Below are 72,089 nucleotides of genomic sequence, written 5' to 3' on the forward strand. Positions count from 1 at the left end.
AAAGTACATTATGATTGAAAAAATATCTTGAGAAGTTTTTACTGAAATCAGCATTTCATGGACCTCCCTGGTGGTTCAGCACTGAAGGATTTGCCTTCCAATGAAGGAGATGCAGGGTTGATCCCTGGATCTGGAAGATTTCCTGGAGAAGGAGATGGCAACCCAGTGCAGTGCTCTTGCTTGGGAAATCTCGTGGACAGAGGAGCCTGAAAGGCTACGTGCAGTTCACGGGTCACAAGAATTGGACACAACTTAGCAACTGAACAATAACAAATCAATCCTTCATACTCACTCTGAAAAGAATTGTTTTCATGGCATAAACTAATTCCTGTTTAAGAGACACTTCTACTGTCCAGTTCATCTTACTGTAAGTTTATTGATAAATAATAAAAATCATATTATGCCACTCAATCATTCACTCAAGCTCAATAAACTTTGGCCACCTGATGCAAATTACTGACTCATTTGAAAAGACCCTGATGCTGGGAAAGATTGAAGGAGAGAGGAGAAGGGGACGACAGAGGATGAGATGGTTGGATGGCATCACTGACTCAATGGACATGAGTTTGAGTAAACTCTGGGAGTTGGTGATGAACAGGGAGGCCTGGGGTGCTGCAGTCCATGGGGTCACAAAGAGTCGGACACGACTGAGCGACTGAACTGAACTGAATGGGAGAAGAAAAAAAGGAGACATGGCCATTTACTGTTGTCATCTAAAATGAGTTCATTTTCTAGCTCTTCATTAGCAACAGGAAGAAGAAGTCTGTGTTTCAAAGAATGGGCAGAATTAACACAATACGGTGCTAATTACAGTACATGATTATGTTACCAGTGATAGCTACACAAATGACATCTGACTTGGTCTTTGTATATATGAAGTATTATAAAGTTTCTTTTCTTGTAGCCAATTTTATACCTATTAAGGGGGAAAGTCTATGTGACAGGAGTGTTGTGAACTTTTGAGATGCAATTATGGTAAAGTTGCTTGGATTCAGTGAATTTAAAATATAGCAAGATAAATTTAACACACTGTCTTCCAAGCAAGATACACCAGTCTCTTGCTTCGCTACTGTGCTGCGGCTGCTGCTGAGTCGCTTCAGTCGTGTCCGACCTGTGCGACCCCACAGACGGCAGCCCACCAGCCTGCCCCGTCCCTGGGATCCTCCAGGCAGGAACCCTGGAGTGGGCTGCTGTTGCCTTCTCCAGCTTTGCTACTGTATAGTTTCTCAGAAACAGGGATAGCAAGCTAAAGTGAAATCTGGAGAAAAAGAGACATTCTCAATGAAAAAGTGGTAAAGTAATCTGTGTAGACACATAGAAATTGAGTTATTTCCTTTAGTAAATTTACCCATACTGTATATCATTACAGAATCATACATTTGTAAGAGATGAGAGATCATCTTCTTTTGCTTTCCTCCTCATGAGAGTGATGAAATGAATCTGTAGAAATGACTTTACTCTCAAGTTCTGGAATGCAGGAAGAGCCAGATTTATATAACTCATGCATTTCAATACTCATTTCATTAGTAACTTCACGAATGGGATAAAATATTTGGGAAATAATTTGGAGACTACATTTACACAAAATGTGGACAAATTTGGGGAGAAGACTTTAGATAAGTGTCAACATAGTATGGAAGATGATGAAGAAACAAAACAAAACAAAACAAAACAGTTGGTTCTCTGGATAACCCTCGCAGCAATTCCTCAGGGAGCCTAGTAGTCAGGTCTCCGACCTGGGAGATTGTGAATGATAAGGCCTCTAGGTACACCTAATGCTAATGTGCAGAGAGCCACCAGAGAAAGTAAATTGTCAGGCCAGCAAGACTGAAGCCCAGATTATTAACTCAGAATGTGCCAATTAGGATAATCCTGCCCTCATTCAAATCTCTAATATGAGGAGGCAGGGAAAACAGGTTTTCTTCTGGAGCAAAACCAATGAAGCATATAGCCCCACTTTGCCCAGGAGAGAAATGTGTATTGTCAGTCCTACATCTATAAGTTTCTTTGAGCAAACCTTGCGTCATTTACAACATTGGCCCATGCCCTCCAAAAGAAAATAACTATGAATGGAAAAAAATTCTAATAATAACATACTATGAGATACAAAGCAGAGAATATACATGTGCTTCCCTACCTAGCCACTTGTACAGAGAACATGACTCCCAGGGCATTCCCAGGTGCATATTCTCTGCCTCAGTTCTACATTACGGATATAGTGTATCCCTAGTAGTATATATTTTTGTCCATTTTATGGAACAATTACCTATTATGATGGTTAATATTACATGTCAACTTGACTAGGCTCACAGATGTCCAGATAGCTGTTAAAACGCTATTTCTGGGTGCATCCAGGAAAGTATTTCTAGAAGAAATTAGCATTTGAATCAGTAGACTGAGTAAAGAAGATCCATCCTCACCAAAGTGGGCAATTATCCAATCTGCTGAGGGCCTGAATTGAACAAAAGGACAGAGGAAGGGAGAATTGCCTCTCGTCTTAGCTTCTTGAGCTGGGATGTTCATGTTCTGCCCTCAGATATCAGAGCTCCTGCTCTCTGGCTTTTGGACTCAGACTTACACTGGTGGCCCCTCAGACTCAGACTGAACGGTATGCTGGGTTTCCTGGTTCTCCAGCTTGCAGAAGGCAGACTGTGGGACTCCTTACCCTTCATAACCGTGTGAGCCTGTTGTTATAGCAAATCTCCATATATATCAAGTATTTCAGAACTTTCTTTGGCAATTAAGCAAAGACTTGTTAACAGTCTGAGGAAACCTTAAGAAAAATGACTAAATAAATCTTGGTTAATGGTGAGATTTGTAGCATTTTAATTTGCTCTATTCACATTCTCTTCTTCCAGATCCACAGAGACCTTGAAAACACCAAAATCTCACAACCACAGTAACTGTGAATGCCAAGAGCCTAGCAGCAGCCTCCACGAGGAGGCAGACAGGAGAAGGCAGACATTTTGGAGCTTCCAAAAGTCCCATTCCCAGAGATGTATTATTTAGTTTATCTGGCAGCACCCTGGGAAAACATCATTCACAGGGCTTGCCTTTATTTGACCCAATGCAGCAATCATTTACCAAGGAAAACTCTGTCCTAAAAAGGGTTTGTTAAAAACAGTATTTAACATGGCAACTGCCTGAGCTCTGAGACTAGTTAGATATAACAAGAGATTGGCCAAAAAACAGAAAAAAGTATCAGAAGACCAATCTGGGAAATTCCATGTATATATGAGGCTTCAAAAGTGCCCCTGGCTCCAGTATTAGAAGAATACCGGCCCCTCCAGTATTCTTGGGCACCCCTGGCAGCTCAGACGGTGAAGAATCCACCCGCAATGCGGGAGACCTGGTTCAATGCCTGGGTGGGGAGACTCCCTGAAGAGGGTCATGGCAACTCACTCCAGTATTCTTGTCCCCTATGGACAGAGGAGCCTGGCGGACTAGAGCCCATGGGGTCGCAGAGTCAGACACGCCCGAGTGACTAAGTGCAACAGGTGTGCTTTCAGAGGGCTTCCCAGGTGGCACAGTAGTAAAAACTCACCTGCCAACGCAGGAGACATAAGAGAAGTGGGTTTAATCCCTGGGTTAGGAAGATCCCCTGGAGAAGGAAATGGCAACCCACTCCAGCATTCTTGCCTGGAGAATCCCATGGACAGAGGAGCCTGGCAAGCTATAGTCCACAGGGTCACAGAGAGTCGGACACAACTGAAATGACTTAACACACTAACATGGGGCTTTAAAAGCTTTGACATATTTCAGAGGGATACAGTACATTGTCTTCATATATAGAGCTGTGTGGAGGGCTAGGAAATATTTGATTTGGCTTAAATCTCACATGCCTAGCTCACCTTGAAGCTCTGTGTAAGCAGGAAGTAAAGATATAGGTAGAGTTGTAAAATACTGGAAGGTTAAAAGTATAACCCAAAATACAGAGCCCTAGAGCAAAGACTGAGAGACTTGTTGTTCCGAGGCATTTAAGGACATCCCTCTCAATCATTAGCAGACCATTATGCAAACTAAGCAGGAACTTTGGTGGCCACATACAACAAAGAATACAGACTTGACAAAGTTAGCACAGGGAAGTCACTCTACAAACAAGAGACAGCAACAACGACAACAATAGCAACAAACACCAATAACAAAAACACCCTGGGCAGGAGGGGAAGGCAAGGTTACTAAGACCCCACACTGTATGACTTCAAAGGTCCAGCTTTAAACAAAATTTACAGAGACGCACAGAAAAAGAAGGAAAGTATGGTCAATACACGGGGGGGGGGGGGGGGGGGAATGAAAGCAGTCAATGCCAACTTTCCCAGAGGTGACCCAGAGGTGAGACTTACTAGACAAAGACTTTAAATCAGCAATAATAAATATTTAAAAAGGAGAAAGGGAATCATGTCTAAACACTAAAGCATGAAGATAATATCATTAAATAGAGATATCAAACAGTGAAAGAAATTTTAAAAGAGCAAAACGGCAATCCTGAAAAGTGTAACAATGAAAGTAAAAATTTCTCTAGAGGAATCAAAATAAGTTGCATTAGGTATAAGAAAGAATCATCCAGTACGATAATAAGTCAATTGAGACTATCTAGGCTGAGGATCAACATGTAAAAAAAGGAGAATGAAGAAAATTGAGAAGAGCTTTGGAGACCTCTCAGACAATATCTGGCACATCAATATATACATTACTGTTGTTCTAGAAGGAAAGGAGAGAGAAAAGGAGACAGAAAAGATATTTGAAGATGTAATGGTTGAAGTTTCCTAAACATGATGAAAAATATTTATCTATAAATGCAAGAAGCTCAGTGAATTCTAAGTAGAACAGACTCAAAGAGAAGCACACTAAATTATAACCAAACTGTTGTAGAAAGTCAAAACTAAAGAGAGAATTTTGAAAGGATATTGAGATATCCACATGCAAAAGAATAAATTTGACCTCTATCTCACAGCATATACAAATATTAACTAAAAATTGATCATATATTTAAATGTAAAGGCAAAACTAAAAACCTTGGAAGAAAAACAGGAGTAAATCTTCATGATTTGGGTTTGGCAATTGTTTTTTAGCTATAAGACCAAAAATACAAGCAATTAAAGAAAATATAGATAAAATGGGCTTCATCAAAGTAAAAAAAAGAAAAGTCTTTCAAAGAGCACCATTAAGACGTGAAAAGTAAACTCACAGAATGGGAGAAAATACTTTCAGACTATATACTGATAAGGACATGTATCTAATATTTTTTAAAATGCACCAATAAAGACAACTCAATTAACATATGGACAGTGGGTTTTGAATAATCATGTACCCAAATAAAACATACAGATGGCTAATAAGGAAAGGAAAAGAAGCTCAATATCATTAGTTCTTAGATAAATGCACATCAAATCCAAATTTTTCTTCACATTCTCTAGGGTTATTAAAAGACTAATGAAAACAAGTGTTAGCAAGGATATGGAGAAATTGGTACCCTCATTCACTGCTGGTGAGATTCATTCTATGTTTCCACTACTTTGGAAAGGTTGTCAGTTACTCAAACACACAATTATCTTGTAATATAGCAATTTCAATGTTTATATCTAATCTGTCTATATTTGTCTATCTATCTATCTCCCCGAGAAAATTGGAAACATATGCCCATACAAAATTTGTATGAGAATTTTCAGAGCAGAATTATTCCTATTAACCAAAATGTGAACACAAACCAAATGTCCATCATTTGAAGGCTGGATACACAAAATGTGGTATATCTATACAGTGTAATATTATTAGGCAATTAAAAGTAATGGAATATTGATACATGCACGACCCAGATGAACTTTGAAAACATTATGCTAAGTGAAAGAAGCCAGTTACAAAAGACCACATATTATATAAAATGTACAGTACAGGCAAACTTGGAGAGACAGAAAATAGACTATTGGTTGTCAGGCTGGAGGAGTAGGGATAGGATGAGTTGGAGTGGGGAATCACTGCTAACGGGCATGAGTTTCCATTTGGTTGCATGATCTCAGTTGGTGATTTAAAAATTAGAGAACTGGAAATGCCTCACCACTCTGTGAGTACACTATAAAGCAATAAATAGCACAATTTACAGAAGTAAATTTTACGGTATGTGAATTATAAGTCAATAAAGCCATTACTGAAAAAAAGATATTTACAATTATCAATTATCAATACTAAGCCCATTCAGACTTGTAAAAGCAACCAGGGGTATCAATTTAGAATAAACTGAGGCATAAATGTATCAATATAATTACTTTGTCTTAACTGATCTTCTTGCCTCGTGGTACTAATGATTCATTTATGTCTTTCTGTGCTCCAAAGTGCTCTATGGACCATGCTGATTACCCTACTAGACAAGTTGTTTATCTTGTTAGTGTTGGCGAAATGACTAAAGGACAACTTAGGTTATCTCTAATATACATTCTTTCACACTTCAGCTATTTGTTTCTGTTTGCTAAAACCCAGATGCATGTGAATTAAGAACATTTATCCTACTCCAACATGTACTTTTCAAAATTGCCTGTTGTAATCATGAGATCCCCTTGTTTCTCTAAACTATAGGGTACCGGTGCAGAAAATATTACATAAATACTTCCACATTCTAATAATAAAATCTTCTTATATTTGAATGCTTCCTTAATACATTTCGTTATGACTATGTTTACTTATTTTATTGTATTGTTTTGCATGCCACAGGCCCATCTCAGAGTTTATATATTTTCTTTTAAACTGTATCAAGTCCACTTATGAATACACACACACACACACACACACATATATATATATATATATATATATACACACACCTCTAAGTGATCTAGGTAAACAAGAGGTTGTGTTCAAGCTCCAATACTTAGGTGTTGGTTTCCTTTCTGCTGCCTCCTTTCAGAAATGTCTCCTTTTGAGAAGAGTAATGTCTTAAATAATGAGTCTTGTTCATACATGTGTAAGCAAAGGATTTTCTCAGGGAAGGCTTAACCACAGATCCCTGATACATAACGAGCACCCTGAGAGCATCACACTTGCCCAATCCCACTGTTTGTCATAGCCCTTATTACTGTGACATATGACTGGTTTGTTTATTGTCTTTCTTTGCGTGACTGTAGCATTCACAGACAAAGACACTGTTTTCTCATTGCTTTCTTTACAGTGACTAGGAGAGTGCACATAATCAGCCCTTGATACATATTTATGAAATAAAGGTTATAAAAGCATTATTTATTTATCAGATATGACTAAACTGTGGATATTCTTAAAAGTAAGTCTTTTATATTTAGCTGAGGGGGGAAATTTACCAAATCTGTAAGAAAAAGATGAAACATGCACTGTGTTCACAGGAGTTGATAATGAAGAAGAAAATTCCCTTATAAGATCTTGACATTTTATGTAATGTTACAGATCATTGAATTTAACAAAACTCAATAATACAATTTAACAAAACTGTATACATGAACATCTATATTCTTACATATGTATGTCTATGATGAAAATATGTCTTTTGTTTCCATCTTAAATATTTCAGTATAGTGTGTTATATGGTGCATATAAAACAGAAATCTATATTTAGAGGTATTTATTTCCCAGACTCTCCCTTTTCAATATTTGTAGTCAAGAAAAATTAGATCAACCAAAATTCAAGTTTATCTTCTGCCTCTCAAGTATGGATTCCATGACTGATTTAACTAATGTGTGAATTCATGAAATAGTAAGAGTTGCTACAAATTATATTAAGAAGTGACATTTCTTTTGTGCAAAGAAGGGGATTATTTATAAAAGGGATCTGTCTTTGGTTCTCCCTCAGAGGAAAAGCTGGCAGGCTTTATTTAATTTCTTCAGATACTAGTGACCAGGAAACAGAAAAGATAGGAAGAGTTATGGGGGGGAAAAGGTTATTTTTAAAGGGCAGTTTTGCCATTTATCATCTTGTGCCCAGGTAAAATAGTATGGGACAACACTAGGTAGCTAGTGTTCAAGCCCGTCTACAGAGATAAGGCTAATGAATCCACCTTTATTACTCGGGTGTTTTATTGGTGATAAGACTCCTATAGCTTTTAGAGATCAAAGAGGAAGCTGCTTCTGATGAAAGTCTTCATTTTGGCTACTGAAACAATAAACCAAAAAATTAAAATACTGTCTTCTGACAGCTTTCTCAAATAACTCCAGTCATATCAACCAGACTTCCTTGAGTCCTTTAGGTCCAACGCCTGGATACGTATTTTCCCCAGAATGAAGTGACATGTAGTAGTTAAGGCATATGCTTGGGATTCTCAAACATCTAAATTAAAATTTTGAGTCTGTCACTGATTGAATGTCAAATTGTTTAACTTCGGCAAATTCTAGTGTCCTTAAACTGTTGATTGGTATACCTAGAACAAAATCTGTACCAGAATAAATTTAAGAAATCATAGTGCCCCATACATTATAAATGCTCAATAAATGTCAGCTATTATCATTAGTTCTTGATTTCCATTCCACAGCTGCTCCCTTTGATAAGCTCTTCTTTGGCGCCTCATAAGCAGACCGCTGAAATAACCTGAAGCAACCCGAAATAGCCTTACCTTAACTTTTTCTCCCCCTTCCCTTTTTCCCTTCACATTTACATTCTATAAGAGCATAAGTTGAGGAAGAACACAGAAAAACTGAAAGAGACACAGATCAGAAGATGCCAGAGGGAAACAAAAGATGATGCATAGTATATATTAAGCACTTACTCTGTGACAGGAACTTTGTAAACACTGGACAGATATTTATGTATTTAATCCTCATGACGTTTCAGTGAGATAGAGATTAATTCTATCCATTGAGGAAACTGAAGCACAGATGAATTAAGTAATCTATCCAAGGTCATACAGCTGGTGAGAGGTAATATTCGGAGTATATAATGGCAACATGGACATTACCATCACAACGGAAAATCATCCTAATGTGTGTTAGGCAAGTCTGAGCAATGACTCAGTAAATGGCAGAGTTGGATTCACACCCATGCACTCTTGATTCAGAGCCCTAGCTCTTGAACATGCACTGGAAATGAAAGAATCAATGATGGGGAAAATTATCCTGCAGATAACAGGGCAGGTCAGTTTGTCTCTTGAAGATAGGAATTTCTCTAATTAGGTAGATATTTCAAAGCATCACATATAGCGAAGACACAGGAGAGGCAATTAATTCTCAGAAATTTTTTTGAAAACTACTATTCATGGATTGAAAATAACATGCACTTCCAAACAACTAAGCAATTTTCAACCCACACATAAATCTATTTTTTAAGAGTTTCTTATAATTTTTACAGAAATGCAGGAGCAAAGCTCTCTAGTTTAAAGATGGAAAAAAATGCACTTTGTAATTTAATACTATTAGCATCAATACATAAGACAACATGTCTAGACAAGAAAAGAACTTTGTAGAACATGGACTTCCTAATTTTTTTTTTCTGTTTGTTTTTTGACTTCTACAGTCAGTGAAATGGATACAAAGACAAAAGATGTCGTGAAAAGGATACTACTTTCCCATCTGAGCCACCAGGAAAGCCCGAATAGCACTGCCAGTTTTTGCAGTTCTGACATTCACAGGGGCTTCCCAGGTGGCACGGTGGTAAAGGATGCGCCGGCAAATGCAGGAGATGAAAGAGATGCTGCTTTGATCCCTGGATGGAGGGATCCCTGGAGTAGGAAATGGCAACCCATTCCAGTATTCTTGCCTGGAACACTCCATGGACAGAGGAGCCTGGCAGGCTACAGTCCATGGGGTCACAAAGAGTCAGACACGACTGAGCGACTTTCAGTTTCACATTCATGATCCTTGCTATGAGGGAGAGTAGAGGATGCCCTTGGAGTGTGGGACAGGAGCAGGATTTTAGCTGGGTTTCAGCTGAGTCGCTCAGTCACGTCCGCCTCTTTGTGACCCTGTGGACTGCAGCACGCAAGCTTCCTGTGCATCATCAACTCCTGGAGCTTGCTCAAACTCATCCCATTGAGTCTGTGATGCCATCCAACCATCTCATCCTCTGCCATCCCCATCTCCTCCCTCCTTCAGTTTTTCCAAGCATCAGGGTCTTTTCCAATGAGTCAAATCTTCGCATGAGGTGGCCAAAGTACTGGAGTTTCAGCTTCAGCATCAGTCCTTCCAATGAACACCCAGGACTGATCTGCTTTAGGATGGACTGGTTGGATCTCCTTGCAGTCCAAGGGACTCTCAAGAGTCTTCTCCAACACCACAGTTCAAAGGCATCAATTCTTCGGTGCTCAGCTTTTTTTATAGCCCAGCTCTCACATCCATACACGACCACTGGAAAAACCATAGTCTGTATAGACGGACGTTTGTTGGCAAAGTAATGTCTCCTTTTTAATATGCTGTCTAGGTTGGTCATAACTTTCCTTCCAAGGAGTAAGCGTCTTCTATTTTCACGGACGCAGTCACCATCTGCAGTGATTTCGGAGCACAAAAAAATAAAGTCTGCCACTATTTCCACTGTTTCCCCATCTATTTTCCATGAAGTGATGGGACCGGATGCCATGATCATTGTTTTCTGAATGTTGAGCTTTAAGCCAACTTTTTCACTCTCCTCTTTCACTTTCATCAAGAGGCTTTTTAGTTCCTCTTCACTTTCTGCCATAAGGGTGGTGTCTTCTGCATATCTGAGGTTATTGATATTTCTCCCAGCAATCTACATTTCAGCTTATGCTTCATCCAGTCCAGCATTTCTCAAGATATAGTCTGAATATAAGTTAAATAAGCAGGGTGACAATATATAGCCTTGACGTACTCCTTTTCCTATTCAGAACCAGTCTGTTCTTCCATGTCCAGTTCTAACTCTTGCTTCCTGACCTGCATACAGATTTCTCAAGAGGCAGTTCAGGTGGTCTGGTATTCCCATCTCGTTCAGAATTTTCCACAGTTTATTGTGATCCACACAATCAAAGGCTTTGGCATAGTCAATAAAGCAGAAATAGATGTCTTTCTGGAACTCTCTTGCTTTTTAGATGATCCAGCGGATGTTAGCAATTTATCTCTGCTTCCTCTGCCTTTTCTAAAACCAGCTTGAACATCTGGAAGTTCACAGTTCACACATTGCTGAAGCCTGGCTTGGAGAATTTTGAGCAATACTTTGCTAGCGTGTGAGATGAGTGCAATTGTGTGGTAGTTTGAGCATTCTTTGGCATTGCCTTTTTCTTTTGGATTGGAATGAATACTGACATTTTCCAATCCCGTGGCCACTGTTGAGTTTTCCAAATTTGCTGGCATATTGAGTGCAGCACTTTCACAGCATCATCTTTCAGGATTTGAAATAGCTCAACTGGAATTCCATAACCTCCACTAGCTTTGTTCATAGTGATGCTTCCTAAGGCCCACTTGATTTCACATTCCAGAATGCCTGGCTCTAGATGAGTGATTACACCATCATGATGATCTGGGTTGTGAAGATCTTTTTTGTACAGTTCTTCTGTATTTTTTGCTACCTCTGTTTACTCTTGCCACCTCTTCTTAATATCTTCTGCTTCTGTTAGGCCCATACCATTTCTGTCCTTTATTGTGCCCATCTTTGCATGAAATATTCCCTTGGTATCTCTAATTTTCTTGAAGAGATCTCTAGTCTTACACTTTCTATTGTTTTTCTCTATCTCTTCCAACTGATGACTGAGGAAGGCTTTCTTATCTCTCCTTATATTCTTTGGAACTCTGCATTCAGATGTGTATATCTTTCCTTTTCGCTTCTCTTTTTTTCCCAGTTATTTGTAAGGCCTCCTCAGATAATCATTTTGTCTTTTTGCTTTTCTTTTTCTGGGGAATGGTCTTGATCCCTGCCTCCTGTACAATGTCATGAACCTCCACCCATAGTTCTTCAGGCACTCTATCAGATCTAGTCCCTTAAATCTATTTCTCACTTCCACTGTATAGTCATAAGTGATTTGATTTAGGTCATACTTGAATGGTCTAGTGGTTTTCCCTACTTTCAATTTCAGTCTGGATTTGGCAATAAGGAATTCATGATCTGAACCACAGTCAGCTCCTGGTCTTGTTTTTGCTGACTGTATAGAGCTTCTCCATCTTTGGCTGCAAAGAATATAATCAATCTGATTTTGGTGTTGACCATCTGGTGATGTCCATGTGTAGAGTCTTCTCTTGTGTTGTTGGGAGAGGGTGTTTGCTATGACCAGTTCGTTCTCTTGGCAAAACTCTATTAGCCTTTGCCCTGCTTCATTCCGTACTCCAAGGCCAAATTTGCCTGTTACTCCAGGTGTTTCTTGACTTCCTACTTTTGTATTCCAGTCCCCATAATGAAAAGGATATTGTTTTGGATGTTAGTTCAAGGTCATGTAGGTCTTCATAGAACCATTCATAGAACTATAGGTGGGCTTGTTGATTGACTAAGCACATACACACACATACACCTAATGTATCTACACAGACATACATATCAACTGAATATATGCTCAAGTGTAACCAGTGTTAAATAGGACTAATGCATTTGCCCAAATAAGGATCTTATTTCTTAAATCTCTGAAACAGACTAGGGACAGGTCAAAAAGTTATATTAATAGCTTGTAGCATTAATGAAAAACTATTGTGAGTATGTTGGGAGCCATCCATCAGGCCCTAGGCACTAGTCAATTGCCAGTTACCACATCATCTTTGAGGTCACCAGTTCCCCAGGGTCAGCCAACATTCATTTAATTAAGGACATACAAATGGCCAACAGGCATATAAAAAACATGCAATGTTCTTAAATATCTGGAAAATGCAAATCAAAACCACAATTATATATTATCTCATGTGAGCTGGGATGGCAACTATAAATTAAATAAGTAAATAAATAACAAATGTTATCTCCAAGGTTATTTAGAAATTAGAACCCTTGGACAACACTGTGAGAATGAAAAATGATTAAGCCACTATAGAAAACAACATGGAGTTTCCCCATAAAATTAAAACTAGAACTACCATGGGATCCAGCAATTCTACTTCTGGGAATTTATCCAGAAGAATTGAAATCAGGATCTTGAAGACATATTAGCACACCCACATTCATTGCAGCACCATTCATAACAGCCAAGATGTGGAAACAACCAAAGGTCCATCAGAGGATGAATGTATTTTAAAATGTGGTGTATATGACATTGGAATATTATTCAGACTTAAAGAAGGAAATCTTGCAATATGCAATAACATGGATGAACCTTGAGGGCATTCCACTAGGTGAAAAATCCGGTCACAAAAGGACAATACTGCGTGATTCCCCTTATACGAGATCTCTAAAATAGTCAAATTATAGAAGCAGAGAACAGAATTGTTATTACTGGAGATGGGGTGAGGAGCAGAAAATAGGAGTTGATAAGCAATGGGAGTAAAATTTAAGTTATACAAGATAAGTTCTAGAGACCCATGGCAAAACACTGCCTATAGTTATCAATACTGTATTGTACACTTAAAGATCTGTTAAGATGCTAGATCTTGTGTTAACTGCTCTTACTACAATAGAAATAAAATAAAATAATAAAATGCAAATAAGGAGTAGAAATGGCATGTCTGGAGAATCAGGAAATCATGATGTGGAACAACAAATTTCTTACCCCTTATTTTCCCCATCTCAACCTCCCACACAGAATTTCTGCCCAAATTACAGGTCCCAAAAAATAAAATTTTTCATAAAAACTAAGATTTCTACTGGTAGTTGATAGGATAACAGCTTTTTCTTAGGAGAAATTGCTATTTTCCTCAAATATTCAGCACTGTAATTAGATTTAGTTCTTTTAATTAACTGTTTCATGTATCATTCAGACCTCAAATACAATTTAAGATAATCATCATTATTGACAGCATTTATTAATTCATTCATAACTCAGATGAATTTAACATAATTTCATGTACATTATTTCATCTAAATACCAACCTCTGTTAAGAAGAATTATTTCTAAATTACAGGTAAGGATAAGGAAGTTTATATAGGCAAAACAACTTGCTAGAGATAACACAATAGCTAATCTTTCAGCACTAACTTTAAGTCCAAATGAGTCTATCTTCTGTAAGAGACAAACTCATATCCATTCCTATTAGACTCCTTTCTTTTCAACTACATGGCAATTACTTTATTCTATTCCCTGAATGTGAAGTCAGGTGGGCCTTAGAAAGCATCGCTATGAACAAAGCTAGTGGAGGTGATAGAATTCCAGCTGAGCTATTTCAAATCCTAAAAGACGATGCTGTGAAAGTGCTGCACTCAATATGCCAGCAAATTTGGAAAACTCAGCAGTGGCCACAGGACTGGAAAAGGTCAGTTTTCATTCCAATCCCAAAGAAAGGCAACGCCAAAGAATGCTCAAACTACCGCACAATTGCACTCATCTCACACGCTAGTAAGGTAATGCTCAAAATTCTCCAAGCCAGGATTCAACAGAACGTGAACTGTGAACTTCCAGATGTTCAAGCTGGTTTTAGAAAAGGCAGAGGAACCAGAGGTCAAATTGCCAACATCTGCTGGATCATCTAAAAAGCAAGAGAGTTCCAGAAAAACATCTATTTCTGCTTTATTGACTATGCCAAAGCCTTTGATTGTGTGGATCACAATAAACTGTGGAAAATTCTGAACGAGATGGGAATACCAGACCACCTGATCTGCCTATTGAGAAATCTATATGCAGGAAGCAACAGTTAGAGTTGGACATGGGCCAACAGATTGGTTCTGAATAGGAAAAGGGTGTATATTGTCACCCTGCTTATTTAACTTATATGTAGAGAACATCATGAGAAATGCTGGGCTGGAAGAAGCACAAGCTGGAATCAAGATTGCTGGGAGAAATATCAATAACCTCAGATATGCAGATGACACCACCCTTATGGCAGAAAGTGAAGAGGAACTAAAAAGCTTCTTGAGAAAGTGAAAGAGGAGAGTGAAGAAGTTGTCTTAAAGCTCAATATTCAGAAAACAAAAATCATAGCATCTGGTCCCATCACTTCATGGCACATAGATGGGAAAACAGAGGAAACAGTGTCAGACTTTATTTTTTTAGGCTCCAAAATCACGGGAGATGGTGATTGCAGCCATGAAATTAAAAGATGCTTACTCCTTGGAAGGAAAGTTATGACCAACATAGAGAGCATATTAAAAAGCAGAGACCTTACTTTGCCAACAAATGTCTGTCTAGTCAAGGCTATGGTTTTTCCAGTGGTCACGTATGGATGTGAGAGTTGGACTGTGAAGAAAGCTGAGCACCGAAAAATTGATGCTTTTGAACTATGGTGTTGGAGAAGACTCTTGCAAGCCCAGTGGACTGCAAGGAGATCCAACCAGTCCATCCTAAAGGAGATCAGTCCTGGGTGTTCATTGGAAGGACTGATGTTGAAGCTGAAACTCCAGTACTTTGGCCACCTCAAGCGAAGATTTGACTCATTGGAAAACACCCTGATGCTGGGAGGGACTGGGGACAGGAGGAGAAGGGGACAACAGAGGATGAGATGGCTGGATGGCATCATCGACTCGTTGGATATGAGTTTGCGTAAACTCCAGGAGTTGGTGATGGACAGGGAGGCCTGGTGTGCTGCGGTTCATGGGATCACAAAACGTCAGACATGACTGAGCAACTGAACTGAACGGACCAAGCTGCCAAAGACCTCCTCGCCACTCTGCGTGTAATATACCCAGTGGAGTTCTGCCCTCCAGGCTCTCCACCATTCTTACTCCATATAGCATGGCTTTCTTATGTCCTAATTCCCCAGGGCATTGCTCTCTGCTTCATAAAAGAAAAGTTGATATCAGAAAGTATTCATGAGTTACAAGGGTATATGACTTTATGCATTATTAATTCCAGAGTTCACATTGGCATTTTAAGATCTTTCTGTGAACAAAAAAATAAAAAACAAGAAGTAATTCAACGACTGTTGCTGTTGCTCAGTTGTTAGTTGTGTCTGACTCTTTGCAACCCCATGGGCTGTGGCACACCAGTCTCCCCAGTCCTTCACCATCTCCAGTTTTTTGGTTATAACAGTGCTTCAGAATGCTAGATGAACTTTAGAATTATTAGAAGTACTATTTTTTTCATTTATTTATCCATGATAATAAAGATCAGAAGAATCCTATGATTTAAAAAGTATGAAACTTCCATGACTGACTTTTTGAGACCAAGTCTTATTGTTACATAACATAGACAAGAAAGATCCATATTTATTCTAATGTATATCTTGAAAGCTCTCCATTCCAGTCTGGGTCTATATCACAGCCTCTGCTCCCCAGGGATTCTTTCTAAAGAAAGACAGCATACAGACTGTCTGATCATCGAAACTGTTGGCTCAAAAACCTGCTGAGTACTATGAATCCATGTGCATCGGAGGTGGAGAGGGAAGTAAGATGAAAAGAAGTTTAAAGGTACGCATAGAGGAAGAAGCAGACTTTCCTGGTGGCTCAGACAACAAAGAATCTGCCTGCAATGCAGGAAACCAAGGTTGGATCCCTGGGTCTGGAAGATCCCCTGGAGAAGGCGATGGCTACCAACTCCAGTATTCTTTTCTGGAGAATTCCATGGACAGAGGAGCCTGGTGGGACAGTCCATGGGGTCACAAAGAGTGGGACATGACTGAACCACTAACACTTTCACTTTTTTTCATAGAGGAAGAAAAGAATGAAAATCAAGAGAGAAATTTTTATAACTACATTTTTATCATGGTAGAAAGAAATGGGCTCTGAAGTCTATTTCAATAAAAAGAGATTTTCAAGAAAGATCTGATTAATGTTCACACTTCTAGATTAAGCTTTTATCATTGCAAATTATGAAATGTATGAAGAATTTAGAGTTCTTAAGTTAGAGAATATCTGAATATGCATACTGTCCACTTTCCCATTCAATGCAAGAATCTGTAACATTTGCAATCTATGGTCTTTCAGAGTCTACTTAAGTCTGTGGTTGATTCTATTGGATTTGCTTCTCAAAGACATTCACAAGTTTTCCTTAGTTTTGAAATCTGAAGCTAAAAGAATAAACCTATTTCCTCCTCCACATACTGTCATTTCAAATGATTTGAGGCAATCATAATTTTCTTTTTTACTAGTTCAGTTCAGCTGTTCAGTTGTGTCTGACTCTTTGTGACCCCATGGACTGCAGCAAGCCAGGCCTCCCTGTCCATCACCAACTTCCAGAGCTTTGCTCAAACTTCATGTCCATTGAGTCGGTGATGCCATCCAACCATCTCATCCTCTGTGGTCCCCTTCTCCTCCTGCCTTCAATCTTTTCCAGCATCCAGGTCTTTTCCAATGCGTCAGATCTTCGAATCAGGTGGCCAAAGTACCGGAGTTTCAGCTTTAGCATCAGTTGTTCCAATGAATATTCAGGACTGATTTCCTTTAGGATGGACTGGTTGGATCTCCTTGCAGTCCAAGGGATTCTCAAGAGTCTTCTCCAATACCACAGTTCAAAAGCATCAACTCTTCAACAATCAGGTTTCTTTATGGTCCAACTCTCACATCCATACATGACTCATGACTACTGGAAAAACCATAGCTTTAACTAGGTGGACCCTTCTTGGCAAAGTCATGTATGGATGTGAGAGTTGGACTGTGAAGAAAGCTGAGTGCTGAAAAATGGGACTGGATGCCATGATCTTAATGTTTTGAGTGTTGAGTTTTAAGCCAACTTTTTCACTCTCCTCTTTCACTTTCATCAAGAGGCTCTTTAGTTCTTCTTCACTTTCTGCCCTAAGGGTGGTGTCATCTACATATCTGAGTTATTGTTATTTCTCCCGGCAATCTTCATTCCAGCTTCTGCTTTAATCAGCCCAGCATTTCTCATGATGTAATCTGAATAAGTTAAATAAGCAGGGTGACAATATACAGCCTTTGACGTACTCCTTTCTCAATTTGGAACCAGTCTGTTGTTCCATGTCCAGTTCTAACTGTTGCTTCCTGACCTGCATACAGATTTCTCAAGAGGCAGTCAGGTGGTCTGGTATTCCCATCTCTCTCATAATTTTCTACAATTTGTTGTGATCCACAGTCAAAGTCTTTGGTGTAGTCAGTAAAGCAGTAGATGTTTTTTGGAACTCTCTTGCTTTTTCTATGATCCAGTGAATGTTGGCAATTTGATCCCTGGTTCCTTGCCTTTTCTAAATCCAGCTTGAACATCTGGAAGTTCTCGGTTCACATACTGTTTATGCCTTGCTTGGAGAACGTTGAGCATTACTTTGCTAGTGTGTGAGATGAGTGCAATTGTGCAGTACCACTACACTCTTTGCAGGTAACTCCCCTATACATTTGGATGGGCTTCCCTGGTGGCTTGGATGGTGAAGAATCTCCCTGCAATAGAGGAGACCTGGGTTAGATCCATGGGTCAGGAAGATCCCCTGAAGAAGGGAATGGTCACACACTCCAGTATTCTTGCCTGGGGAATTCCATGGACAGAGGAGCCTGGCAAGGTAGGCTGCAGTCCCTGGGTTCGCAAAGGGTCAGAAAGGACTGAGCAACTAATACTTTCACTTTTCATACATTTGGATATATAAGCTTCAGAATATTTTTGAGCAAAACAACAAAAACTCCTTTCTCTGAAGCCAGTCTTGACAAATACTTTAAATTTCCTAGTGAAAGATATCAGTAAAGAATATTTCTGATAGCCATGGTATAATGTTCAAAACAATGTAGAAAGACTTGATTCTAAATGAAATTCAACTCTCCAACTCATTCAATACTATAACTTTAAGAATTTGCTACATTCTGTGAGAGATAAAAAGGATCAAGGAGTTGGAAAATTCTAAGTAAACACTGGTTCACACCTACTAATAACAGACAAGTCTTGTGTAACAATAGATGCAATGTGAAACTGCTAGTGTTGAAGAAATTATAACCAAAAAAAAAAAAAGAAAGGAAAAGATTTTTATTTTCCATCCTAGCAAAGAAGAAGTTGATTTCCACCTTGACCTTGCCACAGGGAACTTTACAACGTATAGGACAGTTGCCAACTGAAGTACGTATGTGATCATAGGTAAAAAGGCAAGTCTTTTCTGAGCAGATTTTTGTTACTATGGGAGAAAAAAAAATGCAAATCTTTCTTGGTTATGAAACTGTGAACATAACCAAAGTAGGAGGAGGAGCAATATAAGCAATGCCCAGAGCGGAGCATATAACAGAACACTCTCCTCCTTCAGCTCAGCAAACGTTGGCCTGGCACAGTCCTTCCAAGTGCGGAGATGGGCTGGAACAGGGGGATGCACTCTATTTGCCGAAAGCTCCTAGATACCTTCTGGGTTACTCTTTTTAATATATAGAGTCATCTTAGCCAACTTGAGGGGGCCCTGGGAACTACGTTCTCCGTGCCTGCCGGGCAGCTTCCCCAGCTGTCTCCTTCACCCTCAGGCCTCAGCACGGTCTCTCTAGTCCAGGTTGGCCTGGGAGCGCTTTTGTCAGCGTGTTCCTGAGCGCCATGGGAGCCGGGGGGAAAATCGTGGGACCACATGCAATCACGTGTGTGAAACTTTCGGAAACTATAAAGCACCATAGAATTTAAAGAACTGTCCACTACACAGTGGCACTTGCCAAGACGGTCGCGGACAGCTGAACGACAAGGGCTGCCTCTGTGGAGACTGAACCCTGCCCGTGGGAGCTGTTGCCTCCAACGCCCCCTGCGGGAGCTCAGGGCGGAGCAAGGCTCCCTGTGCTCCGGGCAATCAGGTGGGACAGGCCTTCAGATAGATGTCTTAGAACAGATCTTATGGTCCCAGTCCTTGCCTCTCCTCATATCTAGAAAAGCACTAAACCCCTTCACGGTGACATCGGGTCCTCCTGACCAGCAACATTGTGTAAAATGAAGGCTCAATGGTAGGGAACTCCCCTCCACCAAAGCCTTACATGTTGACTCGCCCCACTGCCGCCCTGAGGCGGCCTCTCAGAGCTATGGTAGGGAACTCCCCTCCACCAAAACCTTATGTGTTGACTCGCCCCACTGCCGCCCTGAGGCGGTCTCTCAGAGCTATGGTAGGGAACTCCCCTCCACCAAAGCCTTACATGTTGACTCGCCCCACTGCCCCCTGAGGCGGTCTCTCAGAGCTATGGTCGGGAACTCCCCTCCACCAAAGCCTTATACATTGACTCGCCCCACTGCCGCCCTGAGGCAGTCTCTCAGAGCTATGGTAGGGAACTCCCCTCCACCAAAACCTTATGTGTTGACTCGCCCCACTGCCGCCCTGAGGCGGTCTCTCAGAGCTATGGTAGGGAACTCCCCTCCACCAAAGCCTTACATGTTGACTCGCCCCACTGCCCCCTGAGGCGGTCTCTCAGAGCTATGGTCGGGAACTCCCCTCCACCAAAGCCTTATACATTGACTCGCCCCACTGCCGCCCTGAGGCAGTCTCTCAGAGCTATGGTAGGGAACTCCCCTCCACCAAAACCTTATGTGTTGACTCGCCCCACTGCCGCCCTGAGGCGGTCTCTCAGAGCTATGGTAGGGAACTCCCCTCCACCAAAGCCTTACATGTTGACTCGCCCCACTGCCCCCTGAGGCGGTCTCTCAGAGCTATGGTAGGGAACTCCCCTCCACCAAAACCTTACATGTTGACTCGCCCCACTGCCGCCCTGAGGCGGTCTCTCAGAGCTATGGTAGGGAACTCCCCTCCACCAAAGCCTTACATGTTGACTCGCCCCACTGCCCCCTGAGGCGGCCTCTCAGAGCTATGGTAGGGAACTCCCCTCCACCAAAGCCTTATATGTTGACTCGCCCCACTGCCGCCCTGAGGCGGTCTCTCAGAGCTATGGTAGGGAACTCCCCTCCACCAAAGCCTTACATGTTGACTCGCCCCACTGCCGCCCTGAAGCAGTCTCTCAGAGCTATGGTAGGGAACTCCTCTCCACCAAAGCCTCATATGTTGACTCGCCCCACTGCCGCCCTGAGGCGGCCTCTCAGAGCTATGGTCGGGAACTCCCCTCCACCAAAGCCTTATATGTTGACTCGCCCCACTGCCGCCCTGGAGCGGGCTCTCAGAGCTATCAGAGATGCTGCCTCCCGGGCGTTAGTCCTCATTGTGCTCCAAATAAAACCTAACTCACAACTATCTTTTTTGGTCAACAGAACCTTTAATCCTACAAAAAATTTTAAATATATACTCAGGAGTGGTTTAGACACTTCAACATGAATATACGTGCTGTAACAGTTTTACAAGTGTTCCCCCAGAACGAGACCTCTCTGGAGCTCTTGCTCACTGGTTCTTATTTCGTGCTCAGAGTTCTTTATTGTGCAGGGGTCACAATAACCTAGGAAATTACCCACAACAATGAGTATAGAAACATCCTCTAGGTCTTCTATTCTATAAAGTTTGTGAAAGTTGCTCTGTCCTGTCTGACTCTATGCGGCCCCATGGACTGGAGGCCGCCAGGCGCTCTGTCCCTGGGGTTTTCTGGGCAAGAATACCAGAGGGGGTAGTCATTTCCTTCTCTAGTCCCGACCCAGGGATCAAACCCAGGTTTCCCACGTTGCAGGCAGATTCTCAACCATCTGAGCCCCTAAAGTTTCATGTGCCCACATTAACACATGAAGAAAATATTAACATAAGAAACAACTGATAAACTGGGTGATCAACAGTATAGCACCATTTTTTGAACTTATCACTAAACTTTCAAGTATTTTAAAACATAGGTGGTTTCCTAATGACCTATTATATTATTTTAACCAAAAAAGTTTTTAGAAATCTCCTCTGAAAACAGGTAGATCCTGTGTAATTTAAATCTAGGACTGATCAATATTGCATTATGTTGCTCAGGTAATTCTGCCGCAGTGATGAATTGGCTGAAGTGTGGAACATAAAGACAGCAAACAGACAAAGTAATACATTGATTAAGAGCTCATGATATACAAGGTAGTATATGATTAATAAGCATTCTTCTCCAGACTACATTTTAGAAAAAAATCCAGATAGAATTTATTTAGCGTACACCTTTCCAACAAACCAAATTATATCAATTTCATAGTAACATTGGAATTCGATGATGTTTTATTTAATTAGACATGACATCCTTTCCTCTTTTGAGTTTTGAAGACAAATAAATCTGAAAAGTAGCCTCAGAGTGGCTTCCGGCATTGCAACTCTGGTTACATTCCTAAGCATAAGCGGCCATTTTAACAGAGCTATGCTTGCCTATCTGTAAGGACTTAAAAGTCATATGGACTTCTCATCATAACTGCGGAACACCCTCATCTACTTCCCAAAATTATCTCCTCTTTCAACACTGCTTTCACAAAACTAGTTATTTCTGCTGTCACTGGGAAGTATCTAAAGAAATACTTTAGCTAATAGACTAATCTCAAGAACAAAACTATTATTCAATATCAATATTAATATGATACAGATGTTTTAATAAGTGGTTCATAATGAAGCATCTTAGATGATGTGAAATCACAGTTTATAATTTTAAATCCTATTTAAAATAGAAAAACAAACTTATTTTAAGTGTAACAGCCATTTCCATTTTTAACCTGATTTCACTGTTTCAAATGACAGATTTTTTCATTTGTTGTATTTTTTCCAAATTTAAGACAACATCTGGCATTATCTGGCACAAATTTCCTAACTGGGATTTTAAAACTTGAGTACTGTATTAGGGGAGAAATTGAATTTTATTTCTTTCAATCCTACTGATTACTAGAGCATCTGATGGTTGAAATAAAAACTAGATTTGAAAACTCAAGCTTCTCAGATAATTATAACCATAGAAATATAAAAACATACACTAACAGATTTTATCTAAAGACTTCAGGTAGTTTGAATGACTGAGAAGAATGACAAAATCAGACAATCAAAAAGAGAAAAAATTATACACTTCTATATGGATTATCTCTGTCATGTATAAACGGGTCCACTAGATTCAACACCAATACTAGAAAACCCAAATACTGATTACATAGCAGAAAGTTCAAGTTTCTTGTTCTTGCATAAATTAGTGATACTGCTTTTCACTTTGTTTACCCTTCCTATTAAATCTACCCTAGATTCCAACCAAAATGCATGTCATTGTTCTTGCAAATATTCCCTACTACTATTTCTATACCTTGGCTAACATTTTCCCACTGCATATAAATTCTGTCAATACTCACTTAACCTTCAGGGAATTTGACCAATTGTTACAATTTGCCTGCAACTGTCCCAGTTTGTCCAGGACTTTCCTGGTTTTAGCACCGAATGTCCTAAATCCCCAGAAAACTCTTCATCAGAAGTAAACTAGTATAGTTGACCCTACCTTCATGACCAAACCTAGTGACCCTCATACCTTCTCTATTTCATCACCCACTTACCTGAATGCAGACTAGAATGTGTTACTCTCCACAACTGCTACAGCACTGAATGCTTAAAAACCCTTGTCTCTACCAGCATTTTAAAACATAATGTAACTTTCACACTTCTTTATTCTAAAAAAAATCTCATATCTATTTATGCCTTCCTTTTACCAGGTACTTTTCTGTACTCCACACAAATCTATAGCCTGCTTTTCTACCACCTGGACTCCTAGCAGGACTCACTGATGCACTGCCAGAACCAGTCAGGATCTCTTGCAACTCTGGTTTTTGGATGAATTCAATCAATGAGCCTCAGACATGATATCAGAGGGTAGGAGGAGCGTGAGATGAGGAATTTATTTTCCTGTCTCTTTCCACTATTAAAGGCCACATTCTCTAATAATTAAGCTCCCACTATCCTCTCTTCTCTCTGTCTCTGCCTTCTCATCCATGTCTTTGAGTGTTTCATCATCTTTCTCCACTCCCTTCTTCTGTTGCCTTTCACGCACAGGGTACAAAATAAGTCCCTGCTGTCAACAGACATTGGGAGCTTTTCCACGCTCTGGTAATTCTCCAAATATTCAGATACAAACTCTTACCTCTTTTAGGAATATTATTTTCTATTTTTTACTAGAATCTGACCACAACATGCATCTTTTCCAAATCTATAAACCCTGTTAGCTTTACTTCCTTCCAAATCCAATTTGAGAATTCATTATTTCAACCTCTGCATCACCATCTAACTATCCTAGTCTTCCTGGCTGTGCCCATTTAGCAATTTCTCTAAACTTCATCATGCCAATAATATTCTTCTTTTTATCTGTTATCCTAGTGGTTGAACGCAGAGGGCCCAAGTCACACATTCAAGCAGATTAGTAACTCAAAGGAAAGAGACAAGTACCTATGGAGTCACTGGGCTGGAGACCTGAGGAGATTAAAGGAACAGGCAGATAGCCTTCTCCCTGTCTATCTCAGAATAAAACTCAAACCAACAAAATCAAGTGCAGGGAACCATCCTGAAGCCCATTTATGAAAATCGTGAGCAATATCATAGATAGTCCAGCAGAAAAAACAACTTAATATTAAGCTCCTAAATATTGCGCTTTAGCTGCTTAAATATCAACAGCTTGTGGGCAGGAACCTCCTAGAACAGGAGGCCTTGCTAATCACTTAGGTGGGATTTGATAGTGAAAAAGGAAAAAAAATAGTAGGAAGAGAGGAGAGGCAGATAGAGCCTGGAGGGATTATTCAGAATCTGGCATCAACTTCTAACTCCAGATCATATTTGTATTCTTTAAACAGCTTATAAATCACAGAAGATTTAAGAAGAAAAGAGTTAAAGACACTGAGAGACACTAAATTTAACTTATTCCAAAAAAGAGCATAAAAATCTTGCAAAAATATTATGTTTGAGGAACTAAAGTAAAATAATTCCCTCTCAAATTACAGTAGTCAAACCATGAGCAGTTCCATGGAAACCATCCCCTTTATTGATTCAGGGATGTCTTTGAACAAAGGCACTTGTATCCCTAGTATTTGGGGATTTCATCACGGGTCACTGTTAGTTGAGGTTACTCCCACTGGCTGTGATTAGATCATTGTATTAGTAATATGAAGTAAGTTTATTTCTCTTAGCTAACACCAGGCAGGAACACACAAGTTGCTGCATTTATTGAAAAACAAAAGCTTCAGGAACCAAGAACCCTGAGAGCTATGTGTACTAGAAACCTCTTCAGTGTGGTTCCTATTTAGATTTCAGCAAGGAGAGGTACTTGTCAGAAAGAAATACGCTAATGTCCTTCTGCATGGTCAGACACGGGGGCTTTGCAGGTTGGAAGTTTTGCTAAAGCGCCCAGTGTTCTACCGCAAATCACCCATCTTGGTATTAAATGCTGCTGGGCCCTTCAGGGACTGGGTTTCTGGATTTCCCGAGCCAGATAACAAGAGTAACACGTGGATTCATAGAAACTACAGAGACTGCTAGAGTGATGGCTCTGACATTTACTCCTCCAATTTTCCGATAATTTTAAAGTAGTTTCTCCCAGTATTAAAACACTCGTTTTCCAAATACTTATTTTTTTCTGCCCAAAATTTTGAGAGGGATGAGTTATCCTTCCTCTCATCACACAGCTAGTCAAACTCTCATTCCATAAAACATAATTACTAATACTACATACTCAAGGTCCTTTGCCTGGTGGCTCAGATGGCGAAGAATCTGCCTGCAATTCAGGAGACCCAGATTGGATCCCTGAGTTGGGAAGACCCCCTGGAGAAGGAAATTGCAGCCCACTCCAGTAGTGTTGCCTGGAGAACCCCATAGACAGAGGAGCCTGGCAGGTTGCAGTCCATGGGGTCACAAAGAGTCAGACATGACTGAGCGACTAACGCTTTCATATACGAACAAAGAAGGCAGAGCAGTTAACTGCCGCACACTCCCTACAAGTAGATTGACCATCACAGATTAAGAATGAGCAGGAGAATGCAAAAATCATTAAAACTAGGGCAAAACTGAAACAGAGAGATCTCAAAAAGACTACAGAAAGCAACTACTGGCAAGAGAAACTTGCTCTCTGGAACCACTCTCTGGGCAGCTGCCCAGCACTGGAGCAGCGAGTGGCCACAGGAGACGAGCCGACACCGTCGTCAGGAGTGGGGGCTGCGCTCTGCCGGACCAGCCGCGAGCAGATGTCCCACGTCCTAGGTCAGAGGAGCCCCAGTAAGACGGTAGGTGCCGGAGCGGCTGTGAAGAGATACCCCACATCCCAGGGCAAAGGAGAAGCCTCAGCGAGATGGCAGGAGGGGCGAATTCACGTTTAAAATCAAACCCCACTCCCACTCCCGCCAGAGGTGCTAAGACGGCTCAAACAAACTTGTGCGCACCAGGACCCGGGGACCCCACCGAGACTGAGACAGAACTGTGTCTGAGCGTCTCCTGCGGAGGTCCGGGTCAGCAGTGGTCTGCCACAGGGACGGGGCTCAGGGTGCAGCAGACCTGGGTATGGCTTAAGCCCTCTTGGAGGAGGCCACCATTAACCCCGCCATAGAGCTGCCAGAACTTACATAGGACTGGGAAATAGACTCTTGGCGGGCACAAACAGAACCTTGTGCACCAGGACCCAGGAGAAGGAGCGCTGACCACACAAGAGACTGTCCTGACTTGCCTGTGAGTGTCCAGGAGTCTCTGGCAGAGGTGTGGGTCGGTGGCGGCCTGCTGCAGGGTCGGGAGCACAGACTATAGCAGTACATGCCTGGGATCTTTTGAGGGAGGCCACCATTATCTTCATCACTTCCATCATAGTTTGGCCTCAGGTAAATAGCAGGGAGGGAACACAGCTCCACCCATCAACAGAAAATTGGAATAAAGATTTACTGAGCATGGCCCCGCCCATCAGAACAAGACCCGGTTTCCCCCTCAGTCAGTCTCTCCCATCAGGAAGCTTCCATAAGCCTCTTATCCTTCTCCATCAGAGGGCAGACAGACTGAAAACCACAATTACAGAAAACTAACCAATCTGATCACATGGACCACAGCCTTATCTAACTCAATGAAACTATAAGCCATCCTATGTAGGGCCACCCAAGATGGATGGGTCATGGTGGAGAGTTCTGACAAAATGTGGTCCACTGGAGAAGGGAATGGCAAACTACTTCAGTATTCTTGCCTTGAGAACCCCATGAACAGTATGAAAAGGCAAAAAGATAGGACACTGAAAGATGAACTCCCCAGGTCAGTAGGTGCCCAATATGCTACTGGAGATCACTTCAAATGGTGACTGCAGCCATGAAATTAAAAGAAGCTTACTCCTTGGAAGGAAAGTTACGATCAACCTAGACAGCATATTAAAAAGCAGATATATTACTTTGCCAACAAAGGTCCGTCTAGTCAAGGCTATGGTTTTTTCAGTGGTCATGTATGGATGTGAGAGTTGAACTATAAAGAAAGCTGAGCACCGAAGAATTGATGCTTTTGAACTGTGGTGTTGGAGAAGACTCTTGAGAGTCCCTTGGACTGCAAGGAGATCCAACCAGTCCATCCTAAAGCAGATCAGTCCTGAATATTCATTGGAAGGACTGATGTTGAAGCTGAAACTTCAATACTTTGGCTACCTGATGCAAAGAGTTAACTTTGGAAAAGACTGAAGCTGGGAAAGATTGAAGACAGGAGAAGAAGGGGATGACAGAGGATGAGATGGTTGGATGGCATCACCAACTCAATGGACATGAGTTTGGGTAAACTCTGGGAGTTGGTGATGGACAGAGAGGCCTGGCATGCTGCGATCCATGGGGTCGCAAAGAGTCGGACACGACTGAGTGATGAACTGAGCTGAACTGAGGCCTACTCCTGCTCTAAGGTTCAAGTATGGGTCATTTGCATTCATCAAAATCAAAGTCAACTTCCTCCTTAGAATTTCATGGCTGTCATCTCAGTGGTCTCTTTTTGGAAAACACAGATGGGTAGTTGAGAAGCTGTGTGTGATGTGGGGTAGGAAGGTGTGCCTCACTGGCTACTCAGTTAGATTTCCTTTTATGACTATATAGATATTCTTTAGGTTTAGAAGAAAATAGAGCAAGTATAGTAACTTCTTTGTGGTTTGATTTTTTTTTCAAGGAAAATAGAGAAATTCTATTGATGTATTCAGGGTTCAGTAATAAATACATTTTCTCATTCAAATATATCTGGCAGGAGGAATGTATTATATTCCTAATAATTGCTGCTTTATATAACTAAAAAATTGAAGGCACTGAACAAATTAGATTTCCAGTCCCTCTGATTGGGACTTACAGGTAATTGAAGCTATCAGAGATGAGTCTCGATTTCCATTTCTGGTAATTAGCCTTGGAGGAAAGGAGCTATTTACAAGAAATTTTGAATTTCATAGACAGGTGTTGGGGGATAGAAACATGAGGGAAAGGGAAAATGCTTCTAGTTGAAAAAGTCCGTATCAGAGATTAGGTTGCTATGATGTACATTTGGATAATGCCTTGAGACTCACCTTCAACCCTCTTAAACTTCCTCGAAAGAGTGAGAACAAAGCGCAGGAAACCAGGGCCCTATGCAAACACGTCACATGCCATTCACTGCCACCAGCATGTGCCCTGATGGAGAAGCTTCCCACAGCAAGAATCACCTCCCTTAAAGCCAAGAGCAGGAGACACAGGGTTGGAGAAACAGTACCCTCATGCTTCCATTTTAGTTTAAATAAATGGGACTCTCTTACTTTTCTGGTTCATGATTTTTAGGATTGCTTAATTCAGTGGAAATAAGTAGGTGGATCTGAGAGTACTGAGCTGTTAAATAGCTGTTAAAAGCAAACCAGCCCAGGATTCATTCTGTAACATGTTACATTTCTCTCCTCTGGAGTTGTCTCCCCTAAAAAGGTAAATTCCTTTTTATCCAGGTTTCTAAAATAGTATATAAAATAAGGAAAATCTGCAATAATCATCACTTCGTAAGTAACTGGTAAAGAAGGAAAAAACACACAATCCCTTCCGACAGGGTAGTGAGAAAGTGGATCTGGGAAGCAAGCAGGGGTAGATATCACGCTTGCCTGTTCACTCCACCAGAGCTCTCTGCAGGCTGAACTATCTGTTGTGACGTTTTCAGAGAAAAGCTAGGGCTTGACATCATTGCTTGCAGATCACTTCTGTACGCTCCTTGTTGCAGGCTGGTTTTCCAGAAGCAGACACAGAGGAGGAACTCGGTGGCAGGACGACTGTGGCAGGGTGGGGAGGGAAAGGATGCAGGATGGAGCAGAGAGAGCAGTTGAATAGCAACAGTCCCTGGAAAAGCCTCGGCTAACCCCCTGCAGAGCTCGGGAGCGCAGACGTCCATTCCTTGGTGACCAAGATGGCCAGGCCTTTGGACCCACCGTGGACCAGCGCAGACAGCCTGATCCTTGAGGGAGCACCAGCTGGGGCAAGCACTGAAGGAGCTAATGGCTGCAGGAGTCTGATGACTCTGAGAACGAGCCCCACCTTGAGGGAGATCTGGCCAGTGCGTTTCCGTCTCACCACAGTCTCTTGCGTGTATTAATCACTGATGATGTTCAACAGAAATGAGATTTCAGTGAGAGACACTTGTAGGTATTTTCTACCTTCAACTTCAGAATCATTTATCTAGTTGGACCTCAAGTAATAAAAAAGGACATCTAATCTCAATGACCGTGAACTGTTTCAATTTTCTGTGGTTACCCTTATAATTTGAGTACACGAATTAATTAAAATAATATAACTGTCCAACAAAATGGGACTTCCAAGCATAACTTTGACATTTAAAAATAAGTTTAATTTTACTAGATAGCTTCTCTAGTATCAGCTCTTGACTTCATATGGTTTCACTGGATCTACTCTTGGCTTTGAAACCTAGAGTTGATTTATCAGGCCTGTCAAGTCAAAGATATATCTCTCTTTTTAAAAATGGCTCTGTCTGGAATGATGTGCAGAGCACAGTTTATGGGGAAACGTCATCAGCTGTGGTCACTGCTGACGCTAACACTGAAGGACGCTGTGTACTGAGGGTTCCTCGGGTGGAGCTTATCCACTTCAAAAGCCGGCAGAATGCAGCGTCTGTGCTCACCGGCTTCACTGAGTGTGCAACCAACAGCAGCCTGGAAGGTCACCCTCTGAAAACAGCCAGAGGGCTTCAACAGTATCTTTTTAGTGGCCTTTTTAACTAGGATTTTGGATCGCGTGGTTTCAACATAAAATGGGTTTGTGTGTGAGTTTAATAGAGTGGCTAGATCTCTTTCTTTATTAAGTTTTTATATGGGTCAAAAAGTTAGATTGTTTTGGCTATTACTTCCCTTTATTATTTATTTATTTTTGTTCAGAACACTCTACTTTGAATTTTTCCCATTTGAATGAGAGTTTCAACTTTTCTAAACACCTGTCAGTGCACCGTAATACTGTGCCAGGTGTGATTTTGTGTGTTTTATTTTCTTTTAACTTTCTCAGTTCCATTCCAATTATCTCTGCCTGGGAGGATGTTAAAAAATAGACATTGTTATAACCCAGGATCTGATTTATATCCTACTGATTAGAGTATGACTCATCTTGGGATTTTCCCAACATCTGTCGTATTCCCATAGTGATGTGATGCTTCATTTCAGAAATGAACACTCTTCGTATAATTCATTTCCTAAAATATCTAGCCCAATTCACTCTTTGCACATTTGATATAGAGTGCTTAAGGACATAAGAAGAAACCATTTTAAATCAAATCTAAGATGCCTTCACTGTAACATGAAAACCAATTTCAGAGATACTAATATGTGAAAAACTGATGATAGGTTGTATTATGAAACACTTGCTGCCCCTGAGAATCATATTTTTCCTCAATAGATTTTAATTAGTGAACTTGTTACAAGAAGTTTTATATACACAATCTTTGATTTACTGCTACATATAGCAAACTCTGACAGGGATAGAACAAGCTAAGAGCTGCCCTGAAGTGAGCAGATATACCAATCACCACAGCCAGTCATGAGCGCAATCAGAATTTCAGTAGAATCCAGCTACACAAATTCCCAAAACAGGGCAATACTAAGCTGACACTGAGGTTATGAATAAGAAATGAAGTGACCACATTGATTCTAGTGACAAAAATAGAGTACTGAGAGACAAGATACAGAGCTGAACATTTAAATGTCCAAAGGTTGCAGGGAATCAGGATTGGTTTTTAGCATTAAGGAGAGCTTCAAAGGAGTTATTGCTTTCATAGAGATATCAACTCACCTTCTTAAGAACAAGCAGAAAAAGTGAGACAGACAGATGGATTCTCATACTGAATATTTAATGCACCCATAAAAAACCACATTGTTTTGAATGGACTATAATTACTTTCAGTAAAACATATCACTTCTAGTGAATAGAAAGACTCCTCTCCTTCCATCTGGAATATTTGGCATAGGTCTACAGAGAAATCCTGGAGAAGTACTGGCAACTTCCAGCACTCTTGCCTGGAAAATCCCTTGGATGGAGGAGCCTGGTAGGCTATAGTCCATGGGACCACAAAGAGTCGGACATGACTGAGCGACTTCACTTACTCACTTACTTACAGAGAAGTCCACATGTCTATTTTGGATTTCTGTCATGAATCAAAATATCTGATGGACTTCATTGTACTGGACTCTGGAAAAGCAATAGTTCTAGCTTCCGAGAATGAGACTCTGTCTCTTCACTACCAGACCCCACATCACAAATGAGTAAGTTGTTCTCTGGGACAGAACCATGGTGTCCTTGGCATATGAATTCTGGCAATCATTTTCTATCATGAAGTGTACATGTAAGAAGATACGGCAGTGTTTACAATGTCATTGAGTCATTCCACAGTTTAGAACTATGAACAAACATGAAGAAAAACAAACATTTTTATCATATATACCATGAGTAGCACCAAGAGTCACAGAAGTTTCTCCATATCCAACTATTTGGAGCCATTTAAGCAATGAGTATACATCTAAGCTTTCTTGGTGGCTCAGTGGCAAAGAACCAGCTTGGCAAGCAGAAGACACAGGTTCAGTCCCCGAGTCAGGAAGACCCCTTGCGGGAGGAAGTGGCAGCCTCTGCAGTGTTCTCGCCTGGGCGGCCCCACGGGCAGAGGGGTCGGAAGGGCTACAGCCTGCGGGGCCGTGAAAGAGCCAGTCACAGCTTTGCAACGAAACCACAGCAACTGTGTGTCTAGGCAAAGGTGGTTCGAACTTTTCAGAATCTAAGGAAGGCCCAGAATTCTACCCTAATAGCTAGCTGGTAAAGAAACCACCTGCAATGCAGCAGATCCCAGTTTGACTCCTGGGCTGGGAAAATCTGCTGGAGAAGAGAGAAGCTACCCACGCCAGTATTCCGGCCTGGAGAACCGAATGGGCTGTGCACAGTCCATGGGGTCGCAAAGAGTAGGACGCGACTGAGTGATATGCACTTTCACTTTCAGAAGTCTACAATAACAAAATAGACAACTTATCAAAATCAGTTATATTTACCTATCAATATCAAATGGAAAGAAAATGTTTAAGATAAATTACATGAAGCATATTCTTTAACTTTAAATCAGGTTGGAAGACAAAAATATAAAATATCAATTTAACAACTGAGAAAAAAAGACATTAACAGGCTATAGTATAAAATAGATATGTAATTAAATCCTCTAGCAGGAACAACTAAAACCTTTTTTTTTTTTTTTTTTACTGTTCTTTGATAATGATGTGTGCCTCAAAATAATTCTGGAAAGCACTGAAGAGAAGTTAAGAGAGAACAAAATCATGGGAGCTATTTGCATAATAAACGCAATGAGGAACAATGACTGGAGAATCGCCTTTGGTGACCTCTAATGACTAGTTCCAATGTCCACAGGAGTCATCTTGATAGAGATAAGTGAAGAAAAACAAAGAAAGTATAGTCTTTTAAAAGAGGAACTAAAAGAAAATTTAATTGGCAATATTTAAAAATGCATCCCTTCTCACAGACCTCTCCTTTTATTTGATTTGTTTTTCAATATTCACATATAAATAGAAAAAGTGAGTTATATTTTCTATTATGCTACTCTTTCCATCAATATCTTGTGTAGCATTTACTGCTTTGATATTGCAATTTTATCTCTGAGCATATGAAGGAGAAAATAAAATACGGCAACACATTATTTTAAAGCCCGCACTTAAAGGCTACAAATGCAGCATCTCTCTTGTGCCAAAAGGGAAAGAAGTGCCATAAAATGGTTCACATTTACTTTGCTGCTTTTCTGTCCTAAGTAGGGCCAAAATTTTTTTGTAAATGAAATTTAAAAAATTATCCCTAGGATTTTTGCTAATAAACCATCTTCATTATTTAATATTTGCTCTTGGTGCTAAATTGATGCTAGGTTTGACAAGTTGATGCATTTTCTAAACTTACTGACAGATAATTAGATCCACGAGGCTGTAAATCTTCCTATGACAGAGATTCTACCTAATCTCAACCAATATTTAAACCAATATATCCTTCTCTCTATAGAGTTTATCAACATACAGTGAACTCAAATGTTTATAGAGAAGGAATTTGGGGTCAGTCATAATGATGGTGACAACAGTGTGTTTACTCAGAAAGAGTTCAGCCCTTTTATTTATATTTAGCTACTTTCTTAATTAAGGTTATATATTTAAGATATTTTATGTCATTTGGTGTATTGTCCAAAGAAGGGCAAAACCAAAGAATGTTCAAACTACCACACAATTGAACTCATTTCATATGCTAGCAAGGTAATGATCAAAATCCTTCAAGCAAGGCTTCAACAGTACATGAACCGAGAACTTCCAGATAGAGAAGTCGGATTTAGAAAAGGCTGAGGAACCAGAGATCAAATTGCCAACATCCACTGGATCATGGAAAAAGCAAGGGAATTGCAGAAAAACTTCTGCTTCACTGACTACGCTAAAGCCTTTGACTGTGTGGATCACAAGAAACTGTGGACAATTCCTAAAGAGAAGGGACTATCAGTCCACCTCACCAGCCTCCTGAGAAATTTGCGTGTAGGTCAAGAAGCAACGGTTAGAACCAAACATGGAACAATGAACTGTTTCAAAATTGAGAAAGGAGTACATCAAGGCTGTATATCGTCACCCTGCTTATTTAACTTACATGCAGAGTACATCATGCAAAAGCTTGGGCTAGATGAAGCACAAGCTGGAATCAAGATTATTGGGAGAAATACCAATAACCTCAGATATGCAGATGACACCTTCCTAACAGCAGAATGTGAAGAGGAACCAAAGAACCTCTTGATGAAGGTGAAAGAGGAAAGTGAAAAAGCTGGCTTAAAACTCAACATTCAAAAAACCAAGATCATGTCATCTGGCCCAATCACTTCATGGCAAATAGATGGGGAAACAATGGAAACAGTGACAGACTTTATTTTCTTGGGCTCCAAAATCACTGAGGACAGTGACTGCAGCCATGAAATTAAAAGATATTTGCTCTTTGGAAGGAAAGCTATGACAAACCTAGACAGCATATTAAAAAGCAGAGACATCACTTTGTTGACAAAGGTCCATATTGTCAAAGCTATGGCTTTCCCAGTAGTCATGCACAAATGTGAGGGTTAGACCATAAGAAGGCTGAGTGCTGAAGAACCGATGCTTTCAAACTGTGGTACTGAAGAAGAAGCTTGAGAAACTCATGGAAGCAAGGAGATCAAACCAGTCAATCCTAAAGGAAATCAACCCTGGATATTCACTGGAGGGACTGATGCTGAAGCTGAAGTTCCAATACTTTGGCCACCTGGTGTGAAGAGCCGATTCATTGCAAAAGACCCTGATGCTGGGAAAGACTGAGGGCAGGAGGAGCAGGGGGCAACACAGGATGAGATATTTGGATGATGTCATTGACTCAATGGGCATCAGTTTGAACAAACTCAGGGAGACGGTGAAGGACAGGGAAGCTAAGTGTGCTGCAGTTCATGAGGACACAAAGAGTTGGACACGACTGAGTGACTGGACAAAATAACAACGCCCTCATTTTATTCCTGAACCTATTTAGATTAAACGAAAGGAAAACCCTATACTAGCTGTGTCTGCTGATCAATCTAATCACCATTCAGTAAACACAAGCAAAGAGCTAAGTATCACTAGAGATGATCCAGGGACCTCTTCATATGGAAAAAGAAATTCCAACGTGAGCAGACACTGTAACACACTCTAAATTAAAAGAAATCATCTGGAGGATAAAACAAACTTCCAAAAATATTCTGAATGAATAACTTACCTCAACCCTTAGCCGGTTGGTATGGTAACCAGGACACTGTGACTATTCCAGCTAGCTTCATCTCCTAACCCATAGCTTTCATCTCTAATGCAATCGCAACCTGTGCCTAGACAGGCAATTTGCTGGGCACTCTACTGCCTGGAACACATCATGGAGCCAAGTAACAAGGCTTGTATACCAAGCCCTGTATATTCTTGGAGAAGGAAATGGCAGCCCACTACAGCATTTTTGCCTGGAGAATCCCATGGGTAGAGGAGCCTGGTGGGTACAGTCCATGGGGTTGCAAAGAGTCAAACATGACTGAAGTGACTTAGCACGCCTATTACACTGTGTTTCCCCTAGGCATACATACCTATGATAAAGCTTAAATTATAAATTAGGCACAGTAAGAGATGAACAACAGTAACTAATAATAAAGTACAATAGTTAGAGCAGCAGGCAGTGGTCCTTGAGCCACAGTTTGTCCCACGCGGGTCCGCTTACACATGGAGCTTTCTCAGTGACACGCACTATAGTACCACGTATTCCAAGGCTGGCTGAACCCGCAGATGCAGAACCACAGATGCGGAGGGCTGACTGGAAAGCTATATGCAGATTTTCAAGTGCAAGCGGTTTAGCGCCCCAACCCCAGAATTGTTCAAGGACCAAATCCACTTTAATAAAAGTTACGTGAATCTCTCTCTCTGACATGCACTGTGGCTGTAACTTTTGTGGTTTGAGGGTTTGAGTTACAGCAGCAAAAGCAGCACACATTTCTTTCTCTTTCTTCACAATTTCACAAGTTCAAGATTCGTTCTTACTGCAGACCATAGCAACCTCAGCAGAGGAGTTTTTTCTTTCCTCATTAAGTCAAGAACCTTTACCTTTTCACTTAAAGGAAGCACCCTGCACCGTATTTTTGGCATACGTGAGTTGCCAGCATCAGTGCTCTCCGGCTTTGGGGACATTCCTAAGGGTTATTTGAACACGAGCACTGCAACGTCATGACAGTCAATCTGATGACCAAGATGGGTAAGTAACTGATGCCAACAGGCAGGATATATGGGGAGAAGGGGTAATTCACATCCCAGGTAGGATGGTGCAGGACAGCATGGGATTTCATCACACTACCAAGAATGGCGCACTTATGAATTATTATTTCTGGAACTTTCCATATAATATTTTCAGATCATGGTTGACCATTGGCAACTGAAACCAGAAAAACGAAACTGCAGTTTTTCTTGGCGGGGGGCAGTGTCTGTAGCGCCTGTAGACCTGAAACCCACATTTTCAGCGAAATTTATACCAGTGGCTCTTCCGCCCTGGGTGGCATGTCCCCAGCAAGGAAAATTCTGCCAGTAACTATGCTCAAGGGACTGCACCATTGGCAGGGAAATCACTGACTTAAATCTTGGACAGAATTCACAAGTTGGCCAATAACTTCAGAGTTCTTTAAAAAAAAATTGGTTTTCCATGTCTTTGCTGGAGAAACAGATTCCGGGTTTACCTCCTACTTAGAGAAAGTCAGTTCAATAAGGCAAGAAATCTAATTTATATGCTCCATTTTCCTAGACCCTATAGCTGTAACCCAACTCCGTGTTCTTATAACTTCATCCTCACCATGCATAACACCCTGGAAATGATTTGGTGCCTTTCTAATAGAAATGGATACATAGATAGAGAGATGGATGATTAGCAATATTGGATCTATTCAAGTAGATAAAGAAAAATATTATATGTTAGAAATATGATAACTGACATTTAAAACTTTAACAGAGGAAAAATATAAGATAAATAGAGATGAAGACAAAATTATCTTTCTCTAAGACAAACCTGAGGTGATCTCTCAGAATACCAAAACTAAGGTATATTAGACGCTACAATGGCGGGGCTCTGAATTTTGTCCCTTTCCTATTGTATTCACAAAGCCTAGAGTTCAATATTTACTTAGAAGATATTCAATAAGCTTTTATTGACATATTAATGAATGAATGAATAATTATAAAGCAAAAAGACAAAAGCAATGTGAATTAATAAGGTAAGGAGCCAGGGAAATTCAATACAGGAAGGAAAATATCTGAGGATGTAAAAATGAGGACATAAAGTGAGAAGAGGAGAAATATTTTTAAAAATATGTATTTCTTGAGCTAAAGGAAAATATAATATCCAGAATGAGTCTACTTTATGCCAAAAAAAAAAAAGAAAAGGAAAGAATGAAAAGTTAATCCAAATGGATGCAAATCCCAGTAAAATTTCAACTCCCAAATAAAAAGAATATACTTAAAATATTTAGAAAACAACTTTAACTACAATAGAAAAAGAATCTTGAATCAGGCTTCTCATTAACTATATTGAAGGTGAGGAAACAATAGAACAAAGACTTTAGAATTTCTGAGGGAAATTACTTTGAAATTGCAATTCCATATCCAGTCAAAATAGCAATCAAATTTAAAAAGAAATTAAAAATCATTTTCAGACCTTCAAGATTAAGAATGATTATCTGCTTGCAGGCATCTTACAAAAAACTTGAGTTTGTATTATGGAAAAGTAAAAAAAAAAAATCAAGATAGAGAAGCATATTTGGATTCATTGAAATTAAGCAATGTAATCTGCCATATGCAAATAGAAGGTGAAAAAGTGGAAGCAGTGACAGATTTTCTTTTCTCGGGCTCCAAAATCACTGTGGACAGTTACTGCAGCCATGAAATTAAAAGACACTTGCTCTTTAGAAGGAAAGCTATGACAAACCTATACAGTGCATTAAAAAGCAAAGATATCACTTTTCCAACAAAGGTGAATACAGGCAAAGCTATGGTTTTTCCAGTAGTCACGTATGGAAGTGAGAGTTGGACTATAAGAAGGGCTGAGTGCCGAAGAATTGATACTTTCGAATTATGGTGCTGGAAAAGAGTCTTGAGAGTCCCTTGGACTGCAAGGAGGTCAAAACAGTCAATTTAAAGAAAATCAACCCTGAATATTCATTGGAAGGACTGATGCTAAAGCTGAAGCTCCAATACTTTGGCCACCTGATGTGGAGCTGACTCATTGGAAAAGATCCTGATGCTAAGAAAGACTGAAGGCAAAAGGAGAAAGAGGTGGCACAATATGAGATGGTTAGATAACATCACCAACTCAGTAGGCATGAATTTGAGCAAACTCAGAGATAGTAAAGGACAGGGAAGCCTGGCTTACTGCAGTCCATGGGGTTGCAAAGAGTCAGACCCGATTTAGCAACTGAACACATACACACACACACACAAAATGCAATCTCTATGTCATCAGTTCAAATGAAAACAGGAAGAGTATTCTGTAAAAAACTTCCTTAAGAATTTAGATTCCCTGCAATAATCCATATTAAGATTTTGAAAGATTTTACCAATGTGATTAAACTTATGAGGATGTTTTGCTGCCTGTAATAAATACAATTAGAAACTCTTCAGAGAACAAAAAGCTGAATGAGAAACTCATAGACTATATATTGAACACTAAAATATAATATGATTTTGAGTGTTAAGAACTTGGAATATTGTCTTTTGTGTGGCAGTTTCAATTACATAGGATTGCATCTGCTTGTCAATGGGTCCCATTATAGTACTTTGACTGAAATAAAATTTATTTGTTTCTAATATTGTTTATGCATAATACTCATCACATTTACATAATGTTACTGTTTTATGAGGTTGATCTGTATTCAATTTTTAAATGAACCATTAGCGAAAACACACAAAACACAGACAATAACATAAAAATTTTTTAAATGAAATAGACTATAAGTTGGCAAAAATCAAATAACTGCTGACAGAATTTGCGCTTCCCTGGTAGCTCAGTTGGTAAAGAATCCCCCTGCAATGCAGGAGACCCTGGCTCAATTCCTAGGTCAGGAAAATCCCCTGGAAAAGGGATAGGCTAGGCACTCCAGGACTCTTGGGCTTCCTGGTGGCTCAGCTGGTAAAGAATCCACCTGCAATGCGGGAGACCTGGGTTCAGTCCCTCGGTTGGGAAGATCCCCTGGAGAAGGGAACAGCTACCCACTCCACTGTTCTGGCCTGGAGAATTCCAAGGACAGAGGAGCCTGGCAGGTTATAGAGTCCATGGGGTCACAAAGAGTCAAGACACAACTGAGCGACTTTTTCACTTGACGGAATTCAGGAAATGGAAAGGGCAAGGACAATTAAAGAAAAATGTAAGTGTACTATGTCTTTATCTTGTATAAAGTGAGGCCAACATGTGCTCAGAAATTACATGAATGAAGGCAATTTTGTGGAAGAATATTATTTCAGGTCATAAATCTAATACTAGAGTAATATAAACAATAACTGGGGAGCAGAAAGGGGGAAAAGTGGGAGTTAGTATAATGGCCTAATTCAATAGATACTATCAAAAGTTGGTAAGTGGAGAAACAGAAATAACAAAATTATATAGCCAGCAATAATCACAGATTAGCTGAAAACAAAAATTCTTTAAGTTGGTTACAACTGCAGGTTGCAGCTAGAAGTAAGGACAGAGGAAGGAAGAAACTCATATTTTGAAAACTTCCTTTTAAATTATCTTTTGATATAGAGATACAGACAGAGATAGAGAGATGGGGGAATATAGATACAAGTTCTGTTTTCTCTCTGCAGGAAGACAATGATTTCTCTTAAAGTTATCTTCACACCCACATCACCACTTCTCTACAGTCCAAATTCCTCTTGGCTATTATTATATTATCCTATTCTTTATCTAATTATATCCTGAAAATCTTTTATGCACACTCTCTCCATGAACATGCCCATTCTATTCTTAACTATTATTCTCATCCTATAATTGGTGAAACTTTGTTTCAGATCTTTTATATAATGCCCCCCAATTATTCAACTTTTCAAAAAATGCTTGTGTCAGAAAGTGATAGACATAGGGCTTGCAAATGTCATGAACACAAATAGTCAAGCTGGAGTGGCCAACATTAATCACACAAATAAATATACGATTAAGAATACAGGTAAGTGATCAAAGGAAAGCAACATGGTTTCATGAATAGGTTTCATTACTCCACTTAATCTGCTTTAAGTGGGACAAGTGGAAGTTTAAAAGGCCGAGAAAGGAGAGGTGTCCAAGAGAAAAGTAGCGTGGGCAACGGTCCTGAGAGATGAGTGCTGTCTAGTAAATAAACTGCTGCTGCAGCAGCTGGGGCTTCCCAGGTGACTCACTGGTGAAGAATCTGCCTGCCAAGCAGGAGATGTAGGTTCGATCCCTGGACTGGGAAGATCCCCTGGAGAAGGAAATGGCAAACCACTCCAATATACTTGCGTGGGAAACCCCATGAACAGAAGAGTCTAGCAGGCTACAGTCCATGGAGTCGCAAAGAGTTGAACACAGCTTAGTAACTAAACAGCAGCAGGGGCTGGAGCAAACAGCATGGGGCCTGGGCGGGTGGGGTTGGGGGTGGCGTCCAAAGATGGGCAGATGAGGTTAGAGGTAGGTGGAGCCAGACTCTGCCCGGATCTCTGCACCACATTAAAGACTGACATTATGCTCAGAAGAATAAGAACCATTAAAGAACAAGGAGATGTAATAGGATCCGATTTGCATCCTAAACCAAAGATTCTGGTTACAGTGTAGAGAAGTCAGTATTTGGAGGGCTGTGGTTTCTGTGCAGATACAGTCTCCAAGTCCACTGCTCTTTCCACTAGAACTATCTTTTAAGAGAGAGCTTCCTACTAAACAAATAAATCTCTTACTGGAATATTTTTCTTTTAGTACAACTATCAGAAAAATTTGAAGAATTGAATACCATTATCATTGGTAAATATTGTCCATAATACTACCTTGAACACAGAAGAAAATCAATAAATGCTGGGTGAAAAAAGGAATATATTGCTTCTATGTAACTTTTAAAATCACTATGCCAAAAGATGCACCCCCATTTACCTCTAGGCCCTTCACAGAATACAGCCTTGTGGTGGTGAAGGGGCTTGCGTGACTCAATAGCGTCATGAGCCATGCCTTGCAGGGCCTCCTAAACAATGCTGCTGTTAAACTGCTGCACTCAATATGCCAGCAAATTTGGAAAATTAACCAGTCCAACCTAAAGGAAATCAGTCCTGAGTATTTATTGGAAGGACTGATGTTGAAGCTGAAACTCCAATATTTTGGCCACCTGATGCAAAGAGCTGACTCATTTGAAAAGACCCTGATGCTGGGAAAGATTGAAGGCAGGAGAAGGGGATGGCAGAGGATGAGATGGTTGGATGGTATCACCGACCCAATGGACATGGGTTTGGGTGGACTCCAGGAGCTGGTGATGGACAGGGAGGCCTGGTGTGCTGCAGTTCATTGGGTCACAAAGAGTCAGACATGACTGAGCAACTGAACTGAACTGAACTGACTGAAGCAGTGGCCACAGGACTGGAAAAGGTCAGCTTTCCTTCCAATCACGAAGAAGGACGATGTCAAAGAATGTTCAAGTTACCATACAATTTTGTTCATTTCACATGTTAGCAAAGTTACTTTCAAAATCCTTCCAGCTATGCTTCAGCAGTACATGAACTGAGAACTTCCAGATGTACAAGCTGGATTCTGAAGAGGCAGAAGAACTAGGGATCAAATTGCCAAGATTAAATGGATCATGGAGAAAGCAAAGAATTCCAGGAAAACATCTACTTCTGCTTCATTGACTACACTAAAGCCTCTGATTTTGTGGATCAAAACAAAATGGAAAATTCTTAGATGGGAATACCAGACCGACTCACCCGCCTCCTGAGAAATCTATATGCAAGTCTAGAAACTACATTTAGAACCAGACATAGAATAACAGATTGGTTCAAAATTGGGAGAGAGGTTCAATATGGATATACTGTCACCCTGTTTATTTAACATATGCAGAGTATATGATGCGAAATGCAGGGCTGAATGGATCACAATCTGCAATCAAGACGGCTGGGAGAATTATCAACAACCTCAAATATGTAGATGATATCACTCTAATGGCAGAAATTGAAGAGGAACTAAAGAGCCTCCTGATGAGGTGAAAGATGAGAGTGAAAAAGCTGGTTTAAAACTTAACATTAAAAAAATACAGATCATAGTATCTAGGCCCATCATTTCTTGGCAAATACAAGGTGAAAATGTGGAAGCAGTGACAGATTTCCTTTTCTTGGCCTCAAACTGTGATTAATGACTACAACCATGAAGTTAAAAGATGCTTGCTACTTGGAAGGAAAGCTATGGCAAAACTAGACTGCATATTAAAAAGCAGAGACGTCACTTTGCCAACAAAAGTCCATATAGTCAAACTATGGTTTTTTCCAGTAGTCATGTATGGATGTGAGAGCTGGACATAAAGAAGGCTGAACACCAAAGAAAAGATGCTTTTGAGTTGTGCTGCTGGAAAAGACACGTGAGAGTCCCTTGGACAGCAAGGAGATCAAACCAGTCAGTCCTAAAGGAAATCAGCCCTGAATGTTCATTGGAAGGACTGATGCTGAACCCAAAGCCCCAGTACCTTGGCCACCTAATACGGAATGCCAACCCATTGGAAAAGACTCTGATGCTAGGAAAAATGGAGGGTGCATGGTGAAGGGGTAGCCTAGGATGAGATGTTTATATAGCATCATGGACTCAATGGACATGAATTTGAGCAAACTCTGGAGGATAGTGGAGGAGAGAGGAGTGTCATGTGCTACAGTCCATGGAGTCACAAAAAGTCAGATATGACTTAGCAACTAAACTAAAACATATATCTCTTTGATGTATATTTGCCTTCCATGAACTACCAGTTATTTCTCTTTGCTCCCCTCCTTTCCCAAATAGGGAAAATGTGTCTTGGATATTATCAGCCAACAACAGTGAAGAGATTTCTATAAAATAAACAGGAAGGATTCAGGGAGAAAGGAAGGAGAAGGAACGGACTCAATTCTCAAATAGTTTATCTAAGAAGGGATTATGTAATTGAGATGGTTCCATGAGCTCTTGTATGAAGAGTGAAGAGGTGGGAAAAAGAAATAAAATACTAGAGGCAGAGGAAGTAATAACTAGTGAGCATGGAACGAAATAGAAAACTGAGTTAAGAAGGACATGTAAGAAGATACACAAAAATAGATATAAGGCTCGTCCAGACAATAAAACATGTCCACAAGTACGCACATGTATGTATGCCCACAGATATTTACACAAACCTGCACATGTAGTGAATCTGCAACAGTCTGAACACACTCATTACACAGATGAAACAGCCAAGAACCTAGCTGGATGCAAGAGAAAGCTGGTATTCAAATGTTCACATGTATCTGTGTGTGCAAGGGTGTTTCAGGCAACTTTCAATACCCACGGCAAAACTCAGAACATGAGCAAATGGCAGGAGGCAGCATCAGTGTTTCTTCTACTTAGAATATACTAAAATCCCATATCCACATCAAATATGGTCCAATAGCCTATGTCATGTTAGTCCCTGATTCATCATGTTACCTGTGACTCATTTACATGGAATATCAGGTTTAGATATCAATTAATCATTTCAGGGAAGACCTCAACACATTAATCTAGTGGGAAGGTATTCAGGAAGCACCTTATGTGAATATCATGTGATGTTCACCTTATGGTAATATTATTCACCTTATGCGAATATTCATATCCTTGCATCTCAGCTGATGGTTCCCTGAACACCCACCTTTTAGTTAACAATGTGCCAGGAACTATTATCCTTATTTTTACCTTCCCACACATAATTGTATCCCTTCTTACCCTAAGCTTGTTTTTTTTTTCAGGTTGTAAAGATATTAGAACACAATGTCTACTTCTATTAGCTTTGAAGACTAAAACTAATAAGATATACTTCCAGCTGAGAAAGTATGTTTTAGAAGCTAGTGTTCACGGTTTATAATAATGAAATTGAGGAGACTGAATCATTTGAAATCGATTTACATGAAAGAAATTCTTTTTTACAAAGGAAAATTCCTGTACATATTAGTATGGAGCACTCTTTCAGCATATGAAACAGTCATACTTTACCAAACACTTTGACTTTGGGGGGCTACTTAATGAAATCTTAATAGTATATAAGATTGAGGCACATTTCGACTTCTACACCTACAGGACTAAATCAAGTTTAAAGTGCGATTTAAAGTAACAAATTCTCTACGAACAGGACTCCTATGGACAAGAAGCCCAGATTCAGAAGGAATGAAGTCTTTCCGTATGGCGTCTGTGATGGCAGGACCTGAGAAGAGACGTAAAAGGTGCTTCTCAGGCAGGCCTCCAAGGTCAGGGACCACACGTCTCCCAGAGGAAAAAGAGCTACTTGTCTCCGGGACCAAGAAACCACAACATCAAAAGCTTCCTGATTGGGCTATCTGCATAACACACACCATGCACTTTTTTCTTGGGGGTGGATACTTGTTGAAAGTAGCTATATCAATTAGAAATTTCTGATGGTGAAGAAAAACACCAACCCTGATTTAACTAAGAAGAAAGTTCTCAAAGAACTGAACACCCAGGCTGGGAAAAGAGCAGGAATCAGGGAAGCAATAGAAATTTCTAAACAATCTTCTCATGGATTGCCTAGATGACTTAAACAGATGATCTTTTGAAACCATGTATTCCCATGCAGGAATAAAATAGCTGGAAGTGATGGCTGATAGTCCTTGGGTAAGCTGCCTTCCCACTTTGCTAAACCTAAGGGGAGGCAGGTTACTCTGGAATCCAGAAGATCCATCGTCCCAGGGGAAGGGAGGAAACTTACCACAATGGAGAGGCTGGGGGAGGAGACACACTACGCATAAGTGACCGTGGTGTCCAGCCTCCAAAAGGCCCCCTCTTAAGCCCCATGCCTGCACAGTCCACTGCATGCTGATCAGGGGTGATCTCTGAGATCAGAAAAACACAGCAAAACTAAAGACTTGCAAGCCAAGGCCATAAAAGTCATTGGAACGCTCTCACCGGCCTCTTTGACTATTTACTCTGGCACAGTCCAGCTGCATGCCGAGGGCACCAAGTACCCCTGTGCAGAGCCCACCATGAAGGGGGGCTGAGCCCTTCTCCCTCCAGCAGCGAGCACTAACTCGCCAGCCACCAGCCTGAACCGCAGTGGAACCAGACCCTGCGGGCCCAGCCAGGTTTCAGACGGTCCTTCCCCCAGTTCACGCCTGACTGCGATCTAATGAGAGGGCCTGACCTGCACCTGCCCAGCCAAACTGTTCCAAATTCCTGATCCACGTAAACGGCCAGTAAGAGCCAACAATTATTGCTCTTGTCCATGGAATTCTCTGTCCACGGAACTCCCCAGGCCAGAGTACTGGAGTGGGTAGCCTTGGCCTTCTCCAGGGGATCTTCCCAATCCAGGGATCAAACGCAGGTCTCCCACATTGCACGTGGATCCTTTACCAGCTGAGTCACAAGGGAAGCCCAACCTATATTAAGGAACAACACAAATTTGAGAGCTTTATGAACAAGTCAAACTATTAGGAATTAGAGCAAAGACTTACTGAATCACGAATGCTCTTTAATTACCTAGAAAAATTTTAAAAATTACCCAGTAAGGCAATATTCTGTAATAATTAATGGCATGGGCTTTCAAACTAGACTGCCCGGATTAGTATTCTAAATACTCTACTGTAAGAGTCTCGGTGAATTACTTATCTCTTTGGGAAATAATACCATTTTCTCTCATTTATAGAACAGAGATATAAAAATGATACTAACTCAAGGGTTAGTTGTGAATATTATATGACATGATTCAACAAAACACTTAGAACTTTGAGTAGCAAGCATGTAGTTACTTGTATAATACGTATTTATTATAAAATGCATACACACACATATATATATATGTATTTATATATACACACACATCTATACAGGCACTGATATATATCTATATACTTTAAACCTGAGAACAACTTTATAATATAGATACTATTATATTTGCCATTTTACAGATGAAGAAACTAAAGCATAGCTAATAGTGTAAAGCCACGCTTTAAATCCAGGCAGTTTGTTACCAGAGTTTGCCCTCTTAACTGTCACAATATAGAATCCTCTAACTAATTAGGATATGTTTCATAAATACTTGATATTATTGATAAATCATGCTAGTTGATGTTGGAAATAACATATGCATCATATTTTTTTCCTAAGGAGGTATATTTTAGATGAGTAAATGAGATTAACAGAAAATCAAAACTTCGTTAGGAATATTTTGCTTTACAGAAAAGTAAAGTGTTTCATTAATGCAAGTTAATATTTATAAAGTGCTCTCTAGAACTAGCAAATGGACAACCCCACGTAAACACACTCGTTACGCACACACACTGCGGGACGTGGATGTAGTGTGCACACAGTATCCTCAGGGTACTTCACAGTCTCAGCCTTTCCCTCACCGTGAGGCTGTCAGCAGCATTTTTCATTGTTTTCCATGTGCCCTCCCATAAGTTTATTTAACCAACTCCTGATTGTTCTCCTAATTTGCTTTCCACTAAGAAAAGAAATCATCAAGCACAAAAGGTTGAATAGCACACTCAAAAATTCACGTCTTCCCAGAACTTCGGAATGTATCCTTATTTGGACATAAGGTCTTCGCAGTTAAGGTATAAAATGAGGTCACACTGGATTGAGGAAGTCCCTAAATCCCACGATTGGTGACCTTATGAGAAGAAGAAACACAGGGGCACACAGAGAGACACGCAGAGAAGGAGACCCTGCAAAGAGAGAGGCAGAGGCTGGAGACACACAGCCGTAAACCAAAGAGCCGGCGATTCCAGGGGCCCCCAGACACGGGAGAGAGCGAGAAAGGGTTCTCCCCGGGAGCGCTCACAGAAAGCACACACCACTGACACCGTGATTTCAGACTTTCCGACTCCAGACTGACAGGGTAAATGTCTGCTGTTTGAAGTCACCAAATCAAGTAGTAATTTATTAAGGCTGTCATAGGCAATGAATATACCAACATTATAGAAATTGTGTTAAAAATACTCATTAAAATGCAGGTGGGTACTCACGTCTCTAAATGTGGGTCAAAAAACCCTTCCTAGGGAAAATATGCATGTTTGGGGTGGGGGGGGCGGGTTGAAAATATTTCAGGAGCTCTGGAACCTTTGTTATTCTGAGATCCAAGTCAGAAGCAAGAGACTGGAATTTCTGTCAGGACAGAAAAGAGACTTGGAAACCAAGGTTCCCTTCCTTGACTGGTAATAATATAACTCGTCCCTGAGATATCTTAAATTCAAGGGGAAAGTAACTGTATGATTCTACCTGAGGATCTCATTAATTGAAGCAGATGCAGTTGATAATCTAAGGTCAGAAGCACAGCAGAGAGAACAGACTGACCCCAGTGGGATTCGCCGAGCATCATGCATCACGTGAGTCAAGGTCCACAGAACCACTCTTTTCACTGGTGAATCATGTTTCTCAGCAGCAGTGCATTAGACTACAGAAGTTAGAGGTGTGCTCTTGGTAACAAGACAGGAAAGGACACTTCACAATCGATACACTTGGAACAAGCTGTGTTCTACACCGTGTTCTTTATAATTCACTGCTTATTATTAGAAATTTACAAACAGGAGCAGCAAAGTAGCAAGAAGGTCATACTATGGAATCTGGATATGACTTGACTTCTTTCTATAACAATAACTAATGTTTCTTGCTTCCTGACATTCTTCAGTTGGCTTTTGATGATTCATAGAATCTCAGCGTAGATGAGGACAACCGGCTGCTGAATTTATTCCCCAGCCTTTGAGCAGAGAAAATCTAGGAAGATGGCTATTGTGCAAATGATATAACACAACAGAAGTGCCAGAAACTTTGTGTACGTATGCACTAAAAATTAGTCACTCCTACAGTTACCTTAAAATCTTTTTTTTTTTTTTTAGTGTAACAGAGGAAGATTGCCTACGCAAATTCTAAACTCACAACTACATATTAAAAAAAAAAATTCTTAGCTCTTGTCCATTTCCCTTTTAATTGTGATCAGTGGTACTAATTCTAACAATTAAGATATAGCACATCATATATTAGAAGGCAATTAAATGTTCCCTCACTTTACCTTTCTGCAGAAAATAAAGCCTTGCCCCTTTAGAATTACTTCAGGGCTTATTGTTGCTCTTATTCTCCACTAGAGGCATTTTAAAATTTTCACATTTTAGGGGAAGTTTCAAAAAGAAAAAAAGAAAAAGAAAACCTTCACTGATGGTGGTATATCAATCAAAGAGACACAAGACTGGATTAAAGGGCATCCCAATGGCCAAAGCTGGAACAATTTGAACAAAATCAATAAAATAGTATTGGATTATACCCCAAAATATAAAATAAATACTTCTGAGTTCATATAGATATAAAGAAATGATTGAATAAATAAATGGGGAAGAAGAGACAAATCTTCCGTGTGGAAGAGTTTCAAACAATTTATGTAGATATCGTGTCCTCAAGAAGGTGGAGTGTAACTCCCCACTCCTGAAGTGTAGACAGCAATTGTGACTTCCTTTCAACAAACACAGTATGAAAAGAGGAAGAAAAGTAACTTAGCAGTGAGGAAACCAGACAAACAGTATCTCGACAAAGTTAACACTAACTATAGCAAATATTCTTGTCTGGAGAATTCCATGGACAGAGGAGCCTGGCAGGCCAGAGTCCATGGGGTTGCAAAGAGTCAGAAATGATTTAGCAAACCAACATTTTCGCCATAGATATGATGTGATGAGAGTGATATTTTACCTCTGTGGTTTTCCTCACCAAAAATGCATAACTCTAGTCTAAGCATGAGAAAAAGATCAGCCTAACTCAAATTGAGGGACATCCTACAAAATACCTGACCAGTACTTTCAAAACTTTCAAGGTCATTGAAAGCAAAAAGAATCTGAGAAGCTGTCGCAGTCTACTGAAGCCTAAAGAGACATAACAACGAAATGTTATGTATATCTTGGATGGAATCCTGGCACAGAAATAAATATTAACATTAAGATATAAGTAACACAGAAAACCAGGTGTTTGGTATATGGGAACTTTATGTATTACCTCTGCAATTTTTTTTTATAAATTGAAAACTTCTCTAAAATTTTTTATTTAATCATATATAGATGAAGTCTTAGTTTCCATTCCTAGTCTCCTAATTATTACTAACCAGCTTCCTCAGGAAGATCTCCCAGGTCATCACCTAAATAAACCTCACAAAATCCTCAGGAACTAGATTCTATCATTATAGCATTTTTAACAGATAAGGTAACAAAACTGTAAAAGTTTAAATAGCCTACCAAAGACCTGCCTACAAAGTGGTGGAGCTGGAACTGGAACTCAGATAGTTGACTTCTAGAACTTATCACTTAACCATTAGTCCACACCATTCTATAATGTGACCGTATAGAGAAAACATAAAACATTCCACACATAAACATTTCTATTTTCAGAAAAGTTAATGATTATAAATTCAACATGGAATGATCTACTGTAGTTTCATAAATACCCAAAACAATTTGTTAGAAAATAAAAATGGTCATGAGCACAACACAGAACATCAAAATCGTGAAATATAGCAAATCTAACAGTAGGTGTGTAAGACCTCTACATATAAAACAATAAAACACTACTGAGAAAAAATTAAAGAAGACCTAGATGAATGTAGGGATTAGCATGCCTATTCATGGGAAGACCTGATATTATGAGAATTTCAACTCTCCTCAAACTTCCACAGTATCAATACAATTACAATGGAGTAGGTATCTGTGAATGTAACTTTATAAATTATTCTAAAATTTAAATTTACTGCAATAAACTTAGAAAGGTCAAGATACTATTCAAAATAGAAGGGGAAAGATTTGCTCTAATATATGATGTGAACACTTACTTTAGAACAACATTAAAAGTGTGATATTAATGTCAGGATATCATAGTTCAGTTGGTAAAGAATCCACCTGCAATGCAGGAGACCCCAGCTCAAATCCCTGGCTCAGGAAAATCCCTGGAGAAGAGAAAGGCTCCTCACTCCACTCTTCTGGCCTGGAGAATTCCAAGGATAGAGGATCCTGGGAGGCTACAGTCCATGGGGTTGCAAAGAGTCAGACACAACTGAGCGACTTCCACACACACACATACAGACAACTTTAGCGATTTTAAAAGAGCCCAGTAAGGAATTCATACACCTAGGAGCATTTAATTCAAAATAACGGTGGCAAAGCAGAACAATGTGGGAAAGGCAGACTGTTAAATAAGCAACTCTAAAACATCTGGATAAAGTATGAGAAAAAAAAACAAAATATACCTCTTTCTCACATCATATGTAAATATGAAAACTTAGGGCTATGTAGATACAAACATAAAGGAATTATAAATTATCAGAATATACCAATAACATAAGAGAATATCTTCCTTACCTTACTGTAGGAAAAAGTCTTTTAAATAGGACACAAAAAGTAGTAAGCATAAAGAAAAATATTTAAAAGCTGAACTACATAAAAATTAAGAACGCATATTCCTCAAAAGATACCATCAAGAGAGTGAAAGGCAAACCAATGTATAGAGGATGTGACACAGACAAACACACACATCTGAATACCAAAGAACTCTTACAAATCAAAAAGAAGAAGCTCTTACAAATCAAAAAGGAGAAGCTCTTACAAATCAAAAAGTCAATCCAAAGAGAAAGTAAATAAGAGTGGAAAAGGCACCTCACAAAGACATATTAGTCGCAAATAAACATATGAAAATATTTTGTCTTAGAAAAATCAGGAAAATGCAAATTAAAATCACAAAGAGATATTAAAAACACACAAATGACTAAAATTAAGGTTTACAGCCACATGTTAGCAAGACTGTAAACCAAAGGGAACTGCCATACGTTGCTGATGAGACGATAAAACGGGACAACCACTCTGAAAACAGTTTGGAGTCAGGTGCTAACTTGTATATATGTATACACTATAATAAGAATTCCACTGCAAAGTATATACTAAAAAAATGTGTGCACATATATGTAGTAAAAGACATCTACAAATATACATATTGTTTACAAACACCTCATACTGGAAAAAGCCCAAATATCTATCAACATAAAGTGGATAGCAAATTGTGGAGTACTCAAGCAATAGAATACACCAATAAAAATGAACCAACTAAATCTAAATATATCAACAAGCAGAGGTGAGTTTCACAAACAGAACACTGACCAAGATTAGTCATAAAAAATTAAAGATTTATTGTATGGTTTGATTTATATGAAGTTCCACAATAGGTAAAACTATAATATAATGTTTAGAGATTTGTGCCTCAATGAAAAAAAAATACAAAGAAAAGGAAGTCTACGTCATGAAAGTCAAAGAGGGCTTACTTTGGGGGCAGGGATGGTGATCCAGGGTTTAGTCACTGAGAGTGGACATGATTTCCTGGTTGTTCATTTTGCATTTTATAATAATCCACTTAACTGTATAATTTTGTTTTGTATGTCAGACTCTTTGCGACACCATAGACTGTAGCCCGCCAGGCTCCTCCATCCATGAAATTCTCCAGGCAAGAATACTGGAGTGGGTTGCCATTTCCTTCTCCAGGGGATCTTCTTGACCCAGGGATCGAACCCGGGTCTCCTGCACTGCAGGTAAACTCTTTACCATCTGAGCCACTGATGAAGCCCTTTGTTTTGTGTAGTCTTGAACAAAATAGATTTTCAATACAAAGATGCAAATTATTTTTATATTGAATGCATTTTATTTCATGTATTTAAAGGTCTTATAAGAATAAGGAACAGTTTCAATGTTGTTATTTTTAATTCCTGTCACAAACCATAGAACATGAGACTCTTAGGATCCTATCCCCAGATACACCTAACTTGCAAAATATTTAACCAAGATGAAAGTGCAAGAGATTTTTATACTAAGAAAAAGATACATTTATCAAGGATGACTAGAACTTTAAATACAAATTGCACGCAGTTTCCAATAAAGTCCTCCTGAAGAAGGCAAGGCTGTAATCACTCTCAGTACTAGAGGATCCCCATTGCGCAATTCGACAGCATGGTATTTAACATGGTCACAGCTATTGAGTGTCAAGAACAAAAGCAAGGCTGAGCATCTTTCTGACTCAGGTGCTATCAGCATGGGGTAGAGAAACGGAAAATATTGCCAGGAAATCAGTCAGTTCCATCAAAACGGAGCCAACCCTGAGTAGTAGTTCAACAGTTTTATGAGAACAAATATCACCTCGACTAATTGCTGCCTAGAAAATTAATACAGAGCACACTATTCCATTTTTCACACATGGTTTATGTGCGCGTGTTCTAAATGCCTGCCAAGAAAGTAGTGTAAGGTGTTTTGGAAAGTAGAAAAGAGGTGAATGACATCTTTCTGAGCATACGAAAGGAATTTGTCAACCATCAAGTCGTTAACACAATCAGGACCATCCCTTTATTTGTAAGGCTTTTTATTAGATAAGACTTCTCATTTCTAGAAACTCAGAATGAATTTACTGCAGCCCTGAGTGGGCAGTGGTGTGTCATATGTACGGAAGCCACAATTTACTTGAACTTTTAGTGATGCACAGTACCCTTCTAGTTCTGCAGTAGCTAAAACCCACCTGCCCATGCAGGAGACGTAAGAGACTTGGGTTCGATCCCTGGGTCAGGAAGATCCCCTGGAGGAGAGCGTGGCGACCTACTCCAGTGTTCTTGCCTGGACAGAGGAGCCCGGAGCGCTACAGTCCACAGGGTCAAAAAGAGTCAGACGTGACTGAAGCACCTTGGCGAGCAGACGAACTGATTAACTAACGGGAGCATCACCACCCCTTCACTGTTCAGTCCTAAATAGAAGCTCTAACCTCCTCCATCATACTCCATCCCCTCTGATATTCTATTGCTTTTGATTTACTGTCTTGGCTGGGGAGGGGGCATCTCATTTGGTTATTAACCCACACACCATAGACCCGATATATGACGATGTCAACTGCCACATATGTCAAGTCCAATTATACATGCAGGGAGTGAGCATGAGGTGAGTTTGGTTCCATCATAAGCTGGGCCTTGGTCAGCATTTCATTTCTCACCTGGTCTCACATGTCTCTACTCTAATAGGAGGCCACGGGGACAGAATAGCAAGGTCAACGGAGAGCCTATAACATCCAAGCGTTCTCAGGCGCCTGCGTATGCCCCTCACTGTATGTGTCACTGTGTGAGTAAGTGACCACACGCAATACTGAAGGACTAGAAGAGGAAGGACGGTAGGTATTTGAATGGTGCTTCAGCATACTTCCCCCTAGAGGCCTGATGACTTCTTCAGTGGCTCCTGGTCTGAAAACAGAGAATTTGTGTTGGGTGACTGTCTCGGCCTCCTGCTTGTCCATCCTCATTTTCTTTGTACATGTTTCACTCATACACCTACTGGATGCCCACATGCTTTTCCCTTTGCGATGCGGTATTCGAGTAACTTTTCCCAACTCTTTGCGTCAAGCTCTCTATGCTGTGACTGCAGTGACGACAATAAGCGATACTCTAACTTCTAATGGTTGAGCACCACCACCTACCTTTCATTGTTTCAGAATCCTCTCATCACCATGGTCATGAGGGAGCGTAGTTGCTAATGTCTTAACCTACACGAAGTCCTGGCTACAGGGGTTACCAGTGCATGCTCTTAGGGAAGCTAACGCACTCACCAGGACATTCCTCGTGGCCTTAGTAAACGGCTTGTCTTCTGAGCTTACTTATGGGACATGATCATCTGGAAGGCTTTCTGGCCACACATAGTATATCCACTCCACTATTCTTACTCCTCTGAGACTTTAGTCTCTTTCTCCACGTTTGCATGGTAATTTCCACATTTCAACTTCATTGAGCACAGACCACCACTTTTTCCATACTTCTAGGAACAATGCTCATAGCAAGTTCTCACCATCCCCACTCAAATCCATAAATTCTTCTTTATCCAAGTTTATGCTAAGGATTCTGCTGTGTGTTAATATTTATCAAAACTTATCAAGCTATCTATTTAAGATCTAGGATTTTCACCTTATGTATTTTACCTCAATTTTTTAAAAGTGTTATAGATCCAGTTCACCCAATGATCAATTTTCTGAATGCCAATTCCTTAACTTCTGAGATAGCTTTTTTCTTTCCTCCTTTCCTGAACCTGACTTTGCTATTTCAAATTCAAATGAGTGAACTTCCGCTGGAAACAAGTAGCTGCCCCTCTTTTTTCACTCGTATGTTCTGTACTGGCCTCAGGAGCTCTGAAGCCTTAAAGCAGGTTTCAGACGAGTTTGTGGCAGCTGTTTCATTCCAAACTACAGGAAAAGGGATAAAGGTAGAGCAGGACACCGGCCGTGAGATAAGAGATGACAGCAAGGCTGCCGTGGGTGAAAGCGCGTGCGTTTGCATGTAAAACATCCGCACAAGGGCAGGGCAGCAGCAGAGGGCGGGGCCAGGCCCCACCAGAGGAAAAGCAAACCTTCAACAGATCCTTAGAAAAGTTTCTGTGCCTCCGTGTGAGCACAGTAAAAAAACTTCCCCAAAGTCTTTCTACTATATTAAAATTTCAGCACAGTAAAAAAACTTCCCCAAAATCTTCCTACTATATTAAAATTTCAGTCACACGCAGTGATTTTTCAAAGTTCCTTTTCTAGATTCCTCTTTTTTTTTTTAAACCAGGTGAATTCGCATGGCTGGTGCTTCTAAAACATCCCAAACCTTGACTGCATAATGTAATGTGTATGATTTACTCTGTGCAACACAGGCCATGTATCTATTTATGTCTCACTTCTTTTTCTTGTGATGAAAGTGATCACATTTCTGCTGAGATTTACTTTTTTAAAACCTTTGTATTTCATATTGGAGTATGGCTGATTAACAATGCTTGATGGTTTCAGGTGTCCAGAAAAATGATTTAGTTATACATATACATGTATTTAACCTTTTTCAAATTTGTTTGCCATTTAGGTTGTTATATAACCTAATATATATATATTCGGCAGAGTTCCTTGTTCTACACCTTAGGTCCTTGCTGATTATCCATTTTAAATACAGCAGTGTGTACATCTAATTGGAGAATATGTATCATGCTTCTTTTATGAAATGTAACAGGCCTTTTTTGCTTGTTTGTTTTCTTTTACTTTTTTGGGGAAAATTGTCCGCAGTATGCCCAGCCTTAAAGACACCTTATCTTTCATAAAATCACACAGACAACTAAAAAACATACCAACCCAATGTCAATAATATAACTGCATGGTGGATGTTTGAAGTTTTCTTGGATGGCTAAATGACAAGGAAAAATAAACTTACTACTCTGATTTTCTTTTTCAAGAGAGTAATCATATTCCATACCACAAAAGTAGTATCTTCCTACACAGCAAAGTCATAATCAGTTATCATTCTCTTCAACTTTTTATGATGGTCCTTAAAACTCATAAAGTTTAATCAAGTAATTTAAGGATTGCTTGATTTACTTTTAGTTAATTAGAAGCAAGCCCTTTAATAATTTAAATGTTTTCTGAGTTTTTTTTTTAAATCTGGTGCTTAAATAGTAACATTGAAATTTCTATATCTCTAGCTTTGTTGGAGTGTTGTTGCATTTTCAAACATGATAAAATGAAAAAGCATAAAGTATGGAAAATATTTGCAGTAAACATGATAAACTACAATCATATATTCTTGAAGAATGTAGAATTCATGCAATTCACAAGAGAATAACGACAAATGATCAATAAACATGTTGGGGAATGTTCCTCTTATATCCAAAAGTACCATAAAGTAGAATAACACCATTTTGGGCTAACAATTTGACAAAGATTATAAATGTTAATCTTCATTGTTCAATAGGATGCAATAAGCTGCCTAGAAGAAATTTAAATTAGAACAAGCTCTTTAGAGGACTTTGGCTACATTTATCAAGAACCTTAGAATGTTTCATACCATTTGATGGGCAATTCAAACTCTGTAACTTATCCAAAGGAATAACTGGACCATAAGCACAAGAGTAATCACAGCAAATATCTGACAGTTTTGAACTGTCAAAATTTAAAATTTGTAGTAACCTAAATGGCCAAAATTTGAGTACTTAAGCAGATTTAAATATAATTAAGTAAATTTAAATATACAGTATCCACTGTATTGGACAAAATGACATGCAATCCAAAAACCACATTTTCCAAGACTAAATGATAAGAGTGAATGCTCATGGTTTAAGTGAAAAAAGCAAAGAACAAAACAAAACAAACAAACAAAACAAACGCAAAGCTACATACATAGTTTGACCAGTTTTGTGTAAGACGTCTCTTTCTTCCCTGAGTAAAACAGGTAGAAAGAAACGGCCCTCAAAAGATTATATTTTACATTAGCACAAACTGGATGGGAACATTCGTGTGCAAAAGCCTGTGGAGGAGCAGAAGGTGCCATGCACCACGGCCTTGCCATGCACCGTGCTCCCTGTGTGCCATGCACCACGGCCTTGCCATGCACCGTGCTCCCTGTGTGCCATGCACCACGGCCTTGCCATGCACCGTGCTCCCTGTGTGCCATGCACCACGGCCTTGCCATGCACCATGCTCCCTGTGTGCCATGCACCACGGCCTTGCCATGCACCGTGCTCCCTGTGTGCCATGCACCACGGCCTTGCCATGCACCGTGCTCCCTGTGTGCCATGCACCACGGCCTTGCCATGCACCATGCTCCCTGTGTGCCATGCACCACGGCCTTGCCATGCACCATGCTCCCTGTGTGCCATGCACCACGGCCTTGCCATGCACCATGCTCCCTGTGTGCCATGCACCACGGCCTTGCCATGCACCATGCTCCCTGTGTGCCATGCACCACGGCCTTGCCATGCACCATGCTCCCCGTGTGCCATGCACCACGGCCTTGCCATGCACCATGCTCCCTGTGTGCCATGCACCACGGCCTTGCCATGCACCGTGCTCCCCGTGTGCCATGCACCACGGCCTTGCCATGCACCGTGCTCCCTGTGTGCCATGCACCACGGCCTTGCCATGCACCATGCTCCCTGTGTGCCATGCACCACGGCCTTGCCATGCACCATGCTCCCTGTGTGCCATGCACCACGGCCTTGCCATGCACCATGCTCCCTGTGTGCCATGCACCACGGCCTTGCCATGCACCATGCTCCCTGTGTGCCATGCACCACGGCCTTGCCATGCACCATGCTCCCCGTGTGCCATGCACCACGGCCTTGCCATGCACCATGCTCCCCGTGTGCCATGCACCACGGCCTTGCCATGCACCATGCTCCCTGTGTGCCATGCACCACGGCCTTGCCATGCACCATGCTCCCCGTGTGCCATGCACCACGGCCTTGCCATGCACCATGCTCCCTGTGTGCCATGCACCACGGCCTTGCCATGCACCGTGCTCCCTGTGTGCCATGCACCACGGCCTTGCCATGCACCGTGCTCCCTGTGTGCCATGCACCACGGCCTTGCCATGCACCGTGCTCCCTGTGTGCCATGCACCACGGCCTTGCCATGCACCGTGCTCCCTGTGTGCCATGCACCACGGCCTTGCCATGCACCGTGCTCCCTGTGTGCCATGCACCACGGCCTCCAGGGAGAAGGAGCCCTGCAACTTCTATCGCCCTGCCTTGCCACGTAGTCACATATGCCGGTTAAAATGGGGAATTCAGAAGAGGAGACAGATAGATGAACAGACTGATAGACAGCTTTCCCCAACCTTTCAACATACAACCAGAACCTCATCTTTATATGGAAGCCTGCCAACTGCAATCTGATGCTTTCTTTATGAATAAACCACATACAAAATAAAAGCCCTATGGTTTCCGGTTACAGGTTTCTTTAAAACTAGGAGATAACTTAGAGTCAGTTGTAAGTTGTATTACATACAACAACTTTTTAAGTGTTTCCCACGCCTTTGTTTTCTAAAAATTTACATTTGCCTCATCCAATCCTAATTTGATAGCAGTTTCTTTTTAGTGACTTCCATTGTCATGTAACATGTATTTTCAGCCTTTAAAAATACAGTAATTAACATTTTATTTACTTAAGTTCCATTTATTTAAAGAAATTGAATTTTAATGTGAGTTATTGTATACCAAAAAATCTAAAATATTTGGTTTGAGCTTAATGGTCAGGTCAATGGATAGGAAAGTGAAATAAGAGGAAAGTATAATTACAATTCATTTAATACAGCATTAAACAGCTGGGAGAAAGAACAGCAAGACAACATAAGGGATATAATTCAGGGAAATTGCTACTTTTTAGAACATGCTGTTTTGGGTTCTGCATATAATTTCCAATATGGTCATAATTTTTCTCAGTATCATACGCAGAGGAAATTAAAAACACCAAGCTCCAGGATTTCCCTGGTGGTCTAGTAGTTAGGACGCCACACTTCCAACGGAGGGGGATGCAGGTTCGATTCCTGGACGAGAAACTAAGATCCCCCGTGTGGCAATGAGACCGCAGAGAACAGCGTGGCAAAAACAAACAGAACACCACATTCCCCCTGCTTGTGGCCCCTTTCTGTTCCCCACAGGCTACAGGACCTTGAAACTAGCTGTGCGCCATGTGATGAAACGCCAAGGAGAGGAGAACAGAAGCAGGCGGAGGGGACAGAACAGAACCGTCATGGGAAGTCTGGCTGAACTTCGTCTGCTGCTGTGAAGGCCCCCAGAAGAATACTTGTCTGTTCTCAGTGATCAGGATGGAAGAGCCCAGTTAAAGCTAACTAATCATATACAGAATAGCTTCTCAAACCAGGTGCTTAAATGAGATAAAAGTGTGACATCAGACATAGATGGCGATAATGTTTTTACCATATATTTTTTTTTTACAATGAAGATACATGTATCTTGTATCATGTACAACACATCATGCAAATGAACTATACATCTAAATTTATACTTAAAATTGTATTTTAATGTTTATTTGTGGCTTTTCTCATAACCATTCTTGGGACAAAATTTTCCATCTGTCTCTCATGTTTCTGTATGTCTTATGAGCAGACATACAGAAACCATCTGGGCTATCTTTTGAAGTATGTTTTGGATAGCAAAGAGCTATGGGAGATAGATATAGGGACTCTGAAGCAGATGGCAGAATTAAATATCCAATGTAGTAAAGATAGTATCTCCCTTTAGAGCAAAAATTGGGCAGGTTTGCTTGAATCCATATTACAAAAGATTGAGGTGTACTAAACTCGAGGTTCTTCGGCTCCGGTGGAAAGGTGTCACCTTTCCAGGGCCCAGCTCACAACTGCTCCTGTGGAACTTGGTGGGGCGGGGGCGGTAAGGGGCCACTGCAAAGTAAGACTCTGCTGTATGCCACGCCTACAGTAATCAAATCCTTTGTCTCTGACTCTAGACTTCCATGTCTCCTACCAATATCCATGAAAGTGCAGCAGGCAGATGGCAAGCTGACAAAACGTGGCTCACTGGGGGAGGGACTGGCAAACCACTCCAGTATTCTTGCCGTAAGACCCCCATGAACAGTACATAAAGGCAAAAGATATGAAACTGAAAGATCAGTTCCCCAGGTCAGACGGTAGCTAACACACTAGTGGGGAAGAGCAGAGGGCAATTACGACCAGCTCCAGACAGGAAGAAGCTGCTGGGCCAAAGCAGAAATGACACTCAGTTGTGGATGTGTCTGGTGGTGAAGGTAAAGTCTGATGATGTTAAGAACAATATTGAATAGGAACCTGTGATGTTAGGCCCATAAATCAAGGTAAATTGAACATGGTCAAGAAGGAGATGGCTGGAGTGAACATCAATATCTTAGAAATCAGTGAACTAAAATGGATGGGAATGGGTGAATTTAATTCAGAAGACCATTATATCTACCACTGTGGGCAAGAATGAAGTAGCCCTCCTAGTCAACAAGAGTCCAAAATACAGTACTGGGGTGAAATCTCAAAAGTGACAGAATGATCTCAGTTTGTTTCCAAGGCAAACCATTCAACATAACAGCAATTCAAGTCTATGCCCAGAAAACTAACGTCAAAGAAGCTGAGGTTGAACGGATCTATAAAGACCTACAAGACCTTCTAGAACTAATGTCAAAAAAAAAGATGTCCTTTTCATAATAGGGAATTGGAACGTGAAAGTAGGAAGTCAAGAGATACCTGGAGTAACAGGCAACTTTGGCCTTGGAGTACAGACTGAAGCAGGGCAAAGGCTGACAGAGTTTTGCCAAGAGAACGCACTGGTCATAGCAAATACCCTTTTTCAATAACACAAGAGATGACTCTACACATGGACATCACCAAATGGTCAATACTGAAATCAGATTGATTATAGTCTTTGTAGCTGAAAATGGAGAAGCTATATACAGTCAGGAAAAAAGAAAGAAAGAAAGAAAGAAAGAACTAGAGCTGAGTGTGGCTCAGATCATGAACTCCCTATTGCAAAATGCAGGCTTAAATTGAAGAAAGTAGGTAAGACCACTCAGCCATTCAGGCACGACCTAAGTCAAATCACTTATGACTCTACAGTCAACATGACAAATAAATTCAAGGCATTAGGTCTGGTAGACAAAGTGCCTGAAGAAATACAGATGGAGATTTATAACATTGTACAGGAGGCAGTTACCAAAACCATCACAAAATAAAAGACATGCAAGAAGGCAAAGTGGTTGTGTGAGGACGCTCTACAAATGGCTGAGAAAAGAAAAGAAGCGAAAAGCAAGGGAAAAGGGAAAAGCAACTGAATGCAGAGTTCCAGAGACTAGCAAGAAGAGAAGGCCTTAAGTGAACAATGCAAAGACATAGAGGAAAACAATACACGGGAAAGACTAAAGCTCTCAAGAAAACTGGAGATATGAAGGGAGCATTTCATGCTGGATGGGCATGATAAAAGACAGAAACGGTATGGACCTAACAGAAGCAGAAGAGATTAAGAAGAGGTGGCAAGAATACCCAGAGGAACTATGTAAAAAAGGTCTTAATGACTGAGATAACCATGATGGTGTGATCACTCACCTAGAGCCAGACATCCTGGCATGTGAAGTCAAGTGGGCCTTAGGAAGCATTATGCAAACAAAGCTAGTGGTAATGATGGAATTCCAGATGAGCTATTTCAAATCCTAAAAGATGATGCTGTTAAAGGGCTGCACGCAATACATCAGCAAATTTGGAAAACTCAGCAGGGGCCACAGGACTGGAATAGGTCAGTTTTCATTCCAATCCCAAATAAGGGCAATGCCAAAGAATGTTCAAACTGTCGGACAACTGCACAAATTTCCCATGCAAGTAATATCATGCTTAAAATCCTTCAGTTTAGGCTTCAGCAGGATGTGTACCGAGAAATTTCAGACGTTCAAGCTGGATTTAGACAAGTCAGAGGAGCCAGAGATCAAATTGCCAAGCATTGTTGGATCATAGAGAAAGCAAGAAAATTCCAAAAATACATCTACTTCTAATTCATTGGCTATGAGGATCACAACAAACTGTGGAAAATCCTTAAAGACATGGGAATACCAGATCACCTTACCTGTCTCCTGAGAAGCCTATATGCGGGTCAAGAAGAAAGAGTTAGAACCTTACATAGAACAATGAACTGGTTCAAAATTGGGAAAGGAGTACATCAAGGCTGTTTATTGTGACCCTGTTTATTTAACTTACATGCAGAGTACATCATGCAAAATTCCAGGCTGGATGACTCACAAGCTGGAATCAAGATTGCCAGGAGAAACAGCAACAACCTCAGATATGCAGATGATACCACTCTAATGACAAAAAGCAAAAAGGAATTAAAGAGCCTGTTAATGAGGGTAAAAGAGGAGAGTAGAGAAGCTGGCTTAAGCACAACATTCAAAAAACTAAGATCATGGCATCCAGTCCCATCACTTCTTAGCAAATATAAGGGGAAAATGTGGAAGCAATAACAGATTTTATTTTCCTGGGCTCCAAAATCACCTCAGATGGTGAGTTCAGCCATGAAATTAGAATACACTTGCTTCTTGGAAGAAAAGCTACGACAAGACTGTGTATTAAAAAGCAAGGACATCACTTTGCCAACAAAGGTCCATAGAGTCAAAGTTATGGGTTTTTCCAGTAGTCATGTATGGATGTGAGAGTTGGACCATAAAGAAAGCTGAGTGCTGAAGAAATTATGCTTTCATATTGTGGTGCTAAAGAAGACTCCAGCATCCCTTGAACTGCAAGGAGATCAAACCAGTCAATCCTAAGGGAAGTCAACCCTGAATATTCACAGGAGAGACTAATGCCAAAGCTGAAGCTCAAATACTTTGGCCACCTGATCCAAAGAGACGATTCACTGGAAAAGACTCTGAAGCTGGGAAAGATTGAAGGCAGAAGGAGTAGAAGGTGGAGGATGAGGTTGGGTAGCATCACCGACTCAATTGACATGAACTTGAACAGACTTCCGGAGATAGTGGATGACAGGGAAGCCTTGCGTGCTGCGGTCCATGGGGTCGCAGAGGGTTAGACATGACTTAGCCACTGAACAACAACAAACCGGTATACATAAAACCATAGCAGGCTGATATATCAGCTTCCAAAATGGATAAAGTTTCAGATTCTTCCAAGTTCTCAGTAAAGTCCTGAATTTAATATTAATATTTTGGTAATATGACTATATTCCTTTAAAAAGTGCTCTATATTGGTTATACTTCTTAATATTGCCAGGTGGGCAATATAAATACATTGCTTCACAAGTTTTCTAGTCTTAGTGTAGTAGATTCCCTAGAATGCAGGCTTCAAAGATTATGATTTTGTTTTCTGGAAAAGGGCTAGTTGAACAGCCAAAAATAAGAACCTTGAGAGAATTTTTCTCTGACATCACATTTCAGTAAGAGACTTGGAGTTCCACATAACTATATGTTCACTTTGATAGTTTTGTGAAATTTAAAGTCTACAGAATTCAGAGAAAAGAAGTGGCAAAAAAAAAAAAAAAAAAAGAAGAAGAAGAAGGGTATTTTGGTCATCCTTATCGATGTCACCTGCAAAGGGGCTGTCACTTGAGTCCTACCACTGAAAACTCTTAATTTCTGAGCCCAGTTCAAATCCCTGGCAAGCTGTGTATGGCTTGCTTTAAAAAGCACTATGAAGGTTTAAAAGATCATTTTATGATATTTTAACTTTTATTTCTCATATTCCTTGAAGGAGTCTTTTGAAACTGGGGATATGAACATCAGGATTGGGGATGAAACTTGTAGGCTCCCTATCAGGGTCTTTCACAAACCTCCAAAATGATTCGTCATGAGCCATAAACACACCTGTTTTCCTGCTTTAGTATCCTAATGTACCTTCCCGATTTCACAACTGCCTTCCAACACCCTAGGCTACAGTTAGCCACCAGAGCAATTTCAAATATAAACTGTACCATGAAACATTCTATAAACCAAATGGTATTTTGAGTTCATGTTCTATAACTCTTAAGTGGCTCTTGATCAATAAGCATATGCAGTAGTTAAATCCATTCAGTTACTTTGGCGTACATTTGGTGCACATACAAGGAAGGGATATTGCTCAAGGTTAAACATTCAATGAGGATGTCACTGGGTTTTTATTTACAGCTGAGGTGAGCATTTGTTTATATCGGCCTTCAAAACATTTTCAGGGGAAATCATCGTACATCTGCTTTCTGATTAAAATGTGTGAGCCTCAATCACACCTCCATCTAGATGCTAGGTCAAATCCCAAGTTATATTTTAACCAGAAAGTTGCTATTTTCCACAGGTAACCTCTGCCCATCTCCCTACAGAGATAGATGGTTTCTATTAAGCCATGCTTTTATCAAGCTTCTCAACTTTAAATCTTGTAGCCCTTTCAAAACATGAGTTTTGCACTTAATCAACAACTCAGACAAACTGCACTCCACGTACCTGTCAAAGAGTATGACCACACAATCACTGCTGATCAACAGCTATCACAGACTAAGTTGAACAGAACTATTTACAGATGCTTGTCTGAAGAACAGGTGGTCCATTTATTTGTCTACTGGGAGATGTCTAAAACATCTCCCTGGATTGAGTCTGATTGTCACAGAACTCTGAAACTTTTGGCTTGTTCAAACCCTTATTGTGACAGAAATGCAATTTGGTGTTAGACTATTTTCTATTTTGAGATTAAAAAAAAAAAGAACTGTATTTCAGAATTAATGATAGCTTATTATAAGTGTTGACTACGTGCCAGTCACTACTCTAAGAGTCACATGTATGAGACTTCATTTAATCCTCACAACACATTTGAGTTGACAATTATTTCCCCTGTTTTAACAATGAAGAAGCAGAGCCACAGAGAGAATGAGTAATTTGCTCAAGGTCACTCAGTTTGAAAATGATGATATGAAAACCTGACCCAAATTATCAGAGACCATTCCCTTAATCATGACAGAAACTTCTGTAATCGTTTTCAGGAGATAATTAAAATGATTGTTTATTACTTTTATATGATGCCCTCTCTCTGAGGACTCATGGAAGGAATACCTTCTTCATCTCAATAAAAAGAAATGTTATTCTCCATGGGGCCAGACATTGTTCCAAAATTTCTAGACACTGTAAATTTTATAGATGATAATTTATTCTTTTTGGTATTGCTACTTGAAACTTTGAACCCATAGTAATTTATATTTGGGAAACTGACAATTTTATAAATACATGTGTTGAGTAGAGTCATTTTCCTTTTGTATATGTTAAATATATTTATAAACACTACTATATTATTATGTATTTATAAATATATGTGTATATGTATGTATATATAAATATACATTATAAATATATATGTATATGTATACACACATATATGCGCGTGCACACACACACACACACACACACACACACATATATATATATAGAGAGAGAGAGATAGGGAGTTACATAAACCTAGATGGGTTCTCAAAGACATTTATCGAGCTGGTGATTGTCAGGGAATCTAAGTTGCTTGCCTCTAAGTGCTTATTCTATTTGCTATCCTATATTGTTTCCTGATGGAGAAGGGGAAGACCAAAAAAAAAAGGAAAGACAATTAAGACTAATAATGCCTCCAAAGAGCTGAGTAAACCCGAGACCACGACTGTGAGTCACCACATGGCTAATTCTGAGAAATCGGAACCACGCGCTAACTATCGTGCGTGTGTGTGTGTTCGTGCACGTGTGTGTGTGAACATGTGTATAAAACAAGGAAGGAAGGAACAAAGGAATTAAGTCATCTTTTAAATTAAAAAAAAGAAGGTTATCTCTTCTTAGCCCGTGTCGTGGTTGAGGTCAGCCAAGAACTGAGGTATCAGGGGATTCCCTAGCGGTCCCCTGGTTAGGACTCAATGTTTTAACCACCATGGGCCTAGGTTCAGTCCCTGATCCAGGAACTAAAATCCCACAGGCTGTGCAGTGAAGCTAAAAAATGAAAATTTTTTAAAAAATTTAAAAAGATCAATAGCAATTTCACTTAAGAAACGGAATTGTTTAATGTCACGTCTGCCCAGTCCCCCTGCTAAGACAATTTCTGTTATGCTCCCTCTGTGTAAACCCACACTTTCTGTCACTGGAACTGGGTCAGGAGTGAGCACCCGATGCCGTGGTAGCCAGTCTGTTTGTACATGGCTCACGGCCAGGGGCCAGGGGGAACCTCTCCCTCATCCAGTGGAACGGGGAATATTGAGAGACTTTGTTAGTGAGCAATGGATCTAAAAGTGAAACAAACTCATCACGTGACTGGGTCCCGATGTAGCAAGCTGTAAGCAGATGAAGAGTGAAGCGTGGCATTAGCAGGAGATCATGGGACTTCACTTTTTACCAAGTGATCATGGAGTCCAACTGGAGTTATCTTCTTTAGTTCTGACCAAATATGGAAATCACTTGTCAGCTTTTGTATAGACCACCCCTCCCCGCATCTGAAATGGACCACACACAGCAGCTAGGGAAAAGCAGAAATATACAGCACAGAAAAGAGGTAGTCAGTCCAGAGAGAGAGAGAGGCAGGCAGAGGGGAAAGTCAGAAAACAGAGAGAGGCCAGTCCGACTGTGCCAGGGTCTCAATTTTTGCTGAGTGATTCTGCCTAAGTTCTCTGAAATAACTGGCATAACAAAGAAATAAAAAAAAATATAGTGTCTTTCTGGAAAGTTCTGATTTACCAGATTTGGGAACATGTATTAAACTGTTAACCTATATTTGCAACTTATCATGAATTAGTTTATAAGATAATTATTTTTCCAACAATATAGGGATAATAGAATTAACTGATAGCTAATGGAAGCTTAACAAGGAGCAAAGTTCATCTCTGAGAAGCATGAGATTCTACTGTAAGATTCCACAGCAGGTCACCATAGAGGTAGGAAAGTGCACAAGAGTGTTGGGTGTCTATCCAGAAGGCCCAGAGAATGAATAAGAAGACAGAATCCAAGATCTAAACAGCATGAAAGGATTGGAATGAGACCCACTGCCATCAGCTTGTTTCTCCGCTCAGGGTCTGCTTCTTTCTCGAGCTATTCCTCTGAGAGGATATTCCCTTACACAAGCTTCTCCCCCTTCACAATCCATATGATGAAACAACCCACCAATAGCCCATGGGCCTCCCATATTACAGTCCTGGAACCAAGGATAAATTGATTTCAATGTCCACCTATATTATCTGGGAATGAACTCAATAGCCCAAATGGGTCACGGTCTCATCTCTGGCCCAACCAATGGTGGCAATGGAAAATAAAATTGTGTAACAATAATACAGCAACTCTCATTGCAACCATGAATGGACGGGTAGAGGTTCCTAAAGAAGAGATTTTTTAACCAATGACACAATAGTTAGGTAATGAAGGATACAATAAAACTAGCAAGCATAACTATACTCAGGTATATCCACTCCATCTCCAAAGCAATTCAGGCAATCCTTTTTCTCACGCTGTTCTCACTGTGAAAAACTCTGTTGAGTTCATTTAAATGCTGTGTAATATATGGAAGCTGCTAATAACATTTGGAAGAATGGATTAGTCTTATTTTATGTTAATGGCAAATCAATGAGAAACTCTTTTAGAAATAATTTGGCACAATTTATCAAGACCAATTATTATCAGGAATATGCTTCCTCTTTAAATCTTTATAAAGAAAAAATAAGAAAAATGAAAGAAAAAGAAAATTAAAAAATGGAAAAATTTAAAATAAATAATAAATAGGCAAAAAAGCTAAACAGTGCTGAACATGTCAGTATTATTGGCTCCCTCCCACACTCATTTTCCATTGTTTCACAAGGAGCCTCGATAATTTCTCCTCTATGTCTCTTTAACATGCTTCTGCCCTTTCTCAGAAGTGTTGGTCTTAGTTGAAGCTTTAATGTCCCACCCTGTACCTCGAGCTTTGGATATATTTTTACAAAAACGTTTACTCTCTAAAAATGGATTTTTATTACTTGTCCTTGATATTATTTGTGGCTACAAAAGACTGATAAAACTTAATTGCCACATAGCCCCTGGAGGAGGAAATGGCAACCCACTCCAGTATTCTTGCCTGGAGAATCCCCTGGACAGAGGAGCCTGGCAGGCTATGGTCCATAGGGTCGCAAAGAGTTGGACACAACTGAAGCAGCTTAACACTAGCGCATCGATGCAGTCATGGCCATCGACGAGATGATTTTAAAACTAACAAGAAGATGAAATAATTCTTTTAAACACATGCTAGGGTGAAACGCTGTGGTGAATTCAAAACAGTACCTTTGAAGTGATTAGAACTACTTTGAAATGACATAGGTGCATAGGAACAAAAAATATCATGAACAGGAAAAAACAAACCAAAAAAGCCAAATAAAAATGATTTAAGAGATAGATTTTTGAGTGAATACATTTCTTTCAGAATTGTTGCTCTTATTATCATTTTCTTTGCATAACAAATACAGTCAAATAAAAAAAATGGTGGAAAAGGAGTCACAAGCAAGGTAAAATGAGCCTTGTACACAGAGCTTTTAGTCACCCTGGCTCACTTGGGTGAGAAGATCCTAGGGGAGCCTCAACCTCCGACCCTGACCCCTCCCGCACGCACCCCACACCTTTGCTGGAGTGCTTCAAGGCGTTTTTCCATTAAGAAAGCTAGATCGTTTTCTGAAGAAACTGAAACATCTCTCCTCATTGCTCACACATTTCCCTTTTCTCTCTAATCCTAGAGAAATAATTCCTCTAGACATGCCATTAGGTTTCCAAACATAGAATCCTGGATTTTCCTTGTCTACAGGAAATTTGAAGCCATGTACATGATGTAAATTAAAAAGCACAAAATCCTTATCAAATGGTTGTTTCCACATCTGCTCAACGTTTTGGCTAGGTTTTGCTTCCAATTACTTCTTTGTGTTTATTCTCTTAAAACCTCCAACCACTTGTGTCCCCTTGAATGCCTTTCCTGACTTACCACAGCACTAGTTAGAAAAACACATAACAATTTTGGCAATTTATTCCCCATAATTAGACATTTAGACTGACAGTGGTCAAGTGATTGAAATCTTCAGATATGGACTACTAAGATTCTTGTTTGGTAGCGCTTACAATATAACCTCCTTTCTATGTATTTATAGAAAGTTATTTTACCTCCTAAACTCCAGTTTAATACCTCTCCTTGTATATGAAAGCCTGTACCTTTACAAAAGCTAAATTAAACTGAACCTTATATGAACTTGGAAAACTAAAACATAGAATTTAAACACTGTCTGTCTAAGATTATATTCAATTGTCCCCCTCACCTTTATTTTATCTTTATCTTGATTTTTGCCATTCCTCTTTTGAAAGATAATGAGGAAAGAGAGGAACGGAGGAGAAAGGATGCAAGCCTTCACTTACTGAGCAGAGAAACAGAACCAAAATAACTTCAGCTATTGTATTCTTTGTAGTCAAAGGCCTTTTCCACCTCCACCAGGGGTGATTTAGTTCCAGGCTGAGAACAATTTGTCTCCGTCTGCTTTAGAAGATTCTCTTGCTGTAAGTAAGGAGTGCTGCGGGGGAAGGTGGACATTGTTCTGACTGTTCTTGGGCAAAATTCGGAGTTTCGGTTAAATGAACCTAGGTATACACCCAGCACTATTTTGCATTTAGCATATTAAACAAAGAAAACGAAAACACAGGTAACGCTTCACATGCTTCTCCTTCCATTTGCCAATGGTCTTTCTAGTAGCTCTCAAGTTATTTTTATATCAAAAAAAATACCAAAGTATCTGACACCTTTCCAGAATACAGGTGAGCCTCTAATTTTCCATAACATGCCAGTGAATTTACTTGGAACACAGTGTTTAGTGTTGGTTTGGTTTTTAGTATTGGTTGGTTGTGTTCTATGATGCCAGGTCATAAAAATATCTATGTAAAAACTAATTTAAAATGATGCATGCATCCCAATGTTCACAGCAGCAATACGTACAATAGCCATGACATGGAAGCAACCCAAATGCCTATCAAATGAGTGAGTAAAGAATATGTGGTAGAGAAATGCAAATTAAAATGACAGTGAGGTTATCACCTTCACATTGATCAGAACAGCCACCATCAAAAAGTCTACCAATAATAAATGACGGAGAGGGTATAGAGAAAAGGGAGCCGCCCGGCACCGTTGGGAATGTAAACGGGTACAGACATTCCAGAGAACATACGGAGGTTTTATAAAAAACTAAACATAGAGCTACCACACAATCCAGCAATCCCACTCCTGGGAATATATGTAGAGAAAACCATAATCAAAAAGATACATGCACCACAACATTCATAGCAGAGCTATGAAACAAAAGCATGACTTGGATGTATATATAAGATATAGATAAATATAGATACACACATACAAACACACACATACACACATATACACACATACATAAACACACACACATACACACAAACACATACACATAGAGACACACACGTACACACACAGACACAGACACACACACATATACACACAGACACACACAGACACACAGACACACACAGACACACACACACAGAGGGACACACATGTACACACATACACACATAGACACACATGTACACACATACACACACATAGACACACACACATAGACACATACACACATACACACACACAGTGGAACATTACTCACCCATAAAAAAGAAGGAAATAATGCCATTTGCAGAAACATCAATGGACCCAGAGATTACTATACTAAGTGAAGCATACTATACTAAGTGAAGCCAGAGAAAGACAAGTATATGACATCACTCATATGTGGAATCTTGAAAAGCGACACAAATGAACTTATATACAAAACAGAAACAGACTCACAGACATAGAAAACAAACACGGCTACCGAATAGAAAAGGAAGGGCAGGGATAAATTAGGAGTCTGAGATTAATATGTACACACTACTATATATCAAATAGATAATTAACAAGAACCAACTACTCTGTAGCACAAGAAACTATACTCAGTATTTTGAATTAACCTATAAGGGTAAAAAGAACCCCCAAAAATATGTATATATATAAATCATTTTGCTGTATACCTGAAACTTATACAACATTATAAATCAACTCTACTTCAGTAAGAAAACAAACACACAGTAAAAATAATAACCTACAAAAGTAATTATAAATACAGTACCTAAAATTTAAAAACTGAAATTCTAGCAGATGAGGGCACATCCATCTATTAAAAGAGAAAATTTAAAGTTCAAACAATTTTATGAGTCATTAATAAAAAGACCTTTATCTTTGTTGGACAAACTTGAACAACTTGTTAAGTGCACCAATAAAATTAAACAGCATATTTTATGTAACTTGTTTATTTATATCTGGAAAATATGGGGTAACATGATCTTGAAACAGCACTCCTATAAGAATTTTTAAGACAGTAGTATTTAATAGCCAGAGAAAATTATATAATTGCAGTTATTATAAAGTTGTGATATATTTAAGAAGATATTAACACATACACACACATATATACACAATAGAATATTATTCAGCCATATAAAAGAATGAAATAATGCTATTTGCAGCAACAAGGATGAGCCTAGAGATTATCATACTGAGGGAAGAAAGTCAAACAGAGAAAGACAAGTATCACATGATACCATTATATGTGGAATCTAAAAGAATAATACAAGTGAATTTACTTACAAAACAGAAATAGACTCATAGACATATAAAACAAATATATGGTTACCAAAATGGGGAGGGAGGAGGCATAAATTAGGAATTTAGGATTAACAAATAATAAAATAAACAAGAACCTACTGTACACCACAGGGAACTATATTCAGTGTCCTGTGATATCTTGCAATAATCCATAAAGGAAAATAATCAGAAAAATACACATACACACATATGTTTATGTATATATGTATAAATGAATCATTTTGCTATACACCTAAAATATTTTAAGCCAATTATGCTTCAATTTAAAAACAAAACTGTCCCTGACACAGTCAACTCTCCGCTTCTTGGAGAAAGGAAGTCTTCGGTAGTTGTAGTAACTGGCCTACAGCTATGCTCCTTTTGCAGACATTAATACTGTAACCCTTAATATATTACCTATGCCTGGGCAACTACCCATGTCTGAAGCAATGCCTGTGACTAGAAGCACCATATTACCATAAGAAGGTAAAGCAACTCTGGAGAGTGTAAAATATGAACACCTGGCACCCCTTTCCCCTAACTGCACGGCTGGTACATAATGTTCTAGGAAACAAGCTGGAAAACAGCCCTAACATGTCACAAATTTTCAATAATTGAATGTATAAACCAACATGCATTACTAAAATCAATAACTGTATTTACCTGGACATTTAAAAGTCAATTTACTTTCAAAGATACTTTACTTTTTAAAATTCTAAACTATTTTTTTTCTTTTTAACTGAGGTAAAATATACAAACAAAAATTTACCATTTTAACTATTTCAAGCATAAAATTCCCTGGGATTCAGTACATTCACAATGCTTTACAACCATCACCACTCTCTATTTTCATAACTTTGTTTTGTACCCATGAAACAGAAACTCCCCATTTTCACCTCCCCCCAGCCTCTGGTAGCCTCGTTAGACTTTCTGCTCTGAATTTGCCTATGCTATGCACTTTATGTAAGTAGAATAATACAGTGTTTTTAAAAATCCGGCTAATTTCAAATTGCATAATGTTTCCCAGGTTAGTCCATGCTGTAGCATGTATCAGAATTCCATTCCTTTTTAGGCCAAATCATATTTTACTGTGTGTATATACAACTTTTGCTTTATCCATTCACTTGATGATGGATATTTGGGTTGTTTTCACTTTTTGGCTATTGCAAAGG

Source organism: Odocoileus virginianus, chromosome 21 (assembly GCF_023699985.2).
Source record: "Odocoileus virginianus isolate 20LAN1187 ecotype Illinois chromosome 21, Ovbor_1.2, whole genome shotgun sequence".
NCBI classification, from domain to species: Eukaryota; Metazoa; Chordata; class Mammalia; order Artiodactyla; family Cervidae; genus Odocoileus; species Odocoileus virginianus.